General features: G+C 37.6%; 1 long non-coding RNA gene across 1 annotated transcript; it reads right to left on the bottom strand.

Annotated features, from left to right (window-relative positions):
• Positions 1-42,962: 42,962 nt before the first annotated feature.
• LOC140598471 (uncharacterized) lies at positions 42,963-61,805 on the bottom strand. The gene is made up of 3 exons (XR_012000896.1): positions 61,643-61,805; positions 59,995-60,161; positions 42,963-45,123 (listed from the first exon to the last, which is right to left on the bottom strand). It is a non-coding gene; the product is annotated as an uncharacterized lncRNA (long non-coding RNA).
• Positions 61,806-72,089: the final 10,284 nt, after the last annotated feature.

The following is a 72,089-nucleotide window of genomic DNA, read 5'->3' as shown; positions in this document are numbered from 1 at the left end:
GTAGATAATGTATTAGAAATTAAGCATTCTAAAACAAAAAGAAGAAATTAAGCATTCTTTTCAAGCACACAAAGAACACTTATAAAGCTTAGCCATCTATACAGATAATTTTGGAGCAGTATGAAAGACACTGTTTCTCATTTGCCCAATATAATGTCCAGTATAGTTCCCTATGAACAAAACCTGCTCTTGTGTTCAGGTGGTAAAAAAAGCTCCCTTGATCCGCAGTAGGTGTTGCTTCTCCACAGCCCAGGGAATGAATAGCGATCAACTCGAACCAATTGCTTTATAACTGCACATTCCTGGTTTACAGTTCTGCAAATGATTTTCTTATTTTCATCCAGCAATTATATTTTTAAGGATACTCTTGAGTTTCTGAGTGGACAATCATATGGAAGTGGAGGGATGTTCAGGATATCTTGTCTGTAGGGTTCCCAGATAGCAAATTGCAATATCAAGAGATTTGCAGTCTAGCTCTAGCTGTCCCTACACAGCTGTGGAATTATAAGCAAATCAGTTTTATTCTCTCCAAATTATATTTCCTTCTCTTCAAAATCAACGAAAAGTTTTCTTCACTTCAAAATTAGAAAGTGAGCAGGCACAGCCCTGTTTCTTTAACATGGGATCATACGACTTCTATTCATCTTCAAATGAGATATCACTCTGCTGTGTCATATTTAATGTATTTTTTTCTGTTTTCCAAGGTTTTATAAAATGCTTAAAATATTTATCCATCCTCTTTTAGGATCTAGAGTTGCCCATACATTTGCAGAGTCAGAAAATAGACCATTCCCAAAGCTATGCCGGATTATGTGAACTTCACCAAGTTGCTTAAACCTTATTTACCTTTACTTTCTTCCTACTGTTATGGAAGTTATTGCCTTAAAAATGTGTAAAGATAGCACTAAGCCAAAACTTGGGAACCTAGTCTGTTTGTGAATAGGAAGTGAGGGCCTTAAAAGAAGAGGGAATAAGTAGAAAACAGGTGTTTCTGTCTTCCTACTATAGCTGATGGCTCCTTCTTTCATTTCTTCTAGTTGAATTCAATATACAAGGTAATGTTTGGGGCAGCCCCAGTGGCGCAGTGGCTTAGTGCTGCCTGCAGCCTGGGGTGTGATCCTGGAGACCCGGAATCGAGTCTCGCATCAGGCTTCCTGCATGGGGCCTGCTTCTTCCTCTGCCTGTGTCTCTGCCTCTCTCTCTCGCTCTCTCTGAATGAATAAATAAATACATCTTTAAAAAAAAAAAACAAAAAAATCATAAAATGATTTTTTATCATAAAATAAATCATAAAATATGTCCCACAGTTCCATAGCCTAGATGTTAAGACTAGTGTTAGATATGACCTTAGAAAAATCACAAAAGACATATTTATATCAAAGTGGCACCATCTCCATTCCTTATGAAAACAGTAATAATGCTTCATATTGCTATAGATGCAAAGTTCAGATTCTAAAACACTCTTAAAGGCAATTTGGAAAAGAATGTCTGTTTGCTTCGGCTTGTAGATGCATCAATTTTCTCTGGTACGATAGTCAAGAAACTGGTAACATTGATTACCCAGCTGAGAAAGGTGACTGATACAAAGACTTTCAACTTTTTTTTTTTTTTTTTTTTCTTTTTCAAGTCCTGAACCATATAACTATATTATTAAGAACATTTATCCTTATGAGATTTCTCCAAATATATGGAGTTTGATTTTTAGGAATATGCTTAAAATGATTTTAGATTGATAGAGGGGGGATAGACTTTCATTGAGAAATGAGTATAGTGATATTAAAGTCATTAATCGCCTATTATATGTTGGCTACTTTGTTAGGAGGTTTATGTGCTTTCTTATTTAATCCTCATCACAAAACTAGGGGTAGGTGATATTTTCCCCATTGTACAAATGAAGGTATTAAGACTTATTATGGATAAGTAGCTTATCTGAGATCTCATAGCTAGTAAGAAGCTAGTATAATCCGTTGCTATAAAATCCAGGCAGTCTAACTATAGGGTCTTCTAGTTAAAAACAAGTTAGTAGGCATTTCCCAATCTGAGTCCTTTTTTGGTTTTTAATTCATTTATAAACTCTAGTTAATTATTTTATGATCATTCATTTCCCCTTCAAGTTAGCATTAGAAAAATTAGTGTCAGTGATTGTGGTCCTGCAGGGACATCTCTAGATGGGTCTAGAAAGATACAGGCTTCCGGGAGGTGCTCCCAAGGTTAACCTTAGACACCAGAGAATGACCCAACAATGAGAAGATCACTTTCTCCCCAGTTTCATGTTCTATCTAAAATTAATTATTTGATCTATAAACTTGAAACCCACTTAAGGAATGGACATATAAGTTTCTAGTAGGCCATGGGGATTGGTGAGACACACGGTAGAAAACAATCATTGATTGATCCAGTTTATCTCATTATTGTACATTTTTCAGAAACTCGCCTAATTCATGACCCTACTTTTATAAAACATAAATATATAGTCAGTGCTGACACATAAAAATTGGAAGGAGGAAAAGAGATTTCCCAGACAGCACTGACCTGTGTGCTACATTATTCTAATTTCAGAACTGGGAATTAGTCCAGCAGACCCCCACCATGGCTAAAAAACACTCTGGCCTCTTGCCTCATTCACCCCAGGTGAGAAGGATCTGCTGAGACCTAGTCCTGGGGAAAAAATAGAGTCAGTTTGTGTTGTTTCCTCATGAAATCAGTTAGGAATGCCAATAAGGACACTTTTAGAATAATCCAGGCAAAGTAGAACCTAGTATAGAACAATGGCAACAGGGATGGACAGACAAGGAGACAAATTGTGCAAGTGACATTTGTTGGCTCTGAGTCATCATAAGATGTGAAGACTGAGGTGAGAAAAGAGTCATAAACCTTGCCTGGTTTCCTAGTTGAATAACTTAGTTGATTGACACCATCCATGGAGACTCTGAGGGAGAAGCTGAGGTTTGGGGCAGTTATTTTTGCCTTTCATTTGGTTTCACTTGTGCTTGTTTGCTTTTTATTCTGGTGAGTTAGAAGGTGGTTAGAGTGAGATGATTAATTGATTTCATTTCAACAACAAGCCCTAACTAACCAGCTTCTTGTTTCCCTTTGGTTTCTGCCCAAGTCTTTGTGGTTTTTAAAAAGACACAAAGAGACTCAAAGCACCCAGGAGATAGAAATCCTGAATACTTGTAGCCAAAAGTTTTCTGATGCTAGATGTCACAAACCTGTACCCTGCAAACTGACTCCAGCCCTCATGGCATTCTACACCTTGGAAATTAGTTGCCAAAGGTTTAAAAATGGAGACATTTCATTTATAAAGAAAGATACTTGTTTCTATATTTGTGAAATTTTTGGTCCAGATTCCCATTTGACACTAGGAGTTAAAGCTGACCCTTCAAAACAGGGCATTTGTGCTTCATTGTATCACTGTCTCCTCCGTACCAGCTTCAGTTTGCACATCCCCTGCTGGCTTCCCTGGGTTCTGTTCTATTTTAAATCCTCTGCCTTAGGCCAAAAGCTTTGACTCGCTCTGAAATCCCTTCCGCTCTGTAAATATTATTCCGCACTCCTACCCCAGACTTGTTTGTGATAACTGCCCCTAAGGACCAACTAAAGGAAGAAAAACGTTTTCTTCTTAATTATAGGTTGGATATTATTCTACTTCCATTCACTAGATTCTGGATCGTTACCAAATTGTTTTGTACTTCCATGGCACCCAAAACCCTCCCTTCACTTTTAGCCACCAGTAGGCCTTGATTAACAGTGCCCACCGCAAAAGAGACTTAGTTAAGAAAGATGTAGAACAAGTACCATCTGGTTGTTAAGTGCCTGGAGCCCTGGATGTGGACCAGTCCTCACTCTGAAAGGACCTCTTATTATCTAGCTCTTTCCTACCATATGCTAATTTTCTAAATACCTGGACCTAACCTGCCAGATTACATACCTGATTCTATCCATCCATTCCAAACACTTGATTCCAATCTCAGGATGTGTTCTTGCTATCTACTATCTCTCAGTGCCCTCTTTCCCCTCTCAAAACACCAGACATTGAATTAACCATTTGTCTCAGTGAGTCAAAAAAAAAAAATAGATGGGGTGTGGGTTGTAGCATATTTATATATTGACAGAGGAGTCCCAGTGAAAACCTCTGTTATAAGTAGCTGCTCTTACTGCTGGAAATCTGTCTAATCTCTTGGGTGTGTTGGGATAGAAAAGTATTGGACCCCTGGCACCCAACCACGGTGACTCTGCCCTCGCCCTAGGACCACTCATATATATCACATCCATCCCTCATGGATTTCCCTTCATGCCACTGCTATTTGCTTCTTAAGCCCAAGAATCACTTCTTTCTCACCAATAGCCCTAGAGAGCTGGCCAACGTCCTATCTTCTATTCATTCTGACTTGGAGTGTGTGAGGATAAGCCAGCTGGAAGTTTGAGAAACCTCCACTTAGATTTAAACAACTAATTTGGTCATGGGTAAATTTGCTTTTCATTTATTCAACATGGAGCATCCAATATGTGCCAGGTGTTATGAGTGCAGAAATGAGTAGGACATAGTGACTAACTTAGAAGAACAGGCAAAAGTGATTAGTCATGCAATTCAGTGTGGTAAATGTTCTAACAGAGCCATGATCACAATTTTATGGTATATTAGGAGGCACAAATGAGGAGCACCTAACTTCTGGAATAGTGTTTCTCATACTTTATTGTGCTTCCAAGTCACCAGAGATCTCATTAAAATGAAGAGTCTGGGTCAGCATGTCTTGAATAGGACTGAGAATCTGCATTTCTAACAAGCCCCTGAATAATGGCACTGATGCTGGTTTGTGAACTAGACTTTGAGTAGCAAAGTTCTACAGAGCCAGGCAATACTTTCAGGAAAAGATGGTGTTAAAGAATGAATATAGTACTTACCCAGTAAAATAAAATAAAGGTGGTGTAGGGAAACAAACAACATAGTTTGAAAATCAAAAAAGGGTTTTCTAGTGACTTAATAATTAACATACATAATGTTAGAACTAAGTTCTCTATTGAAATTAATGGTATTCAAAACATTTGGATTGGCTTAAATGTTTTAGATATAGTCTCCACCACTGCCTGAATGTGATATAAGAACCCACTGAAGCTGACACCACAAGTTCTTTAGGGACAGCACTGGTGCCCTAGTTACTAATCAGTCAGTGTCTGGCCAATAGTTCAGGAGGGCACAGAATTCAACTCTAAATGTTGCCATATGTGCTTCAAGTGGATCTTTCTTATGAAGTGTGGTTAAGGGACCTCGAAGAATAGTGCACTGGGGCTTCACTGGACTTACAGACACATTTCGTGTCTTCTTCTGTAATAAATATCTAACAAGTGTCCAAATATGTCACAGACTATCCTCTGAATCATGGTCTTGTTATTCCTAGACATGCAGCAAGGAATAGCTAACTAGCCCTCAGCTTCCCAAAAGCTCTCTATGGTCAACTAATATTCAACAAGGTAGGAAAGACTATCCACTGGAAAAAAGACAGTCTCTTCAATAATTGGACAGCCACATGCAGAAGAATGAAACTAGACCATTCTTTTACACCATACACAAAGATAAACTCAAAATGGATGAAAGATCTAAATGTGAGACAAGAATCCATCAAAATCCTAGAGGAGAACACAGGCAACACCCTTTTTGAACTTGGCCACAGCAACTTATTGCAAGATACATCTATGAAGGCAAGGGGATCAAAAGCAAAAATGATTTATTGGGACTCAATCAAGATAAAAAACTTCTGCAGAGCAAAAGAAACAGTCAACAAAACTAAAAGACAACCTACAGAATGGGAGAAGATATTTGCAAATGACATATCAGATAAAGGGCTAGTATCCAAGATCTATAAAGAACTTATTAAACTCAACAGCAAAGAAACAAAGAATCCAATCATGAAATGGGCAAAAGACATGAACAGAAATTTCTCAGAGGAAGACATAGACATGGCCAACATGCACATGAGAAAATGCTCTGCATCACTGGCCATCAGGGAAATACAAATCAAAACCACAATGAGATACCACCTCACAGAACTGAGAATGGTGAAAATGAACAAGACAGGAAACAACAAATGTTGGAGAGGATGTGGAGAAAGGGAAACTCTCTTGCACTGTTGGTGGGAATGTGAACTGGTACAGCCACTCTGGACAACTGTGTGGAGGTTCCTCAAAGAGTTAAAAACAGAGCTACCCTACAACCCAGAAATTGCACTGCTGGGGATTTACCCCAAAGATACAGATGCAATGAAATGCTGGAACACCTGCACCCCAATGTTTATAGCAGCAATGTCCACAACAGCCAAACTGTGGAAGGAGCCTCGGTGTCCATCAAAAGATGAATGGATAAAGAAGCTGTGGTCTATGTATACAATGGAATATTACTCAGCCATTAGAAATGATGAATACCCACCATTTGCTTCAACGTGGATAGAACTGGAGGGCATTATGCTGAGTGAAGTAAATCTATCAGAGAAGGACAATCATCATATGGTTTCACTCGTACAGGGAATATAAGAAATAGTGAAAGGGATTATAGGGGAAAGGAGGGGAAATGAGTGGGAAAAATTAGAGAGGGAGACAAAATATGAAAGACTCCTAACTCTGGGAAACGAACAAAGGGTAGTGGAAGGGGCGGTGGGTGGGGGGTGGTTTAACTAGGTGATGGGCACTGAGGAGGGCACTTGATGGGATGAGCACTGGGTGTTACACTATATGTTGACAAATAGAACTTCAATTAAAAATTTTTTTCAAAAAATTTTTTTCTAAAAAAAAAAAAGATTCCCAAAAGCTTTGATTATTCTTCTTATCAGCCAAAATCTTAAGAGTTGCTGGCTTAGTTAGGAAATTTGACATCATATCTATCAAATGATGGTAACAATACTTGCCCTGTCCCCCTTTAAGAAGAGATTAAAATCTGATGAAGGTGTTGGATGTAATTTAAAGAGACAAGAGGCTTCCTATAGTAGCCACCACAGTAGAAGTTCCTAAATTTACATGATCAGGAGAATAAGGTTATGGTTAAAAAATACATATTCCTAGATCCTACTGTTGGAAATTATGATTCAATCTTCTGGAGGAGGCCCACGTGTGTAATAAATACCCCAAATGATCCTTATATTTATGTCAATTTGGGAAACTCTGCACTGTGCAATGAAATGTGGGGCACACAACACAGAATATTCAAACTCTCATCATATAGAAGAGCACATCTGTACCATTACCGTTACCATGAATGACTCACAGCAAATATTTCCCAATCAAGTAGCTCCCTCCCTCCTGGCAATTTGTGTAAAACATGAGACTAAATTGATACTATATGTAATACAGCCTACAAAAATATTTGAGAAGCAAAGATTCGAGGCTTCCAATACAAAGAATTCTTTTTCTTTATCATTTTACAATCAACAAATTTCCACTTCATGAAAGTCCTTTGAACTTTTGTCCTGAATGGTGAGCAAATAGGATGAGTCACTTAAAGACATAATCTGGAAATTATATCTTTCTAAAGCTGTGCTATACTAGAGACCTGGAAGGTGTGGCCATGGGAAGAACATTATTTGGAATAGGTATCTGATACTATGCTTGTAATATTTATATGAAGTATCATGACAAAACAAGCTTAGGAGGCCAGCTATGTGCCTAATTATAACTGCCACATGAAGACTCACTGGTGGTGGGCACAACTACACACATGGGGGATTACATTCATAAATTTCTCACCTAGGAATCACTACCAGCTGGATGTGTCCTCTTGCACTTCTCTCACCAATCAGACTCACAAGCTTTGTAACTGGGTTAGTTTCAGACTGAACTGCTTAGAGAATCCAATCAAATAAACCTTTCAATTCAATTATAAATTACTGCTTTAGTTTGAGGGTAGTAAACTTCCAGATTTTATTATCCCTACAGGTGCTAAAAACACCACTTGATTTAAAATAAACCTGTGCTGATTAAGGACTTCGGGGATATAGCCTTTACCTTGGAGGTTGATTGAAGGAGGATGACCCATGGAATGTCACAGATCAACAGGGCAGGCTGTGTCCAAGCCAGGCAGCATGTGCTGAGGCTTTGTTGCTATTTATTTTTCTAATGTGGTTGGACCTCTGTACATTTAGCCCTATAAACATCTCCCCCATTACTAATAGCCAGAGTAAAAAATATGTTTGAAACAAAATGTACAATCTAGAGATCAAAACATTTTACAAAAGCTTTAAAAATAGTAATATTTTCTTAGCAACCAATGACATGCACTTCAGGTACTTGAACACAATATTCTCTATTTTGCTCTCACTTGATTACAGATTAATTTCAGTGATCTTCTTCCCAACTTGACTGCTTCAACAAGAAACTATGACGGTTATTTATCACCTGTAAGATATATTTTTTTTAATTTTTATTTATTTATGATAGTCACACACAGAGAGAGAGAGAGAGGCAGAGACATAGGCAGAGGGAGAAGCAGGCTCCATGCACCGGGAGCCCGACGTGGGATTCGATCCCGGGTCTCCAGGATCGCGCCCTGGGCCAAAGGCAGGCGCCAAACCGCTGCGCCACCCAGGGATCCCTATCACCTGTAAGATATTTTTAAAGTTGACTAATAAGTAATGGTAACTACTTTATTAATAAAATAAATATATTTTTAAGTAAGTGACTATAGTTGCCAGATACCAAAAGGTTAAAAAGACATCAACAGATCCAGAGGGCAAATTCACAAAGCAGTTAAATTGCAGAGTACTTACATCAAGCAATCATGCCTATTTTACTCCAAAATGCATGCTGTGAACTGAAAATTTTACGTGAAAGGCACCTAAGACCTGAATCAGAAGTTGGTCTATTGTCTCTTTTTTAAAAGGATAGGCACGGTGCACATGACAGCTTTCCTCCTAGACAGAGCATTTTCTTGCCGATGGTTGTGAAATGCTCCTAAACGATAACTATACATAACAAGCACACAGCCAGAAGAGGTCCCAGAGGAGCTTTCAAAGAAAATCCAGAATCAAAGTTCTGGTTCTCACTTTATGTGAGCCAAGGAGTCAGTTCTGTCACTAAGTATCTCATGCCTCAGCTTCCTCACCTAATTACAGGAAGAATGTCTGCAATGTGTTGTGGAGGATTACTATGGAGATGGATGAGATAATGTACAGAGGCAGCACAATTTCAAATAATACTGCCTTTACCACAACTTTTCTACTAAACACTACCAGCATTTTTAATTTTCAGCCCTTGAATCAATTCAGTCTGTTTCTCGTCCCTAATTCCCTTTGTAAGATCCTGGACTTCAGTGTGCTGACCTTTTTGCTTTGTGATTTTGTAGGGTTCCCTTTATTTTTATTTTCTATTTCCCCTGCATAACCACCAGCCCACATAACCATCGGCCATTGCTCTGGTACAGCACTCCATTCTTTTTTTCTTTTTTTTTAAATTAAGTAAACTCTACATCCAATGTGGGTCTCAAACTCATGACCTGAGACCAAGAGTCTCATGCTCTAATTACTGAGTGAGCCAGGTACACCCAGTACCCCATTCTTGAAGCCACCTCACCACTAAATAACAGGACTTTTATGTACACTGATTATGTATGCATAACCCAGTCAGAGAATTTCACACTTACTCAAGGAATCAGAGCAAAGATGTTTCCCCAGATGAGTAGCTAAACTATGGTTACCAGAGCCAAAAGCACTGGAGCAGAGTTATTATCTTCTAATCGTTAGAGATGCATCAGGCAATTTTTATCAGAAGCTTCATAAAGCAAAGGTATCCACGAGGCATAATCACAGACAAGCCTCACCTATGGAGCATTCACACCATATGCTTCAGTGAATATAGGACACTGATCTCATCCCACTGGCTTAAGAAATAAGCCAGATTTTTCAGATTTAAGAAATAGCTTAAAATTAAAAACAAGCCACATATTACATATGCTTGAAAGTATATACATATCCTTCAACTAGAAAACACTGTCACACATCTCTAGGACAGTGAGGTTCATAAAAATTGGTGTCGTGTCAGCTAGCTGTGTCACCCACACCAGGCCTGTCCTCCTGCTTCTAAACCTAGGCAACCACTGCCAAATAAAAATCAAGTTTATTAATTTGGTCAATGCCATTGTTTCTCATTTAAATCCTCCTGTAAATGTAGAATATACATTTCCTTCTTACATAGTCTCAATTTTTTTTTTCAAAAGTCTGGCATGACGGGAAGTTCACTAAGTGTAAAAAAAAATGGGCAGTGAAGTAAACTGCAAAGAATATTATGAAATTGTTGTTCATTTTTGCTTTTTTTTTCTTACTTTGCCCTCCTCTGAAAGTAACTACTGAATTGCTTCATCTTTCCATCTGTCTACACACAAGCTGTTTGTGTATATTAAGATATATAGCTAATATTCCATTGGTTACTTCACACTTAACACTAAATCTCAACAGAAAAGGAAAAAGAGATTTCCTGTCTCTTCCCCCAAAGAAGTATGGCGAAACTATTTTCCATTATTAAAAGCATAAGAAAAAAAAACGGATTCAAGAGTCAAGAGACTATTTTTGTATGTGAAGAAAATGTATTTTGGCCAGGCATTATAGTATCAGTAATTCCCTTTGGAAACCAAATTTCCACTCTGTCATCGTGCCTCTGATGATTAAGAACTGAGTCAGTTGAACGTGATGCCTCTGGAATGCCAACTGGCTGTGGAAATGTGAAGAAGCCTGTGTGGTCACTGACACTTGAGCAGCACCCACAGCCCTGAAGAAAGGGCCATCCCAAGAACACTTCCTGGGTGCTGTGTGATGTCACAACCAGGTAGAGCACTGCTACTACTCTAAAAGGAAAAGAATGTGGCTCCACCTTGCCAGGAAGAGGAATCCGGCCAGCTTCCCACGGGCAATTCTTTCAAGGTGAGTCATCCATACTTCCTCAGTACAGGTGAAGTTCACAGGAAAGACCGTTTAGCCTTCCAGGCCAGCAAGAGCCGCACAATCAGCTTCTGAATCCCAGTGCTCCACTCATCTCCAAACACATTTTCATTTAAATTTCTAAGGCCAAAGAATATACGTTAATTATTGCCATCAGCCTTCTCTTGTATAGGATCATTAATTTCACAGATAGTTAGGTACCTAGTATGTGCAAGATGTACTAGGCCCTAGGTAGAGAATGGTTAACAGGAAAATAAAATAATAAAATAAAATAAAATAAAAGCTTACATTTTGTGGTCAATTGGGAAAAACAGAAAAAGAACTGAGAAAACTCTAAGGAGGAAGCAAACAGGCAGCTATAATAGAGACACACACAGGGGCGTCTTGTTCAAGGAAGTCTCACATTCTAACTTTCATGTATATTCTGGTTAAAAGGCAGGTTCCGGTTTAATGGGTCCAAGGTGGGACCTGGATTCATGCATTTCTTACAGGCCTCAAGGTCTGCTGCTGGTCCACAAATCATATTTCTGAGTAACAAAGGCACTAGCGTTTCTCTAGTCAGTGGTTTTCAAAATGAGGCCACCAGACCAGCAGCTTTGGAATTACCTGTGAGCTTGTTGAGAAATGTAGATTCTCAGGCCCCTACCCCAGACCTGCTGACTCAGAGGCTCTGGGAGTGCAGTCCAGCAACCTATATTTTCACCAACTTTCAAGGTGATCCTCATGCCTAGTAAACCCCAGTACAGTAGCCCCTGGCTACATGTGGCTACTGAGGACTCAAAATGTAAGTAGTCTGAATTGCAATACACTGTAACTGTGAATCACACACCAGATTTTAGAGACTTGGGAAAAGAATGTAAAAATGCCTTAACAATACTCTTCTGTATTGAATGTATATTAAAATACTATTTTGGATATATTGGGCTACATTAACTATACTGTTAACATGAGTTTCACCTGTTTTATTTTGCTTGTTTTAACGTAGCTACTAAAAACTTTAAAATTACACATGTGGTTAGCATGATAATTATACTGGGCAGTGCTGTGGTAAACTTTGAGAATTGGGCAATTATTCTCAACTGGGACAGTTTTGCCACCTAGGGAACATTTGGCAATATCCGGAGATATTTTTGGTTATCATAAATTGGAGCAGAGTTTCTATGGAAATCTAGTAGATAAAGACCAGGGATGCTGATACAGTGAACATGACAACCCCCACAACAAAAAATTATCCAGTTCAAAATGTCAATAGTGCCAAAGCTTGAGAAATCTGTTCTACCACAGTGATCCTGCTTGTTAAAATCACTCGGTGAGAATTACAAGATCCAGGCACCCTTTGCCCCTGGCCTATCCCTAGACTAATTAAATTCGAATCTCTGGTACAGGGGCCATGGCATTAGTTGTTCACTTTGTTCTGTTATTTTATATTCCCCAGGGTTTCTAAAGTACAGTCAGGGTTGAGAACATCCGTTCCAGAGGCATCACTCATTTATAAGTGCTCTGCGCTGCCAGTAGCCACCACCCCCTCAGCCCTAGACCTGAGCATTTAGATGTTTATCAAGTTTCCAGGTGGTGCTGAAGCTGCTGGTCCAGTGTCCTGGGGAGCGTTTACATACTGTTCAACTAGGTATTTCTACTCCAGATGGCCCAGCACCCAGAGAAGACCGAGATCTTCCCAGACCCAGGCAATAGCTTCCTGTAGAAAAGGACAACCCCATTATCAATGGCGGTGGGACCTGACTGGAACCTGAGGCTCTATCAAAGGGACTTCCTCATTTTGTGGAGGCAGATGCAACTCTTTCGTGGAAGGTGAGGGGTTAAAGAGGCCAAGTATTCACTTCAGTCCTTGCTGGCCTGCACTGCAAACATGGAACAAAAATCTCCACTGCGAGGTCATCTTAGTGAAACATCTTTCACTTGACTATCCAGTTCCTGTAAATACACAATTTAAACAACTAAAAACTGGGATCCCTGGGTGACTCAGTGGTTGGGTGCCTGCCTTCGGCCTGGGGTATGATCCTGGAGGCCCCAGGATTGAGTCTCACATCGGGCTCCCTGCATGGAGCCTGCTTCTCCCTCTGCCTGTGTCTCTTCCTCTCTCTCTTTCTCTGTGTGTGTGTGTGTGTCTTTCATGAATAAATAAATAAAATCTTAAAAATAACTAAATAAACCACTAAAAAGTAAGTTTTTATATATTATAAAATTATGCAAATTAAAATAACGTCTCCCTAGAATTAATTCTTAAGAGGGCAGGAGTCAGGGAAAACTGGAACTTTAAATAATGGTTCTCTACTCCAGAACTCACTTTTGAAAAATGTATATGTAAATCTAAAATAGGTGGCCTCCACACAGACACCCAGACAGACAGGCACACGTGGGCACACGCGCGTGCACGTGCGCACACACACACACACACACACACACACATTACCTGGCTGAGCACGCTGCTCACGGCTATGCTCTGGCCACTCTGGCCTGGCACCTGCCTGCTCCTCCCACATGCCAGGCAGTCTTGGGGCCTTCGCACTAAGACCTTTTCCCCAACATCACCTGGATGGCTAACTTCCTTCCTCCTCTTGGTCTTTGCTCAAACATCATCTTCACTCTCTCATCTGGACCTCTCTTTCTCAACTCCTTTTTCTTTGTTATATGTTTTCCCCATAATATTTATTACATTTTATCAGTACTACATGATTTATTTATTCTGTTTACTCTTTATTGTCTCCCTCGTGCTGGAATCAAAGCTCCGCAAGGGTAGAAATCTTTATTTTACTCACTGACATGACTCAAATGCCTAAAATATGCCTGACACACACACTAGGTATGCAGTAAATACCTGCTGATTAAATAGGTGTTTTTAAAATCCAAAAACTCATGTTATTGTTTTTATTAAATTATTTCCAATTTGGGGGGGGGGGAGGGAGGTGTTCTCTATCTTTGCTGTACCTCAAGCAAAAAAATTAGAAACTTACTTGACAAGCCATCGCCAATGGCCCTGAAAATCCAAGCACCTTCTGAAACTGAAACGCTGCCTTTGTGACGGCATCACATTGAATGAGGCGAAATGATCATTGTCAAGGTCAAAGAGGTCCACAAGGCCAGACTATTAAGGGTCTCATGAATCAGGGTATGGAGTTTGAATTGTATTCCCAGGTAATCAGGAGGCCATCAGAGGTTTTAGGCAGAAACAAGATTAGGCAAAGACACCGAGCATAACAACATGTGGCTAATGAGGTCCAGAGGACTGTTCTGAGAGTGGCGCCGTTCATATCTTTATTCAATAACCTCCCTCCCTGATCATCTGATGACACAAGAGTTTAGCAGGCGTGGCCACGTTGAGTAGCACTGTATTCACCAGAAGTGCAGAGTCAATCCAACCTCAGAGCACTCCATTTAACCTCTAGACCTTCACTATTCAAAGGGTGGTCTGTGGACCAACATCAACAGCATCACCTGGGAGCTGGTGAGAAATGCATTAGGCCCCACTTTAACTAACAGAACTGAAATCTCTATTTTAACAAGATGCCCAGGTAACTCAGCTGCAAGTTAAAGCTGAAGCAGCACTGCCCCAGGGTACAGAATCCTGGTACATCACTGTACTTCACACTCTGTGGGGACCAGAGTGGGGAAGGAGGGGGTGAGTCCTCAATCTCCAGATTATGTATTCACTGGCTTTCTGTGGCAGTGGCTTATATCCCTGACCAAAGGACCCAAAGAGACAACAAAACCTCTCCTGCCTCACACTGAAGCAGAAGCATTAGGAAGTTCTCCACTTTCATGAGTTTTTCATGCTACATCATTTTTTTCCAAATTGTTTTCATAGAACCTTTCTCTTCACCTCACTAAAGCTTCAAAGGGTGGTTATTGGATTCCTGGTTATCTCCAAGATCCCTTCAGGGGGTTGCAAAGTCAAAACTGTTTTCACACTAATACTATGACATTATGTGCTTTTTTCATGCACATTCACTCATGAGGGTACAAAATACAAAAAGCCACACTGCAATTAACTCTTCACAAACTACCACTTTGAGTATAGTGTCAAGGAAGAAGATCCAGTTATTTGAAAAGGCTAATAAAATACTTCTCACGGTTCCAACTATGCATCTGTGGGAGGCTAATTTTCTTCATATGTTTCAACTCAAACAACATATTACAACAGATGAAACGCAGATGCAGGTATGAGACTCCAGCTGTCTTCCATTAAGCGAACCACTAAGGAGATCTGCAAAAATTTTAAATATTGCCACTATTTTCATTATATTTTTTTTATTTTGGAAATAGAGATTTTTCATGAGAATGTTATTATTCTAGGTTAACATGCAAAAGATTTATTTGAAGCAAATTAAATATTTCCCAAAATTCTATTTTAATTCCTTATACAGTATCATATTAATAAATAAGGCTCATGTAAATAACAGCTTTTTGAGTCCTCCATAATTTTTAAGAGTATAAAAGTGGAGATCAAAAAGTTTGAGAACTGATGCATTAGAGGAAATTAACACGAAGCCTGAGAACCCTCTTATGAGAAACAAACTCTTCAAGTAGACTGTTGGGTAAGCAGGATGGAGCATACTGGTAAGAAAGAAGTCATCCTGCCTCTAAAATAAACAGAACCATGAGAATGGAAGTGTCTCTATTAGATTCTCAGTGTTCTCTTTATTGTGGCTATTTACTCTGTCATAATATGCAGATAAATCATTGAATTGCTAAAACCAGACACACTCCCCACTTAGGACCCTGCTGTTCCCTCTCCCCAGAATGCTCTTCTACCAGCTATCCATACTCATTTCCTCACCTCCCCCAAGTACTTCATCAAAAATCACCATCCCAGTGATGTCCACCATGAACACCCAATTCAAAATCACAACCCACCCCATTTCATTCATACAAATTTCCAACCCTCTTCACCCACTTTGCCTTGTTTTTTTCCATGGCACTTACCACCTGCTAAAACACCATATAACTCATGTGTTTATTACATCTGCTGATACTATTTGTCCTGACTAGAATGTAAGCTGCACCGACGGAATGCTTTCTGCCTGCCTTGTAATCTATCCCAATCATTTGTTCTAGAGCAGCGTCTAGTACTCGATGCCTTACAATAAATGAAGAAGAGTGAATTTTGTGGATAGAGACAGTGGATCTTAGCAGATCAAGATTGGCCCTTAGACTTAAGCAAAACCTGGATTTGAACCTTGTTCAGACAATCACCAGGTTCATGCTCTTCAGCAAGTTCTTGAACTCTCTAACCTTCAATTTTCTCTCATATGTAATCTACCTCGCAGGAGTGTGGTGAGAATAAATAAGATCATATCTGAAAACTGCATACACCTGGAACTCAACAAGTGATCACTGAGCACAATTCTATGGACTTCACATAATTATTAGCTACTGCATCTTTTATGCTCCCAGGAGGCAGTGTCTAGAGTCTCCTGATTGGATTATAGTCAATGGACAGCCCCAGGTTCGTTCACCTTTGCTACTTAAAGAGTAGCTCAATTTTCCATTGCTCAGGAAGATAATATCTTTCCAGACTCAGGGAAATAAAATATTTTTAACTCACACCATGTCTATGCTAGAAGCATTATGAAAGGCCATTTAATTCAACTTTTATGTTTACTTAACAGGTGAGTAAATGGAGGCCTGAGGTGAAAAGGTCTTCTAAAAATCACATAGATTGCTAGCATAGAGCAGAACCTAAAATCCGGGTTTCTGGAGTCCCAGGACAACATTCTTTCCACTCTAATCAGCATGGAAACTGTTTATTAGAACCCTTAAAAAGTCCCAAACTTTTCATTTCATACAAGGTTAGCAAAGGGAAGTAGAAGATAATTGAGATCATGTCTAGAGTGGATACAAGAGAGCTCTCTGTCACCCATGCCTGTCACCTTTATAACTCATAATTAATGGTTTGTACAAGAATACTCAGTGAACAAATAAATCCTACTTATATATTGAAAGAACACTAAGTTCCCATATACAGCCATCGAGAAGATTCTAACTATGAAAGATAATTCAGTCAAGGAATTGCTGCAGTTTCTTCAACTTCAGATCTCCTAGACTGATCTATAAATTGCACATTTGGTCAACTATTCATTATCCAATTTGTAAACTATTGTGACTTTTTTCCCTGAATATTGTTCAAAAGTGTCAGAAATAATAAAAATACGTGGGATTTAGTTCTACTATTATTAGTAGCACCTCCTAAATACATATCCAAAATTGGCCCACATTCTTACATGTAGGTAGTTATAAAGGTAGTTATAAAGCTGGCTCTTCTGCTTGTACAGACAAATGATCAAATGATATGCACTAAAAGGAAAGCTGTATAAAAATTTAAATACTCAAGATGTGACAGTCTGGTCTCTGATCAAGCCAAAGGAAAAAAAAAAAAAAAACCTAAAAATAGACCAAGGAAGCAAACAAAAGAGTTGTTATGGAAACATATTTGAATCACTGAAAGCAAATTAAAGAGTCCTCCTATTTGCCAAACATTACCAGTCAGACACTACTGCACAATACAGGCCTGTGCAAATCAACATCATAAAACAATTTATGGAATGTAGCACCATGCTAGACTTCCAAAGACACTGCAAAACACTGAATAATAGGAAATCCCCCACTGGTAGCCAATTATGAAGTTCTTTATCTAAAGAATCTAATCCTTAATCCATCTTAAATTCATTCACTTATTTAACAAATATTTATTAAGCACCTTCCAGGTAGGGTTTGAAGCATCTGGAGTTCAAAGATAAATGAAATCTTAATATATTACCCAGATTAGAATTTAAGAAAGTCCAGACCAAGTCTGTTTTGAAAACAATGGGTAGATAAGGAAAGGGAATAAAAACATCCCTGTTTAGCTGGGATAGATAGCACATAGCCCTAACCATTGGGCAAAGGCAAAATGTATAATTATACAGAGTTGATTTAAGGAGAAAAACAAACAGGAAATGTAAACCCTGTTTTAACAGACTAATTTTAAGTTTCAGGGGCTGAATAGGAAATGCAAGCAGTAATTTTATCATAGCTAAACAGGAAATATATGATCAAGGAAAGGCAAACACCTGTCCTGAACCAATGACAAATATGCAGAATATGAGAGAAAGAATAAATGGAGTCCAGTGTCTGAAGAATACTGGGGCATCCACTGAAGAAACCAGTCATGAGATCATCATAGATGACGCTCTCCTGCATAAACATTAAAACATCTCAGCAATAAAGTATATTTGTCCCCACCCCATTTCTTACTTCAACAGACAATACCCAACAGAGTACACACTAAGATTAGGTGGGACTTGGCAAAATGCCAAGTAATAGGGCATAAGAAAATGTCTTGGGTCATTCTAACCTTTTGGGAATCAAATAAATAAATGTTGCCTGTTTAACTCTGGAAAAGTGAAGGAATGGGGAGCATTTGGCAGTGCAACTTACTTTTCCTAGCTGCAAATAAAAGATTCTGGAAGGGTTCTTCAGATTTTAGAGCCCTGAACCTCTTAAATAATTAACATTTCTTAACTAATCCCCTACAAAAACAATTAGATCTACTCACATGTATTTGCTTGCTTGTTTCCTCGGTTCTTCTTCCTAAGAAGACTGCATATATTGCAATTAGGAGCATAACCTCTAAAATTGGACAGCCTGGGTCAGAATCAGGCCCACCACCATTGGCTATGTGATCTTAGAAGAATTAATATTGCTAATCTTCAGTTTCCTATCTGTAAAACAGCAATGATAGTGGAAACCTACAACTAGGGATTGTTGTGAGGTTTAAAAAAGGCTACTATATGGTAAGATTTCAATAAGTTTGGCCATGTTTAGCATATGGTATTCATAGCAAAGGTGAATGTAGTGCCAGTGGCCATCACTGGCTTGAAGAGTGAGTGCAGTGCCTAATGTAGTGGGTTTTTTTTAAAATATTTTATTGTCCTTCTTACTAAGTCCTGCTTAAATAAACTCAGTATTGATACATACGCAGATTTAGTTCATCTATTTCAGATGGCCCCATAGTGATCCTATGAGGTCTCTCTGAACATCCCCTCTCACCTGTAGTGATACTCACATCTAGAAGAATTATGGCTCTGTTCCCCTCATAAGTTAGGCTCCAAGTAAGTTAATTCCCATTCTAGCACTTCTTTTGACGTCAGGAGAAGCAGATTACACACTGAGCCCTGACCTCCAACATCATCTAGTAGGAACACAGACAGTGTATGTCTTCAGGGCCATGCCCCTTGCAGCCTGGCTGAGGGAGCAAGGTGCAGCAGTAAGCAGAGAAGATGACTCTGAGAAAGGTTTCAAGCACAGTGAAGCTTCTAGACCCAAGAGTCCCTGCTGGCCATGTTGACTTGAATTTCTTTTATACTCACTAGTGCCTGAACAATAAACTATCCCTGCCTGAATCCATAGAGGAGAATCCCTACAAGGCACTTTAATGGTCTTTGTTGTATGCTCAGAATGCATGTATTATGTTCAGTGCGCAAGAATTATTTAGATCTTCAAATTATCAAGCCAAAGATAATGGCTTGATTAAAAAAATCTTTTAAAAAATCTTTTTAAGTGAGAAAAAACAATAACAGGAAGCAGAGTCATCTTTCCTGACGTCTTGGGTACCTTTTATCAGGATCTTTAATCAATACAGCTTAGAGCCCCAATACACCACGATCTTGAAACTTCATACCAGGTTGGATAAAGATCCCCAGAGCTGTTATTGTAGCTTGAATTACTGGTACTTAGACTACAGAAATTAAAGCCATCAAATCTTGGGTTTCTCTAAACCAACACTGTAGCATCAGTGTTGCAGTTTTGGTGGAATTGGTCCAATTGACCCTCTACTCTGAGGCATTCTTTTTGGGTCCTCCTATGCAGAAAGCTGAGGGATCATTTGATGATCTATGAATCTACCCTGTTTCTTCTGTACCTCAACCTTTCCACTTTTAGCTCCAGCAATGCTAGAAAAATATACAGAATATCATGCCCAAAAGACAACTGACCCAAAGCAAACACTCTTTACAAATGGGCATCTTCTAAAAATCTGGCTATCTTTTAAGAATTGTCACAGTTAAGAATTATAATAAAGCACAGATTGTGTCTACCTAAATACCATAAAACACATTCCAATATTAGCAGAGTGTTTGCTATTTGTAATAATACAAATGTCCAGTTAGGAGGCAAAGACTAATTGAAGTGATGGGGTTCCAAATGGAAATAGATGTGTTTACCTTCAGCTATTTTTCCCTGAAAAGAAAAAAATACATATTCCAAAGCTAAGTGCTCCATAACAACACTATCCATCCAATTTCTCTGCAGTCTCTTGTCACATGCTAATAATATTACTATCTGTATGTTGTCTGTAGATAACCAAAGGCCAAGGAGAACATATACCTGCTTAGGTAAGACAACTAGCTGATGTGAAAATGAAAGCTACTCTCTGGAGCAGCTGGAAATACTCATATTGAAAGAAAGCCAATCTCACTATTCTGGTGGTTCCCAAAACTTTCAGTGCATAAGTCACCCGGAGTATTGTGAAAAGTACATATTCCCAGAGCCCCATCCCTCTGAAGATGCTTAAGGAGTAAGGCCTAGGAATTTGTATTTATAAAATTATTCCAGGAATATCATACATATATGATTAAAGGGTTGGAAATAGGGCCTACAGGCAAGGGCCAAAGAATGTGAGTTATTTAGAAAAATAGAGATAAGATTTCATCTTTTTCAAGTACTGTATATATAAATTAGAGATATAGATAAATAGATTTAAAAAGGAACAATTTTCTATTTTTACCAGACTGAACAACTCCAAACTACAACAAAGACATATAGATAAAACAAGCTAACTGAACATTATGTTACTTGGCTAATTATAGTAAAGAATGGAAATTATAGATATTTCTTCTGGAAGGATTGTAAGAATAAAGTATCAGGATTTCTTTCCAAGTTGTTTTTTTTTTTTTTAAAGCAGGACTTTCTAAAAACAGGGAAGACAAGGAGACTGCCTGGAATGATCTATCACCTGATCCCATTGTGATTTTATAAGAGGAAAGTGCTTCTTTTCCAAGAACTCTTGATATTACTATAGAACTGCTGTCACATGTTGGCCACATGACCCCAACACCACTTCCAACTGTTTGACCTGTTCCTGCCAATTATTGTTATGCCTTCACACAGGTAAACAAGGTATGAAAGGATAAGTGCCAAATTAATTTTGAAGAAACTGGATTCTGTTTAACCAGATGCTATCTGGCTTTTAAGTACACTCCTGCTATTCTTAAACTCAGCATAAGAGAAACTTTGAATCCCCTATCTCTTTTTCCAGGAAACATTTGCAGCCCATGCAGATAAAAGGAGGAGGAGGAGAAGGAAGAAAAGGAGGACTAGCAGAAGGAAGAAGAGAAGAAGAAGGACAAGAAGAAGATGAAATGGAGGAGGAAGAGGGGAAGGAGGAGGAAAAGTCCTTTAGTGTGAGTGGACATACATTTTTTTCACATATATTTGGCATGACTTGTGCAAGAATGAATAATAACTTTGAGAAAGGAACATGAAAATATATTCATGTTCCTCTGATTGCCATGTAGAAAATGTAAAAATTACATTAGTTCCCAATGTGTTTTATTAGTATAGGGCTTCTTGACCTTGGCACTACTGACCTTTTGGGTCAGATAATTTTTTGTTGTAGAGACTACTCTGTGTAGTAGAATTCCTGATTCCACTCACTTGATGTCAGAAGCACTCCCCATCCCCACTTGTGACGGTCAAAATAATACTTCCAGATATTGTTTCTGGGGGATAAAATCATCCATGGTAAAGAACCACAGTACTAGAGCACTAATCCAGCATGGTAATCTCAACATGCTTCTAAATGCTGAAAGTAATTATACCTAGTTAGCATCACTTCTGAGTCTCTTCCTCTGTCCTGTTGTATAGACACAGCAATACATGGAAAAGATGAGCAAGATTTTACGGGCACTATGAATAGGACACACATGACCAGGAGAAAATCACTGTAGATCATAACCCACCATGGGAACTCCAAAGGAAAGAAGGGCTAGGATACAGCCAGGGTGCTCCCAGGTACCCATAGCTCCCACAACTAAAAGTGGCCACAGATGGGGACCAGAGTCATGGCTCTGCCACTATCTTCCCCTTATTTGCACTGATCCTCCTCTGTACCTAGGCTTGAATGTACATAAAGATGTGTAATCAAGTAATGTTTGTTTTGGTTGTCACTTTGGTGACCTGGTGTCTTAGTCATGGACTTTGGAGTCATGTTCAGACCCTAGCTCTGCCACTTACAAGCTGGTGAGTTCTGCCACTTACAACAACTTACTTTACTGCTTCAAGTCTCAGTTCCCTCATCTATAAAATAAGAATAATAAAATCCACTCCACAAGGTGTGATGAGGATGAAATGAATTAATGTATGGAAAACAAAGGTCCAATGTAAGCACTCAGTGAATTCTAACCTTTTTTGCTGTCACTTTTGTTGTTGCTTTTGCTGCTACTGAAATCACTGATATCGTCATCATCGTCACACTAATGGATCCTAAAGTTCTTAGGCTCCAACGAGTTCAGGAATTGCAGGCCAAGGACCACTCCTTCAGCCCATTCCCCCCTTTCCTCTTTGATATCTAAGAAATACCTATAATCTTCTAACTTAACCCCATTGAGTGAATTCATAGTAAAGTGGTATTGTCTTTGTCACTAACCAACCATCATTAGCAATGTTATGAATATCTTTTCAAGGGTGTCCTCTATGTCTTAAATTGAAACCATAATCCTAACAATGAGAATTTCAGGCATTGCAACAGATCTGAGGCCAGAATTTGGGGTAGGAAGGACCTATTAACTGATCTTCATTCCCACCACCTTGTAAGAAGCCAACCAAGAATAAGCAGAATCAGCTTTTCCAGTTTCCCAACCTTCAGTTAGTGCTAGGAAGAGAGGGTGAAAGGTGACACTGGAAGAGAAAATGTGGCTAGTGACAACATGCAATTGTGAACTTTCAGTTTCAATATCCCTTTCATCCTTCACCCCTGACTACTTGCCAGAGAAACTGCATACTTCTCATAGCCTGGAAAAGTCATGGCCCTTTTCTCTCCCAAGAGAAATCTTAACCATGCTTCAAAGATCAACTCAAAAGTACTCCTCCATGAAACCTTCCCTGACAGCCCAAAGTTGGAGGCAATCACTCATAGAACTGTAGAGCAAGAAGAAAGCTTCTCTAATTTTAGGGTCTGAACAAATTCCATGTTTTAAAGATATAGTCAAAGGGCTTGTGGTAGGAAAAGAACCAACACATTCCAACTATTCACACTCTACTTGGAATTAAGAATTGCTTTTTTTCAATGTTTCAGTTGTTGGGTTTTTTTTTTTTTCATCTGCACATATTTATCTCAGGACCTGCTTTCACAGGAATCCAAGCAAATCTAGTTCATAATATTTATGCCTGTAAGGGCATAAGGAAGTAATCATACCCACACAGTATATGATAGGAACACACATTTTCACACATTTTTGAAAGGTAATTGAGCAGCCTGTCAACATTTTAAAAGTGCATACCCTTTGAACCAGGTATTACTCTTCTAAGACCCTCTTCTATAGTAATGCACACAGAAGCACAAAGATATAAATATGAGGTGTTGTCTGTGGAATACTATGTAACAGAGAAATATTGGAGGTATCTATTAATATATCAGTCAAAATATCTGTCAATAGACTAATGATTAAGTTACAGTGTAAGCATTCTATAAAACAAAATGAAGCTATTAAGCATGATTTTGGTCTATATTTACTGTTAAGGAAAGATGTTTACGATATGCCAATAAGCAAAGAAAATCAAATTTAAAAGACATATGTACTGTGTTCTGTATCTGTTACTTTTCTTTCTCCTTTTTGAAATACACACACACACACACACACACACACACACACACCCCTCAGACTATCAGCATGGTTACTGCTGGGGAGAGAAATGACTTAGGGGAAGAAGTGGTGGTCAAGGTAGTACAGAAGGGTTATGAAGGGAAATGCCTCCATGTTTTTTTAATGATTGTACATTACCCTTTAAATTGAAAAAGAAACGCAATGCATTTGGAAATGAACACCTGAAACATTCTTCATTATTTTTTCTTAAATTCCATAATCGGTACTGGCAACAAGAGAACTCAGGGGATTTTAGCTGCATATTCTCTTTCTGTCTGACATATACTAGTATAAAAGTATGTTATAACCAAATTTAAGCACATAAGTAATCAAAACAGTAATTAACAAGAAAAATTATCTTTTGACACAATTGTCTTATATATAAGATTTCTTGCTCTTTTAGGATGAAAAATGTCACATGGACAGAAAATATAGTTCAAATACTCGTTACAGTTTTCATAAGCAAATAAGGAAAATCATAATTATAAGGGCAAGCAGGAAATTAAAATCAACTATAAATGTATATCTAAGGCGCCAGCATTTTGTTTTGTTTTGTTTTGTTTATTCAGGAAATTAAATGATGCTAAATGACAAAGATTTGATATCTCTCAAGTGTTTGAGAGGAAGAGTGTGGCAAAAGATATTACTGGCAGTGGGACTGAATAGATTTTTTTTTAATGTGGTGAAAAAAAAACTAACTACCAGGAAGAGCTAATCCATTATGGTCTATGCTCTTTTGTCTGCAGAATTTGCTTTCTGTAGAATTCTATGAGTGTGGATGGATTTGGGAGATTCTCTGCAGCCTCATTACAGTGAATCCCATACTGCAACAAGAAAGAAAGGGAGTTGGTGGTGAAAAACATGGTCCTTATTTGGGTGTGTGATTATGAGCAAGGAATCCAAAGCTTTAACTTTCCGTAAACTGGGGATAATTATATTAAATGGCAAGGTTACTCTAAGGATTAAATGAGAACATATACACACCATAGCACTTGGTCTAGATATGACTGCTTACATGTTGATTTTTGTCATTATTCCATTTGTATTTTCTTAAACTTTTGTATTGGGATGCATAGTGGCATGATGACCAGGGCACCTGGGTGGTTAAGTCAGTTAAGTGTCTGACTCTTGGTTTTGGCTCAGGTTATGATCTCAGTCATGGTGACTGAGTGAGCCATATGTCGGGCTCCACAGTCACTGTGGAATCTGCTTGAGATTGTCTCCCCTCCTCCCTCGTTCCCCTATTGCTCCTCCCCCAGCTCACACATGCTCTTGCTCACTCTCTGTCTCTCTCATAAATAAATACATACATACATACTTCAAAGAATAGTAGCACAATGACCAAAAGATATAAAAGACTTGAGTAATACATCTTTTCTGTAAAATTATACCCAATCATCTACAGCCTGATCAATGTGCCTGACAGATATCTATGGAAACTCAGGAGACACAAATAAGCTGGCACTGACATGCAGCAGCAAATAATGTCTATTAAATCTACTTGGTTAATGATACAGGGCCCACTCATTCAACTAATACTTACTGAATATGAACTGTGCTTCATGCTCTGTGTTAGACTGCATTGAGCAAAACAGGGCTCCCACCATAACAACTTAGAAATTAGTGCAGATTAAACACATTGGAAAGAAATTCATAATTCTAAGTATGTGGTAGTTAGAAGACAATGCCAGGAATCACCTTGAGGGAATGGGGAGGTGAGACAAGGAAAGGAAGAAACCAATAAAGAGTACATAGACTGGACAGCTACATGTATGGTAGAGTGGTGAATTTTCCTAGTCTATGTGGAATTAAGAAGGTTCCCATGACACAGGACTTTTCCATGCTAAAATTGGGACAGTCTCCCAAAAATCTGGAATGAACTGATACCTTGTTCTATGAGCAACTAGGCTTCAATCATTCTGGAGACTTTCAGAGAGGATATATGGAACACAACTTAGAATTGTCTCAAAAAAAGGCAAGGGAGTGTTTATCCCTCAATGGTTTAACCCTCAATGGTTGAGGGAAGGTCACTCCAAGGCACAATCTTTCATCTACTCTTCATGTGACCTGTGAATGCTCCTGGATCCAGAGAATGCCCTCCAAGAAAGACACAGGAAAATGTTGGCACGTCTAAGAAGTGCCTGCAGGCAAACTCTGCGGTCACCCAAAGGGGTATCTGCAGGGCATCTACACCATCTGACACATGATTATTTTTCCCCAATCTCATAGGCAAAAGGATGATTTCAATGTTATTTTCATTTGGTTCTCTAATTAGTGGAGAGTTTAGTCCTAACTGCATATTTACATCCTTTTTATGCATTTAACAACAGTTTTAGGGTAGGTTATTTTTTTGGGGGGACAACTGACCTCCATAATAAAAAGCAATAAAAAATTGAGTAAAATTTTACCTAGAATATATGCATGTTGGGGTGGGAGTCATGATGGGAAGCAAGGTACACCCTTTCATCTGAACTGAAGGTGAGAATTGATCATTTAGTCATACGTTCCCAGCGTCATGATCCTTGTTTTACTTCCCTTTACCTTTAAAGCAGAATTGAAATCCTTGAGTTTTGTCTGTCACATTTTTTAGGTTCCCACTGAGTCAAATTATGGTCATGATTCATATCTGTCTCTCTTCCAAGTCTCTTCTCACCCATTTCCTCTCAGGTATATTTTCAGATCACTTCTCAATCTCCGTAAGTTATAAACTGCTGTTTATAAAGCACTGCCTGCTTTCACTTCTGCTGTGACCATTGCTGTACATTTTTATTTTCTTCAAACCTCACTCACTACAGCCTATTTTGAATTGGATTCTAGCTCATTCGTGGGTGAATCAGGGATGTTTAATGAGCTGTCATTGCTGAAATCTAACACTCAAATCTCTTGTGTAACTGAAGATTATGATGTTGCTTAGCTTAAAAGCTACAGTCTAGGGAACTCACTGTATCATAATAAGAACATGAACTTTGCACATTCAGAAGATAACTAAATTATAAATTTAAACTTTAGATCCTGTCACTTCATTGATGAAATTCTCAAACATTTAAACTATGCATTAGAATTAGTTCAATTATTCATTCTATTTCACTGTGTTTTTCAGCACTTATGTTATGCCCCTTTCCCAAAACTATCCTCTAATCATGATTATAAACTGACAGTACCATAGAATGATGATCTTTTGATGATTTTACTACTGAGCAGCAAGTTATCTATATAGTTACTGTCTCATAAACAAATTGCTTAGACTTTTCCAGCTAACCCTTCTCAAAAACTTGTCCTTTCTTCAGAATGGACCAGCCTTCATTTAAAAATATAGCAACTGAATAACAAGACAGTAAGTGACCTACCTGAGATTACACAACTTGTGGTCAAGGCCACAAGGTCAAGTCAGGAAGTTTTCCTACTCTGCTTGTCTTTCATCTATGTCATCTATCTTCTTCTTGCTTCTTTGGAAAGAAAAGAACATCTCATACAGTCATCTTCCCATTCTTCCACCTGACTTGGACCTCTGTGCTTCAGGATTTTTCTCTGCTATCTCCATGCCTCACCCTCCAATCATTCCATTTCAGAGATGTTAGGACTAGCTTCTTTGGAAGACCTGCAGAGCACTGACCTCCACAAGTATGACATGAATTCCAGCAGCTCTTACAGCCTTTTCTAGGCATTTGGTACCCACAATATCCTATTTGGATAGTTATTTACATCTTCATAAATAATGTATCTGCCTTCCTAATTCAAAGTCAAGGCCCTTGAGGACACACTGGAGATTTATATAATTCTTTGCATTCCCCACTATGCCTAAATACCTGTCACTATGCATATGGCAGATGTTTCACAAATACTACAGAGGATGCTATTGATAAGTCCAGGTGCAATTATATGTGTAACTTATATGTATATATATTATAAAATATGAAATATTTATGTACATATATGCGCAGTTTTAATTTTCTTATTCTTGAGAATAAAATTATATTTAGTACTGAAAAAATAGTAAGCAATATTGGCTCCCAAATACAGTGCATCTGTACAGAGACCTGAGCAGATTTCAACAAATGTGTCTATCTGAAATAAGGCAGGGATGTTATTTTTTGTATTTTTTGTGATTTTTATGTTTGTTAGAGCAATCACATTGTGGAACTAATGAGAGGAATCTGCATTTAGAGAGTTGACAATTTTAGTAGACTCCTGATGTGAAATGTTTTTATTCAATTTACTTCCCCAGTGATGGCAAAGCTGAGGTCAAAGTCTGCAACATTTGGAAAACAGAGAAAATGCAAAGGCAACATTTGTCAGAGGGTTCAGGGCCAAAGGATTACTAGACCCAGAATGACACTTCTATGGGTCAATGAACAACAGGGCCAAAGGAAGACAATTCATGTTTTTTTTTTTCTTGCCACTGCTTTGGCAAGTGTTAGGAGTGATACTCTGCCTAAATTTCTCCTTTAAGGATATGCAAAGATGGCTAAGGCAAAGAAAGGGTTAAGAAATAGGACTTAAGGGGACAAAAGTAGAAAAAAGGAGAAGCTTTAGTTAAACAAAAGAGTTTGTTTGTTTGTTTGAGCCATCAGGTATTTAAAGGTAAGCAATATATAACAGAGCTTAAAAGTTAAGCATGGCACAATTGCAAGGAGATGTATTTAATCTTGTCTTCTTACTTGGACTTAAAGAAGAAAACAAACTACTCCGGCCAGTTGTCCTGCACCAAAATCATATTATCCTTCCCCAGGATCAGACATCAAGTTCTGAACGCCAAAAAGTCATCACTGACCTTAGACCCCAAAAGAGTCCAGGCTGAACTATGTTTATATTCTTAGATCAGGTTTATTATGAGTTAATTCCTGTATTCTATAAGTTATCTCATGTATTGTATTATGGGTTACTACGTATGGCTACTGGTCAGATCTGGGACAGGCATTTCCATAACAAAAAAAAAATGTGTTGTTTTTCTTTAATGTTTCTGAACAACTCTGAGTCAAGACCAAGTCCAGGTTACCTGCTGTGTTTCAAGGAAATGCAATGCTGATATATGACAGAACTGTTCACTAACAAAGTCAACCTTTGAACCTTGTGCTTTGGAAAGGTTCAGAAGTCACTGATTAGAAGGCAAACACCTTTGCTATGTCTATCATCTTAGACCTTATCAGAAGACAGCAAAGCTGTCTTCTATCTATAGTCAAATAGCCTTTAATCAAGCCCTGAAGTATAATCTATATATGTTTTAATAATTTCTTTGTTGGTTTAAATATTTTATATCTGAAAAAGTTATTTGTGTTATTACATAGAAGACTTGTTTAATCTTGTAAAGCTGAATCAAGAATGGTCAAGAATTTTAGGAAGAATTAATGGTGAAGCATATGTAAAAAACTAGATTTAAGTAAACCTCATATTGGCCAACACCAAAATATATTCTATAAGTGTCATCATTTTGAATTAAGAATTAATGTTAACATTCCCAAATGTTTTAAGTGTTTGATACAATTTGCAAAAAAAAAAAAAATGTTTATTTTGAACATTTGTTTATATTTGAAGTGTTCATGGCTACCAGCAAACAGCAAAACTCTTGCATGACTGCATCCTAAGTTTAATACAGAGGTGGTGGTCTGGGATGGTGAGAAGTAGAGACCACAAAAAGCCAAAGAGAATTAAGGGCAATGTTTGTCTCTGAACACTCAACCTAATCCTAAGTTGAGACCTTACAAGTATAAATTCCAAAAATGAGAAAGAATGATCAGGGATATAATCAGAAAGACAGAAACATCAGGATCCTGAAAAAAAAAAAAGGTGGAAATTGGGGGAGCATCATAGTTCAAACAAAGGAAATCTGGCTCAGGAAAGAGAGAAGGAAGCACCAAGATATAAAGTAACCAATAAAAACAAGGGAAAACCAACTGATTTGGATTGCAGACTCAAGGGATGTTGCCAGCAACCAGGCTATAATTATCATGTCTCTTCCATGCCTTGACCCAACTTTGTTGTTAACTGCTTGCTCAGCCAGCCTCCTTCTCCACAGGGTTTTGACGATCAATGACTATCTGGTTTTTGCTCTCATTGGCACCAGTATGAGCTAAATAAAGTACCTATGCCTGGTCTGTCATCTAGCATGTGCTTGAAAAATAGTCACTGTTTTTAAATTTCCTCTTAAGTATGAAATAAGAACCAAGGATCAGATATGTTTTCCTATTAATATTAGAATGAATATACACATACTAAAATTCCAAAAATGTTTTTGAACAGTAGAGAGTATTTGAGGTCGAATCTGAAAACTTTTATAGATATCTTTGAGGATTGAACTCTCAAAACCACCTTGTCAATGAATCTTGAAAAACCAGAAGTTTGTATAAAACTCCTTATGATGCCAACATGCTTCTGATTAGCTCCAAAGTGTAATCTACTTACAGCCCATGGGAGAAATTCTAACTCTCCAGAGCCTTCTTCCCATATTCAAAGAACTTTAATTCTTCTTCTTGGAGGTGACTTATGGTCACTGTTCCACTAGAAATCTTTTCAAATCTGTGCAGTGCGCTACTAGGTCAAACTCTAGAATACTGCATATGCTACAATAAGTCAGAGATGACTGGCCAGATTAGAGGAAAAAATATTGTGGGTAGGAAACCAGAGACAAATTTGGCAAGAACGGATGTCAGAGGGGGATTTCCAGAGTCCCTACACCAAAGGAGAGTGATATTGATTACAAATAATTTAGCAGTGAGTTAGTGAGGAGAATCCACCAGGGGCAGAAAACTATAATGCTTTTTAGAGAAAAAGGAGCTTAAGGACTATAAAAAACAAATGCCAAGAAGGTAACCTTTAACTATCAAATCTGCCGTAAGGAAACAAGGGAAAGAAAATGTTTCATAGAAACATTTTCATAGAAACATTTTCATAGAAACACAACAAATACCAAACTACTCTCCTGGCAAGGTCTTACTACAGATATTTTTCACAGATATAATTTCACAGGTATTTAACTCTCCACTATACTACAAAATGCTTTTCTAAGATTTGCACTATCTCTATTAATATCTGATATTTTTTTTCCCAAATCTGGCTTCATTTTTAGTCAATAGAAGGACTCATCACTAGGACATGAATTACTCTGAGCCCAGACAAGCCACAAAAAGTACACCCTCAAATGAATGTTCAAGGCTCTCAAAACATACACACACGCACAATACCAACAACATAGGAACCACAGACCAGTGTTCTTAATTTCAAGTTATGGCTTATCAAGAAGAGTCCCCTCTCATATATCTCTGTGCCACAAAGAAAAGGAAAAGATGTGTAGAATTTTAGGTTTATCACCAAGAGACCCTTTCCTTTCTCTCTGTGAAAACTTCAGAGGTTTGTCATTGCCCACAGAAAATGTACTATCAAGTCCCACAACCCTATGTGACTTTTTAAAGAACAAGGAAGTTGCTGGTGCCTGTCTTTCACAGCAACAACATGCTCAGGCTTCTCGGTGCAAACCACAGCAGCTTGAGTTTGCTAAGAGTCCCACCCCAGAGGAAATGTGCAAAGAGACTCTCTAGGCCATCAGCCACCAAAGGAGAAAACAAATACCTCATGTGGAACATAGAGAAAGCAACTGCTCTGGCAGGGTGTTGCCCAGAGCTTCTAGAAAAGGAAATAACAGCTAGCAAACCAGACCCAGGAAGAGGGAATTCTTCATCTGGGGAACCCACACAAGGCTGTAACCTTGCTGATCTCAAAGGTCAAAAAAATACAGCAGATGGATTGCTCTCATGGATAGGGAAGTTGAACTATTTGAAATGCCTTCCATCTCCATAAAATTGTGGTGCATTTAAATAATATTTATATCTTGCTTGTTTATCACATACATTTTTCCATGTTATAAGTAAATGGATTTTCTCTCAAAACCCTGTAACAAAGCCAAGCAAATCCTCCAAAAATTATTTCTATTGGAGAAATTACTGACATTGTTCACCCCTGTATACAGAAGACATCTTTTTGAATGGTAACATCCCTCTGAGTTCCAATCTTTGGGTCAGAGAATTAGCCTAAACAAAGGTATCTTTAGAAAACCAGGTCTAATTTCTTAATAGCAGTAAGGAACAGCACCCTAGCAATACAGTACACAAATGGAAGATGGCAGAGAGGAGAAAAACCAGGCTCTGGGCTGACATTATTTTGGCCTATGTATTTTTTTTAGCTACCTATTTCTATCCAGTGAGGGGCAGCACAGATTTTTCTTTGCAATGAAGGAAGAAGAAAAGAAAGAAAGAAAGAAAGAAAGAAAGAAAGAAAGAAAGAAAGAAAGAAAGAAAGAAAGAAAGAAAGAAAGAAAGAAAGAAGAAGAAAGAAAGAAAGAAAGAAAGAAAGAAAGAAAGAAAGAAAGAAAGAAAGAAAGAAAGAAGAGAGAGAGGGAGGGAAAACTAGCATATCTCCCAAACTATATGACGTAAGAGATCATTAAGTACATAGGAATGTAGTTTAGGACTCCCCTCCCAAGCAGCTGGGGTCCAAAGTGAGCCTGCAAATTTCCTAACTCCTATCCTAGGTATTTTAGGATTGGGGGTGGGGGGCGGCTACTGTTCTGGGACTGAATCACTTTGCAAAGAATGTATTCAGTGTACATCCACCAATCCCTCATAGCTCTGCCTCTCCTGGGCCGGTGAGCTGGTCTTCTCCTTTCCTAGACACTCGACAGTTCCAGAGCTTGGAAATAAGAGCTTGAAAGACAACTGAAAAAAGATCATGTGTTAGGGGGACTAGGAGGGGACTGTTGTACTTAATTGGAATTAATAAAGTTAAAAACCAAACTAGAAGCAGCCTTTGGCAGACTCAGAAAGGCCAAAAGTTCTTTGATACTCTTTCCTCCAAGAGATGGGGTCTCTTTCCTTTCCCCTTCAGTCTGGGCCAGCTGGCTACTTGATGAATATAACATGGCAGGAATGACGCTCTGTGTGTGAGGTCTGGGCTGACTCTAAGAGAATTGGCTGCTTCTACCTTAGTCTCTAGAAGTGCTGAGCTGACATGTTGGAAGCCTAACTCCTTGCTGGAGAGGTCCTGGGATGACATGGAAAGGGAAAGGGGCCCCGCAGAGCCCCACCAGCCAGCCATCACCACCATCATGTGACCATTAGAGGCGCCTGGCCACCAGCTGAATACTCTAAGTAACTCTAATGGATGTCACGTGGAACAGAAGAAAATCACACAGCCAACCCCCACCTGAATTCCTAATTAACAAAATCATGTGATATAGTGCTTATTTTTTTTCATGCTTTCTGATCTTTAATTAAGTGTAAAGACTCCCACTCATATCACCTAAGGGCCATTTTACCCACTGGTCTATTGGGCCACCAGTCTGTTGTCTCTCTCTTCAACAACAGTGAGATAGATACCCTTTCCACAAGGAAGATAAATCCATGGCTTGTTGTGTTTGCCAATAATAAAAATGTTGGAGAGCCAGATGGCAGATCTGTTGCCATTGGCATCTTTCATGTGAATTACATCAAAAGAACCAGGGTGCCTTTCTCTGTTGATGATCACACCAATTCTTCCCAGGTTAGCACCGCCAGTCACCAAACAGAGATTACCAGCAACACACTTGATGAAATTAGTAATTTTTCCAATCTCCAAATCAATCTGAAATGTACAAGGGAAGAGAAAAGCTAGGGAGCAAAAGTGTGCACCTCTTGCCCATTGGTAAGTCTTTCCAAAATAGGTATGTTCCTGAAAGTTGTCTGTAAGCTACATCATTATAAATCTTGGCAACAAACACGAGTTGAGTAATGACTTACAGGACAGTCACTGTGTTAACCACCAAGGTTGTAATAATGATCAAAATATCATTTCTGCCCTGGAGAATCTTGCTCTCTAGTGGACAACTGACTAATATGTAAATTTTGAAATTGATTTATAACAAGAATTAGCAAACCTCTTCTGTTAAAGGACCAGGCAGTAAATATTTCAGGCTTTGCAAGCCAACTTTGCCAAAATAGTGCAAAAGCAGCTTTGGAGAATACATAAGTGAATGAGAGCAACTGAGTTCTAATAAAACTTCATTTTTGGACACTAAAATTTGAATGTCATATAACTTTCTTGTATCTTAAAATACTATACATCTTTTGATTTTTTTTTTTTACTTTTTTGGTAATGTAAAAACAATTCTGTGCAAAAATAGGCAAAACTGGAGTTGACCCTCGAGCCAGAGTTTGCCAATCTCTAGTTTTGATTTTGATCAGATGGACCTAAAGCAGGTAGAACTTGCAAAATAAATAAATAAATAAAAGTTTAGTGCCATCAGATGGATTTACTGTTTTGGATTGCCATGGATACAAATAATACTCTTTCTATTTCTGATTTCTTCCATGCCCATGGGCATGAGTCTGCAAGACTTAGATGACTTACCAGGTAGGAGCTCTGGGGAGCATCAAGGACTCAGAGGAAGGGCAAAGTTAGCCTAGCAGGGAAGGAAACGTAGAGATGGAGTTGGAGGGTACATGAGCAAAGGCAGCCTGAGGTTGCATGATTGTTAAGCAAAAAAAACACTCAAATAGTAGAAATGAGAGTTTAGGGGAAAGGACAGAGTACCAGTATTCAAGAAAAACCTCTCTGCTTTGTAAACACGGAGTGCCGTTAGGTAAAGCAACTCTTGGAACAGAAGACACCTGGAGCCAGACAAATTGGAAGCACCGAGGTAAATAAAGAAGAGAATTTAAGAAGACATGCTTGCTGATGAATGGCTATTTCTCCTTATTTTCATCAGGTTTCCATTCACTTTTCCATTAAACTTTGCCATTCCACTTTATGCTCAAATAAGCACATTTTGGCAAGAGACTTGCTAAAGGTTCAATGCTTTGTATACTGAAGATTTGTTTTTTTGTTTTTATACCAAGAACCTTCAAAGACTATTGAAAACTCTATACAGTACTTCTCCAGAGGAAGTCTGTTGGCAACCTTTCCCCTACCCCCACTCGCCACCAGCACCCCATCCACCCAGTCCCCCACTCCCCATAAGAGATGAGAGAGCTACCTCTGTTGGGAGAAAAAAAAAAAGAGTCAAAGACACAAAACTTCTACCCTTTGTAGTCAACAATAATGTATCTCCCAATATATATCCTTCCTGCCTCCATCCCATGCTCTTGGTGGCAAGAAAGTGCACCCTCTAGGCCCAGGGTTGCAGATATGACCTATATTTTCATGTTCTGATGCTCTTTGTGGCTTCCTCTTCCCCTCGTGGGGCCCATGATTCCTCAGTTCAAAGCTCTCTTTACAATAGCTTATGGCTTCGTGTCAGGCAAGTCCCCAATTGTTTCCATCTTCCTGTCCATGCAGACACCCAAACAACACGAATTAGGTAAGCACATAAATTGACCTAAGGTCTTGTCTGCTTTGGAGAACAAATGGAAAGCCCAGTAACTGTATATAGGCAGCATTTAACATGTTTTAAATAATATCAACTAGATGACGAATGACTTGTGGGTTTCTTTTCATTCAGGAGGTCATGTGAGTCTTCTCTTGGGTCCAAAGCTACCACTTCCACTTCACTTAACTTACAAAAACAAAGGTCTCCAACACTCAATTGCATCGTTTTTGTTTTTTTTTTTTTTAATAGATTCTAAAATACTTCCTTCTCTCTGCAAATCATGCTCTTTTTCACTTAATGCTTTAGTTCTTATTGGTAGGATAAAATAAAAGTTTTAAAATGTAGCTGAAATTTTGCTCTTATTCTTAGTGCTGTTTTCTGGCAGAATGAGCTCAGTTCTTACCCTACAGACATATAACTTGTTTAGATAATAACAGTGCCTATGTAGTAATACCCTCCCAAAACACATCAACAGCACAAATTTGAAAACTGGAAGGAAGGGAGGGAGGGGGAGGAGGAAAGGTAGGTAGGTTCAGTTTCAGTCAAAGACATAGGCAGCTTATGGTTCTACCTCTTTTACCTAGAATTCCAACTCTACAAGTGTTCCTCCCTACCTGTCCTAAGCTCAAGTTGGTGAGAGACTTGGTTTTTTCCTACTAAGAGAAAAACCCTTACTGCCTTCTTTCTCTAAAAAAACTAGAAACAACTCAATGAAGTCAGTGCACAGAATGTGAGGCATTCTCAGCCAATAAGAATCTGTCAGCCTTTCCAGGTATGATGGTCTCTTTCCTCATTCTGCCAACCATTCACAGTCCCTCCACCCAGCACCTGACAAAATCTGCAACTGCCAAGAACAAGAGCAGGAGGCTTTCTTTCCGAGTGATACATCCAATCCTGTATGACTAAACCCTACATCCTGGAACATGTCCCTTCTCCCTAATCACTTCACTCTTTAGGAAGCTGTGGTAGGCAGAAGAAAGATCTCCCCCAAATCTCCAAGTCCATGTCCTACTTCCTAGAGCCTGTGAATATGTTGGGCTACATGGCAAAGGGGAATTCAAGGTTGTATATGGGATTAAAGTTGCTAATGAGTTGGCCTTAAAAGAGAGATGAGGGCAGCCCGGGTGGCTCAGCGGTTTAGCACCGCCTTCAGCCCAGGGCCTGATCCTGGAGACCCAGGATCAAGTCCCACGTCAGGCTCCCTGCATGGGACCTGCTTCTCCCTCTGCCTGTGTCTCTGCCTCTCTCTCTCTGTCTCTGTGTCCCTCATGAATAAACAAATAAAATATTTTTAAAAATTTAAAAAAAAAGAAAGATCACCTTCCATTATCTGAGTGGGCCCAACATAATCATAAAGGTTCTTAAAACCGAAAGAGGGATCTAGGAGAGGAGATCAGAGAGATAAAATGTGAAAACAACTAAACCTTCCATTGCTGGCTTTGAAAATGGAGAAAGAGTCACAAGCCAAGGTACATGGGCAGCCTCTAAAAGCCTGAAAAAGGAAGGAAGAGAACCTCCAAACCCTAGAACCTCCAAAAGGGAAACAGCACTGCTGACACTTCAATTTTCAGTCACTAAGATCTGCATCAGACTTCCAATGCACAGAGCTGTAAGATTATGAACTGGTGTAATTTCAAGCCACTAAGTTTGTGATAACTTGTTACAGCAGGAATAGAAAACTAATACAGAAACCACTGGTACAAAGCAAGTCCCCCCTACTTGCGCAGCCATCCTACCCTCATCCTAGATTCTTAGGTTGAAACCCGAATACATAGCTCCTCCCATTTGGCCATGGGGTCCCAGTCTTCCCAATGTACCCTCCCTGGAGGTTGACACAGGACCACATCTGCACATCTATTCTCCATAGAGTTAACTCACTTGTAAAGTTCCCTTCGTAATCCTAAGAATGGTTATGCAAATTGTTATATTGATCCTTCTACAGAACATCCTTGAGATGTGCCAAATGAGTCCAATTTTTCATCAATTGGAGAAACACTTACTGTTGAGCCAGATGATCCCTAAACTTCCCATATACTCTTAAGAGAAGTAAATCACTCATACAAGCAAAAAGACTATAGTTATTACTTCTGAGAGCAAATGTTCAAGAAAACAACTACATAAGTAAATGCCTTTGCTATTACTTTTATTTTTCTCTCACGTTGGCCTTCTCTAGAAATTTTATGAACTATAGATCAAAAAGCTCTAAGTGGCATGCAGTTCATTGCTTTGCCTTTGTAGGTACTTGTCTTAATATAAAAAACCCCTTGTTTGGTTGAAAGGTAAATGAGCTTTGCAGAGAACCAACCCTTTATTGGTGGCACGTGCAGGTGGAGGCTCAGGCCCCAAGTTAGACTGCTCAGGTTCAGTAAAAGCCTGGCTCTGTATCTCCCATGATATAGAAGGGGATAAATTACTTAACTGCTCACTGCCTCTGTTTCCCCATTTGTAAAATAAGCAAAATAATAATATTTACTTTATGGGATACTTGTAAGGCTAACTACATTAATACATACAAGAAGCTCAGAACATTGCTTGGCATGGTGCCACTGATCACTCTCACACTTGGTTATTCTTTTGGTTTTCTTATTGTCAGGATATTGGATATCCTGATAATTTCTGGTCTTGCCAAAGGCCAGACTTTCCAATACCTGGCTTTCCAAAAAGAAATACAGTGATGTACTTGTTCCCAATAGCAATCCAAATGTGAAATCCATGTTTGGAAAACTTGGCAGTGCTTCTTTTATGCTGCTGAACTCCCCTTAACTAAGGTTCAAGAAGCTCCTCCAATGGTTTTAAAGCATAGGTCACTCAAAATTACCTTTCCTAAGTTATTTTACAAAATTCCCAGGAAGAGAAATTTCTCAAAGTATATAAGGCAGTCCATCAGCGTTTAACAAGCTAAGATGTGTGTTAAAATGTAAATTCTTAGTCCTCACTTAAGATCTAATACATTGGAATGTAGACCCATAAATCTGAAGATGTTATTCTTATGATACAAAGTTTAAGAAACATTGCCTTAACAATCTTTAATTTAGAATCTACTCTCATTTTATTATGTTAGATAATCCTGCAAGTAAAGACAACTATGAAAAATGGTGAGGCCTAACTGACTTGTATATCATTCTCTCGTAAGATTTTTTTTTAATAAATCACCCATCTGCTTTCTCAAGAAAGAAAAATAGAAAGACCTAGCATACTGAGGAAAGTGTCTCATTAACAGAGAAAAGCATTATTATCTCATAGCTCAGACACCACTGGATGAATGAATCTTACAATGCAGTCTTAAGAACACAATTACACATGGTTTTCACAGTAGACACTCCATTATGAGAATCTAGATTCTAATATTAGAGTGTTTGAAATGTACTCATATGTGATAATAATACTGAAAATGCAAGTTGTAGCTGAATGCATTCCTTATTAATTTTCCTTCAATGTGTGATATAATTAACTGACAATCATCAGCTCTTAAAACAAAAGGAACACTGCCTCAGCATGTTTGTTGTGAAATAAAAGGGTTACGTTTCAAAAATGTGCTAGAAATAGAAGAGTTGACATCATCTACAGCTTAGTGATGGAGCTTTCCTTACATACCTCCAAAAAAGGAAAAGAAAAACCATGTTTTGGTAAACAATGCCAAATTTTTAATACTTTTCATTTTTATTGATTTTTTTTTTTACTGTGATACTTATGTTCAACCTCAAATATTTAAGGAAAGTATTTTTGGGCACATGTTTGCATGTGGCTAACTTTTCACTTTTATAAAGTATAAACTGTAGCCCACCTGTAGCAGAATCCTTTGTTTTCCTCCTTTCAAGGTGTCCAGACTCTACCTCTAGCCTCCGAGGTTAAGGTCTAGAAAACTGCATTTTTAACTATCTTCCCAGGCGATTTCTGCACACATTAAATTTGAGAACCATTTCTTTGAGAAGATACAATGTAATTCAAACTTAATCATGTGGGACGCCTGGGTGGCTCAGTGGTTGAGCGTCTGCCTTCAGTTCAGGGCATGATCCCAGAGTCCTGGGAACGAATCCCACATCGAGCTCCCCACAGGGAGACTGCTACTCCATCTGCCTATGTCTCTGCCTTTCTCTGTGTGTATCTCATGAATAAATAAATAAAATCTTAAAAATAAATAAATAAACTTAATGATCTACATTTTCCATATTTTTGAAGTATTTTTAAATTATTTTAATAGTAAACTCATTTAAGAGAAGTCAAAAAAAGTCACATGTGATTTCCCATTTGACAAGAAATCACGTCTAAGACTGTAATAAGAATCAATAAATATTTGCCAAATAAATGACTAGAATTAACTAATAACATGAGGAAATAAAATTGAGACAATGAGTTATGAATTCTTTGACTTTACCAGTATCTAAAAGAGAACTCATTAAAGCTATATCATCTCCATTAAATTTGTATTCACAGTCCAAAATAACCTACAAAAATCTTTAAATCTATGTATCTCAATAATATTCTTCATTTTTTCTCACTTGTTGAGGGAAGGGAGGATTATTGTATTTACCAGAAATAGAATAAAATGCAAATCATACCAACAAATTTTGTAATTTGTTTTCCTTGTTACATCATTGTTTTGACTTTTTAGATTTTTCTTTTTTATTTTATTTTATTTATTTATTCAGGAGAGACACAGAGAGAGAGGCAGAGACATAAGCAGAGGGAGAAGCAGGCTCCCTGTGGAGAGAGCCTGATGAGGGACACGCCTTGAGCCAAAGGCATAAGCTCAACCACTGAGCCACCCAGGTGTCCAACTTTTTAGATTTTTCTTGATGCCAGTAACATTAGCATTCATCTACTTATGTTCTTCCTAAAGGAGGCTATATGTCTATGGTCAAAGGTTAGTCACCCATAACTTATGAATCCAGATACACTGGACTGCAGGTAGGAATCCCCTAACGAGCTAATCCCACAACACTGGTTTGTTCGAATCTGAGAAATGACATTTACCTCAACCTAATGCCAACAGCACTGCTGTAAGCATCACAGCCTGCCTCTACCTAGCACCCAAGACAGAATGGGGTACCTACCAAGTCACCCAACTGTATGGATTATCTCCTTTCATTATCACTTTCCTATTTAAAATTATGCAGAAATGTTTTTAAATTATAAAAAATTTACAGCATGGAAAAAAATTTAAATCATTTTGACACTATTCCATGTGCTTATTACAATCACATATAAATCTATTTGTATTAGTAATTTCTTTTCTCACTTCACAATAAGTCATATTTTCATATTTATTTTGATAATTGTATAATGTTCCTTCAAATAGATAAACTGTAGTTTACCTAAACTATCCCTATTTTTAGGCACTTCTGTTGTTTCCAAAGTCATAAAGCATGTTTTGATGAATATTTGTGGCGTTTTCTATATTGAATTATTACCTTGGAACAGATTCCTGGTTCTGGGATTAATTAAAACAAAAGTATAATATTTTTTATTGATTTTTGGAAAAAGTATAACAGTCTAAAGAGCCCCAACAAAGAGATTATTAGTTTACCTTTTCACAGAATCCTTGTCAAAATTGGATATACTTGTTTTTTTCTAATTAAATAAAAAGCAGTCTCTTTGCTAATACTTCAGAGTCCTTTGTTGTCTTTTCTCCAACTATATTTATCCTAAAGCTCCTTGAAAACTAGAACTAGAAAAACTGCAAATGAGCAGAATCTTAATAAAAGAACTGATACCCAAAAATGATTTGAACCAGCCGGTGAAGAAGCCTAGGAACATAACAGAGTAACTACAGAAGGAGGAAGATCCTGACTGGTTACAGAATGAGTTCAGTGTCTGGAGTTCTACAGTGGCCAAACGGCCAAGTGGCCACAGGGTTGGGGGTTAGAAAGGAAGGAAGAGAACTAACATTTGGTGAGTTAACATATGAACTAACATATGTGCCAGCAACCATGCTAGATAATTTTTAGAAAATATATTATTTAATCTAGACAAAAGTGCTATACACTAATGTGCTGGGTTAAATAGATCCCTCCAAAATTTCTTGTCTACCCTGAAGTTCAGAATGTGACCTTGTTTGGAAATAGTGTCTTTGCAGATGTAATTAGTTAAAATCAGGCCATACTGGATTAGAGTGAACCCCAAGTCCAATGACTGATGTCCTTCCAGCAAGGCCATGTGAAGACACAGAAACAGATTGACACACATTGAGAAGAATATGTGCCAAGAAAGGCAGAGACAGCAGTGATGCCATGTATGCTTAGGAAACCCAAGGACTGCCAGTAACCACCAGAAGCTATGAAGAAGTATGGAAGGATCTTCCCCTAGAACCTTCAGAGGCAGCACAGTCCCAAAGACTCTGATTTTGGACTTCTGGCTCCCAGAATTGTGAGACAATAAATTTCTTTGGCTTCAAGGCATCAAATTTTGATAATTTGTTATGGCAGCCCTAGGAAACTAATGCAACTAAATATTTTATTCTGGTTTTACAGATGAAAATGAAGTTCAGAGAGATTCAAAGCCCTCTAAATACATAGAAGTGGCAGAACCAGGATGCAAACTAAAGCAGCCTGACTCCAACCTGTTCTTTCTTCTACATTTTGCTGCTTCATAGAAACCTTCGATTCTAAGCCTGGTTGTACCACCAGTTGGCTGTGTGACCTTGAGAAATTCACATAATCTCTTTCGGCCTTAGTTCACTGTGTGGAAAATAAAGTTACTGGGCTGGTTGATTTCTGAGGTCCCTCTTCCTCTACAGCATTCTGTAAGGTAACTGCCCACTTATAGCTCCAATTCTACTAGAACCTCCAGAGAGTGAGACTCAATGACCCTGGGGATCTTTTGCCTCTGGCTCCACTAAAGGCATTTCGAATACTCAATCCAGGTCCACAATAGGTTTACACAAAGGGACCTACAAGAAAGAAAGAAGATGAGATCCTTAACACCAGGGAGTTTGAGTAATGAACATGCTGGTATTAGAGGCCAAGTTTATCTTATTAAAGAAACAGCTTAGGATAAAAATCACCACACTTAGAGCAAAACACTCCATAACCAAGGAGGTTTATTGGTTTATTGGTTTATTGATTATGGAGGTTTATTTATATTTATTTCATTTATTGAAACTAAGTTATAGACTTCATAGAGTCTATTTTTTTCTATTTTTTTTCATATTTCTGACTCCAGTGACAAGTTTTGTCAATATAATGTCATTTCTATATCAGGCCTCATAGCACATTCCCATATTCAGGCATTATAAATACTTTATATTAGACATACTACATGTCTCCAAACTGTAAGTAAAGGCCATTATGAATGATTTCAAATCCTCTGAATAAAACTATTTAGTATATCTCTCCCTTTATTTTTAAAAGATTTTTTATTTATTTATTCATGAGAGACACAGGGGGCAGGGAGTGGGCACAGACACAGGCAGAAGGAGAAGCAGGCTCCATGCAGGGAGCCCGATGTGGGACTCGATCCCAGGTCTCCAGGACCACACCCTGGGCCGAAGGTAGCACTAAACCGCTGAGCCACCCGGGCTGCCCTATCTCTCCCTTTTCAATGAGAAATATAAATAATGGCAATAAAAGCTTTGAATTACAGAGTGCTTCCTGTATACCAGTCAATGAATGAGTCCTATATAACCAACCCTTCATTCAACCCTCAGAACTCCAGACGCTGTAGTTGCTGGTTTTATTCTCAATTTTCTAGGATGGATCTGAGGGCCAAGAAGTTCAAAGTTATTTATTCATTTAACATACACTTATTAAACTTCTCTACATACCAGGCACTAGGGATAAAAAGAATCAAGACATGACATTAAATAATAACAATTTTTATTAAATATGTACACATGAAAGAAAAAACTTGGAAAGATGTGTCACAAAATGTTCAGGGCTATAGTATTTACATAAAGGGTGACTCTTGCTTTCTACTTTGTTCTTCCATTTTTCTACCATGAATATCGATTATATTTATGACTATGAAAACATTTTTTTAGAGACAGAATCTCTACCTTCAAGGGATTTATAGCAAGGGAAAACAGACAGTATCAACAGTTTGCTCAGACTAACTGTAGCTCACTAAGTGATAAAGCAAATTTTGACATAGGGCCACCAGAATCCCCAATTCCATTTTATCTTTCCTACCCTAGACGACTTCTAGTGACATATTCGTTAGCCTGGAGGTTTATTTATATTTATTTCATTTATTGAAACTAAGTTATAGACTTCATAGAGCAATGCCAACAATACCATCTGAAAGATGTTGTGCCTTAGTGGCCACATGCAAAGTTGCTGGTGGCCCTCCCTCCTTTGCTTCTCCACCCACAGATCTTAGTACCAAAGGAAATGCGGAGGTGGTGCCTAGTGAGCATTTTATCTGATATCCTGGTCCTCTAAAGAGGTATTTCAAATGCAATTAAGGGCTTCTAAAATATTCATCACACAAATTATATTTTACCTGCCCTATCACTTAAATCTGAAATACACAACATATTCCTTAATGATAACTATGCCATCCTAAGACTAGTTGGTGAAAGAAAAGTTCAAAAGAGCTCCAAACTCTTTCTCCCTATCTAATTTACTCATCTACAAAAAAAGTTTTCAGTGAGAGCCTTTCAAAATCTGTCCTACTCAAATGCCACTGAGTCATGGGACTTGAGTTTTGATTATGTCTGCTTACGACTGATTTAATTTCTAGTCCTACAGCAACAGTCTCCTGGGAATAATTACAATTATTTTGATTTTTCTAACTTTATTAGTATTTTTGTCTCCATTCTTACAATTAGATTAGGGATCATGGCCAATATGGCCACATTCCTGACAGTTGTTGTAGTACTGAGCACAGAGTGAGTAATGAATAAGCACTGACCAACAGATTAAGTTATTATTATAATTAGGCTTAAGGGATTTTTTTTAAATCTCAAAAACAGTAAAAAAACAATTATTTTCCTACTCTAAACCATACAATGATTATCTCTTAATCTTATAGTTATTTAGCAACAAATTCTCACAAATTCCCTTCTTTACCTTTCTGATATTTTTTCCTACCCTCCATCTCTCTCCTCTAATTGGTCCAGAATGGAATTCTTAACTGGTTAGCTGAAAAAGCGGTAGCACCATAAACATGATGCAGAGACCATTTTGGACTATTTTATTTTCCTGTCCTAGTAAAACTCTATCTTCCTTTATTCAGTGCAGTTTCTGTATAAAATATTACTTGTCATTGAGAGTCTGTGTCAAATAGGGTCACTCTCCTAAAAAATGAGAAATCATGCAAGAGTCTAACAAAAGAATGTATGATTTAGAACAAGTATCACAGAGCAAAATGAGCTCACATCATGACATCACAGCATGGCTCCCCCCACAAGGTAAGAGCCTTCTTATCTTTTTTCCTCTCTTAATCACAAAAACTATGTTCCCAAAGGCAAAGGAGATGAGAAACAGTGAGAAATGAGGGGGAGTGGGGAACAGAATGTGTTCATAAGAGAGAGACAATTACCTGTGACAGTCACCTGATTCATGATTGGATTGAACTCACCACAGAAATATCTCACTATGAAAATTAAACTCACTATGGAAGGATCTACACCACCCTGACACAATGCAGAGAGCTGAAACTGTTGAAGGTCTGAGAAAGATATGTGAGGACTCAAACAATTTGAGGTAAAAGTTGTCCCACACACATTCTTCAAGGTTCAACTTGTGAGTCCTCCTCAATTCCTGGCGAGTGTCATAGTGGCTGGCATGCTGGCCATGGCCCCTGAAGGCACCCAGGTCATACAGTGCTCCCATCCCCTATTGTGGCTGTTGAGGGCAGTGATAATCAGGGTCTCATCAGGTCTCTCAGGTGATGAGAATGCCCAGAGCGTCATCTGAGCCATTCAGCTCCTTCCCATTCAGATATTCCAAGTGGTGCCCATCCATTGAGGTTACATCACACAGCCCAGGAGGTAGTCTTCTGGAGAAACCAACTCATTCTGCAGTCAGGCACCAAAAAGAGAAAAAAAAAGAAAAGAAATAATAAAGGGAAAGACAAATACAAGAAAGAAAACACAATATTTAATTCACTCACAAAATGGAGCTTTTTTCTCTGATCCATGATTAACGGGTTAAGGGATTTACAAAGGGTGAAGAGATTTGATTTTTTTAAAGATTTTTTTATTTATTTATTAGAGACACAGAGAGAGAGAGAGAGAATGAGAGAGAGAGAGAGAGAGAGAGAGAGAAGCAAGCTCCATGCAGGGAGCCCAACGTGGGACTCGATCCGGGGTCTCTAGGATCACGCCGCTGAGCCACCTGGGCTGCCCAAGAGATTTGATTTTTTGATCTAAGTGTGATGTCAGAAGCACAGTACACAACTGGGAATATCTAGCTGGAGCCCGTGAAAAAGGTTTCATCTCTTTCAATGAGGGATGCTTTCAGGAATATTATTTCTATTTTAAAATTAAATTATTCAAAATCTGATATACCTCGGATGAGGGAGAGAAATCGTAGCCTCTAAGAAAAAAATTATATGCTATTGGTTAAGACCAATGATAAATATAAACTGAAATCTATTCTAAAGCAGCTATTTAAACCACTGGCATTTTCAAAGGCAAGGAGTACACTGAGGCACACATATATGGCTATAAAACAAGTATTTTCATTTTTATAGAACAAAAAAAATATTGTAGGACAATTCTATTTTCCCAGGGACTTCTATATTTAAATCTCACATTTAACATTTCACATTTTAAAAAGTCCTTTAGTGAACTCAACTGAAAATGATGCTAAAAAGACATTAAGGTGACAGCATCTAAAAATCAAAGTTCAGAAACACCCCCCCTGGAAGCCAGTCTTGCCCCATCCATCCCCAAGCTGTTCATTTCATTTGGAGTTTTTCTGTGATTTAGCTCCTGTTTCTTTGCCTCATACCTCTAACCCTCCTCTTTGCCTACAAATTCCTTCCTACCACCCTCCATTTATAAAACCTGCCCCAGACTTGAGACCCTCAACAATGAGTCTTCTCTAGACACCTTATGTAATATAGAATATATTGTATTATAATATGTCGTATTTATTGTATATAAATATATATAATTTATATATATATTATATAATTTTACCCCCACTAACTCCCAAAATACCATATTCTGGACTCCATTTGAGCTTCCAAATTATGTAAAATAAGCTAACTATCTGATTTATCATATATAAAATATGGAAATTTTCCATGGTTGGAATTTCTTTAGCAGAAACAATAACAGCTAGCTTCCACTGAGTACTTAAGTTATGATAGGAAGGACTCCTATGTATTATCTCATTTAATGTTCACACAACCCCGTAGGGGGGATATTCATGCTATGCCTCACTTGCAGCTATTCAGAAGCCCCCTGTAGTTAAATATCTAATTAGTAATGGCAGAGATGAGTTTTAAAACCCAGTCAGTCACCCCCTGGGCCCCTCGTCCAACTTATTGCACTGTACTACTCAGATGTCTGATACACAGCTGGACAACCGACAAATTCCCGAAACCACTTCAAAGTTTGACCACGGAAAGAAGGTACATAGCAAGCAAATCAACTAAGAATAATTGTTTTCTTCGCATTTTAATTACACCCACTTCTTTATTCCCCTATCAGTTATGAATTATTGGGCCAATATACTATGCTGCAAGCGCCTGATTGTTCCTTTTCCAAGACCCAGTCAAAAGTAAATATTACAAACTTGAAGTTTGGGAATCCTGGGGGTTTTATAGCCTCAATAAAAGTATCCTGCGATCATTCAATCACTGCTTTGAGAATAAAATGATTTTCTGCTAGAACTGATGCACGGCCAGTGAAATATATAAGGGATGGAGCACCCGAGTGAGAGTTTAAAGCCATAAATCAGGTGCCACCACTTCCATGTGCTATCCTTACAGGGTTCCTCACCAGCAGAGACCAAAGTCCTCCAAGATCTAGTCCTCTCTGCTCCTCTCTCTCTGCTTTCCTCCCCTCCACAAACCCCAGGGTTTTGTCGGGTTGCCTCTTGCACTACATCCAGGCTTCTAACTTCTTAATGTTCCTCCTGTCTCTCAACCTGACCTGAAAATTATATCTCATGCTCATATGTTTACTGGTTTGTTTTTCTGTTGTTTCCTCTCCTACTCCAGGTCTGGCACTTGATCCTGCTTACTTACTACAGTAACCCTAGCATCTAATAAATATCTGCTGACACAAAAATAAATACTTATTGAATGAACAAATGAATGAATGAACCAATTGCTCCAGACCAAGAGATGTATAGGATACTTCTTAGCTGATCACATAGAAACAAAATTCATTTTGCCTCTAACCCCCTTGCCCACCTCCATACATCAATGATCCTCCACATTTTAATTCAGTGTCTAAGGGCTGCAGGGTAGAAACCAAACTCTTGCCTCTCACTCTTCCTTACTCAGCTCCTTCTCGTTACTGTTGGTGTCAGCACTTTAAAGAAACTGGTTTTCTCTGTATAGAACCAGCCAAATGATGAGAACTTCAAACTGCTGCCATTTTTCACAGCAAAACCACTACTTATCTGAAACACTGGAGGGCTCGCTATACTGCAGTTGCACAGCTTACCCAGACACACACACACAGGCTTACATTCAGTGTAAACCTGCTAAAAACACCCACTCAGGGCACTATAGGGTTAAGTGAAAGGAGACACAAGAAATATGCCACAATCGCACACATTGTTTTACAATTGTAAAACAAGAACTATCAGTAATTACGCAACAGACAAAATGAAAATGTCATTGTCACTAGGACAATAATTATTTCCCAGCCACCCGTATCTGTCTTCAAATCCAGCCTAACTCCAGAAATAGCCAAAGATGCAATCAATAGAACTATTCATGACCAGACTGGCAGGTAAAGGCAACGTGGTAGTTTCAAGAATTGACACACCCAAACACTGAACAGGTTACAACAGCCCCTAATAACTGCACATACTAACTCTGCTTTTATCTTCAAAGAAACTTATATCACTCACATAAATTGACCTGGATTATAAATTGTGGATAGTTGTAAAGATAAAATTTTTAAAGTTTTGATGTCTTAGTGTCCAGTTTCTCAGACATTGTGGGCTTTTCCCAGAAAGCTTTGTGCCTCTCTCTGTGAGTGACCCCTGGTAACAGTTAAATGACTAGCAGCTCACCAGGGTGATGTATCTGCCTCCTGGTGGCACCGGGGCCTTGACTCTTTTGCTGCTGCTAACCAGTGGCTCCAGCTCTGGCTGCCAAGAAAATGCCAACAGATGAAAGATGAGACGCAAGACCAGGCCACACACACAGCTTCAAAGATATTTAATCACTGCCTTTTACTTGGATTCTCCTAAAGCAAAAGTTTCTTGTCCCATTAGCCTAAGTAACGCATCTTCCTTTTTGAGACAAAATCCCAAAAGGCACTTGGGAAGTGGCTTGTTAGGTGACATCATCGATAACTGAAAATAAAGCAAGAAGGAGGAAAACTGGATGTTGAGTTTATGTCCATGATCTGACTATCTCGAAGCTCCTCTAAGAGAGGAGTCTATAACACAGGAGTAACAAAAAAACATAGCCACATGTAGTTTCTGATTTGCCCCAGAGTGTCCCCTTTCCGGCGTGCATCTCTGTCCAGCTGGGAGAACTCACTCCACCATCCCTGCTCTTACAAAAGGCTCTGCCCAGAGGACCACACACATTGCATCGCCAAGGAAAAGAGGTAGGGAAATGATGCACGCTTTGCTCTTGCCCTTGACCCATATAGCTAATCCAAACGGACATAAAAATCCCTCAGTGGAGACATTTACCACATGGAGAAGGCCCCTGCTGGGAGTAAGAGCTCTGGTCCTCTGTCCCCACATGCCCTTCAGGAAGGATCATCGCATCAGCCAGGAAAGGACAGCCACGGCTGACTTTACGTGCTTTCCCTTTCACTTCTCAATCCCTCTCCTGTGGTTGTCCATGACAACCTGAGTTTGCAGAGAATTCCAAAGTGACCATGAGAAGCTCTTTTGTGCTCTTTTTCAATCCACTGAAGACACTTCATATAAGGTGTTATAGTGAACTAGGGAGTTGGAAAAAAATTCCTTGGGGCCTATGGCAAACTAGCTCAAGTGATTTTCACCATGTATAGCTTTAAGATTCTTTTTGGTGGATAATGTTAATCGCTAAAGATGTTTGAAGTACACCTTTTAGCTACTCTTTCATAACCTCTCTAAAACCTTATAATGAAAGCAAGTCTTAGGCCCAATTCTGCCTAAGAATTAGTAAGCAAGAACAAAACAGTCAATGCAAACTTCTCTGTTAGCTTGAAGTCCTAGCGCCCTGTCCTTCTGGGTGTCAGACTATCATCTTCCATGAGAGGCTTCTGTGAGGCTGACTTAACATTCTAAAGGCAGGATTCTGGTCTCATGGCATTGGCATAAATCCTCCTCAACAACGGGGTGACATAGGATTGAGTACCATCCTTAAAGAATGGGGTAAAGAATTCATCCTTAAAGAATGGGGTAAAGAATTCATATCTTTTAGAATTTACTTATATCAGAGTGAAAAGTCTTTTAACTTTTAACTACTCTACATTTCTTGATTACCTTTAACTTTATCTGTGTGAGCCCATTTCTCATATCTATCATGCTAACAAGCCAAAAATTTCACCAAATTAAAATACATCTGACACTCACTACCCTAACTAACAAAATCTGTGGTGTTGATCAAAGTATTACTTTGATCAGAAAGCAGGTACCTAGAAAGCAAATCAACTAAGCTGAAGCACGACTGGAGCATTGTGGTAGCCAACTTTGGAGGGTGACTTTCCTGATATAATGAATGCTCGCTGTCCACCCTTCAGATGTGAATTCTCCATTAGGGCACCTGACTACCCCAAGAGTCAAAGCTATAACCAACTAAAAATAATATCACACTATTCTATGGCATTTGAATTTGCAATATTTGAACACTGAGGCTAAAATATTTGAAATGAACTTGCCTGCATGTAACTAGACAGAAGAGAGTTTAAATAACTAATAACTAATGAGAATTATTTTCAAAGCTAGTTCAGCTCTCATCCCCATTCAGTTGGCAGACATGAAAGAAGGCAATTTGGAAGCTCAAAGACCTCTGCCAAGGGTCAAAAGAGTAGAGCCCTCTAAAATGATAAGTATAAGGTCTTCTTGTTGCTGTGGGGTGAGGTCAGAGTGATTGAGTGATGTGTGTGTGCGCACGGGTGTGTGCATGTATGCTATCTGCGTGTCCATGGAGGTAAATATTTCCTTTTCATTTTTATTGTGATTTGTTGATTTGCTCCCTGTCTGGGTTGAGTTTAACTTACAAACTCCACTCCACCCTTGAGTGGAAAAGTCCTTCCTTGAAGACAAAGCCTTAAAAAAGGTAAAATCTTTGAGGTTAAATACCAAGAATCTAGACCTTAAATTTCAGATTTCCATTTAAATCTGTTTATCCTGGGCAGTGCGGGTGGCTCAGCGGTGTAGCGCCACCTTTGGCCCAGGGCATGATCCTGGAGACCTGGGATCCAGTCCCACATCGGGCTCCCTGCATGGGGCCTGCTTCTCCTTCTGCCTGTGTCTCTGCCTCTCTCTCTCTCTCTCTCTCTCTCTCATAAATAAATAAATAAATAAATAAATAAATAAATAAATAAATAAAATCTTAAAAAAAAAAATCTGCCTATCCTTTGAGTTCCAAAGCCAGAGAAGAGAAATTCAACAGAACTAACAACATGAACATACTCTTAAAGCTGATACTTAATATTAAGATCATTTAACAGGCACTGTTTGGAAATGTTTGCGGTACATACTTTGATTAATATAATTTAGTGTATGCTTATTATTATCATCAGTGATTTTTACTATAGAGATGATTTTGGATTGTTTGGTCCCTCATAACTGTGGCAAATATAATTTTAGCTTTGAATATGAAACGTTATCCTGCTGAGTATGAAAAGTTTGTTCTTTGTTCTTCCTGGAGGCAAAACTCAATTCGATGGGTAGAGATAGCAATGGAACGTAACTTTTTTAAATAAAATCATACTCTGGTCACTACAGATAAGTTGGTCTTGATTCTTTCTCTCTTTTTCCTAGATTTCTAGTTGCTTTATTCCCCGCATTCCCCTTCTCTCCCTTGCCTACTGACACTCCTCCACCCCACTTCCAAACACAAATCTATAAACACAAGCCCATATACCCCCCTCTACCACATATCATCCTAAACTTACAGGCATCTTGATTTCTTCTAAGATTTCAAAAGGAACTCTTGTGAATAAATTGTGTAGCAGAAGAAAAGAGAAGGAATAAGAAAAGGAACATAAGTAGAGATTCACTTGTGAAATACAGCTGGTCTGTAAACTGAAGAAAGTCATTTTTCCAGCTCCAGCTGGAGCCTCAATGCCTCTAAAAGTCTATTTCCTAATACTTCCGAGATCATCTTTCTGACTCTGATCTACTTTGCCTCTGCAAATCCTATTCTTATTCCATCTACCAAAGATTCTCTCTCTTAACTGTCAATACCCTACAATTACTTTTTTTTTTTGTCTCCCTTGAAGATAGCCATCACTGTACTCCTAAAGTATCTTATGCATATTGCCTGAAGCACATGTCCTGGGCAGGTGTTGGCTGTTTATACCTTTTAGGAAAATTAGACTATTTTGTCTACTGTCCCACACTGGTGCTATGGCACATTGACGATGTCAACCTGCCTCTAGTCTGCCACCATGTTTCTCCTTATTTTGAAGCCCACCTTTCCTTTTGGGTTGCCCACTAAGTATCTTTTTTTCATAAAAGCACTCCCAATTCTTAGGTCACTAAAAAAATTGCAGATAATTGACATATCTTGAACTCAGCTAATTAAGTCCTGCCTGACCCAAGGTTGTAACTGCTAACTTTCTCAGGCTCTCTTTAGGTGACTCAACCCTTGCCAATTCTCAGGGAAGTGGTTTACCAAACTCTTATATCTATAGTGTTAGAATACCAACATTATACTTGATTGTATATAATGAGAAAGACACATTCTTTTCCCCTAAAAGAAAAAGGAAATATCATTACTTTACTGAAAGATGCCTTCCAACATAACATAAGTATTAAAAAACGAAACAAAATACAGTCTTTATCTACCTGAGAAGCCTTAAGTAGAGATAGCATAAAATCAATGCTAAAAATCCAATATGTATGTTCAAGAAGAGTAATGTTCTGGGAAACATTCAGAATCTGTGATCCCTGAGCTTGAGCTAAAGTGTTGTGGAACAATTGGGAAATCAAATAAAGAGGTTCTTCGTAGGGGATCTGATTTACAAACCTGAACTCCCAAGACACACGCTGGAAAGTACCCCTAGGAAAAGAGACACGAAAAGTGAAAATCCAGAACAAAAATCAACCTAATACGACTTTTTCAAACTAAACTAGTTTTTGGAAAGGAAAATTAGAACAATTGTTGCCGTGGGAGAAATTTTTAGTCCTCCTCACTGCTAAAAGATATAAAGAAAAGAAAGAAAATTCTGAGACAAATTGGATTATGAGAATTGGAGAACAAACAAAATACAAAACCTTGAAGAAGTTGGTTCAACATATATATCTGCCACAATGACACCTAACCAGTAGTCTAAAGCAGCAAAGACTTCTCAAAGGAATCTAACGTTATATGTATCATTCCTCTTCATTTCTCCCTTCCACACATCAGGGTTTTCACAAAGCAGTATGTGGTACAAATGAAACTTCAATTTCCCAACAGATATGGTTCCTACATGTTGAAGTATGTTTTCTGATTAATATATTTGGTATTATTATGTTTCTTCTACTTTTTGAATTGATTCCTTTTAGACATGTCTCCTTCCTTCTCCCTTCTGACATTTTGTTAATGATATTCATAATACAACAAGGTCAAATAATAAGGAGGTTTCTCCAGGAAATTTTTTGATATTTACTGAGGATGATATAAAGATAAATTTGGCAGTTCCTCATTAAAGTTATTTACTCCCTAACATTTACAGTAAAGCATTATAAAACAAATTGAAGTAATAAATAACAATATATAATAAATACAAAATACATAAACTTTATATAAAAAATAATTTAAGGGGGCATGTGGGGGCTCAGTCAGTCAAGATCTGCCTTCAGCTCAGGTCATGATCCCAAGGTTCTGGCATTGGGCACCCTGCTCAGTGGGGAGCCTAATTCTCCCTCTGCCTCTGCCTGCCCCTCTGCCTGCTTACATACTCTTTCTCTCTCTTTTTCTGTTAAATTAATTAATTAATTAATTTACAAATTTCAAGTAATAAATATACAATAAATAAATTTAAGTAATAATACAATATAAAACAAATAAAATAAACATTATAAGTGAATACACAAATAAATACAATATACAATAAATTCAATAAACACAAGCATAAAATACAAAAAAACTAATGCAAAATACAATAAATTCAAGAAATAAATACAACATACAGTACATTCAAGTAATTCAAGTAATTTACACTCTAGCATGTACAATAAAGTACCATATGTAATACATATTATGAGTGATATAAAAGTTAAGTTTTCCATTTCTCCCTTCCCTGGCTCTAAATGGATCTTCAGTGCCCTTCTTTGTAAAATGAGAAGACGATGTTGATCTACATTATCTCTAAGGTTTTTGAGACTAGAAATATCCTACAATTTCTACAAAGATTTGATGTTTGAGGAAGAAGATTAAGAAAGTACACACTCTGCTGATGGCCTGCCCAATACAGAGGCTTCATCCTTCCTGAGAAAGTCTCATTCTTTGTTCTTAGGAGGACACCAGTTTTATTTGGAACAGCAATCTGCATACAGTAGAGGTAGCCATTTGAGATCTAGCCAACTGATATCTAGACAATGAGATCTAGACAAAGATTAGATCTTGAGATCTAAACAGAAATTGTTGAGTAGAGCTTTAAGGAAAGTCTTTTAAGATAGAGGGCTTAACTGACGTTTCCCTTTAGCCCTTTACACGTTATCCATTTTTTTATTCCTGTAATATGTATATGAATCTAGAAGTGCAGTAGCCATCTTATGATCATACGTTGGCAAACAAGAGGTCAAAATATAAGATTTTTGGAGAGAAAAATAGAATCAGGCTGGGTGCCTATGGCATCTCTGGATTACCTATCATCCCATTTGCGTGGGGTGTGTGTGAGAGAGAAAGAAACAAGTAAATTCCTATTTATCTAAGTTAAAGAATAGGTAGGTGTTGTTATATTTTGAGTTATGAAGTTATATTTCCTACCTATTAGTCTCTTTCAACAGAAACTCCTATGCATCATGAGTTATTTTTTCTTTTCCTGTATCCTGTACCTAAATAAATAAGACTTATTCAATATACCAAGACTTTATTAATTCCTGTCTATGTAGTAGGCACTGTTTAGTATTGGAAACAGAAATGCACACAATCCCTTCCCTTGAGAAACTCAAAAAGTAGCTGAAGACATGGATGTTGACACATGTTCAAGACACTGTGTTCCTTGCCACGAGAAAGTTGTGCACAATATATTACGGAAACAAAGCTAAGTCCTGTCAAATATGATCTTCAAAAATTAAATATACCTCCAGCACAGGTGTGGCTACCTTGGTCAGGTGACAATACACCTGCACAAATACCTTTTGGCATACAACTGAATCTATGCAAATTCTCTAACCCAATTGTGCTATCCTTGGGCTTGCAAAAGCCTTAGTAGGTTTATTCTTAGTACTGCCCTAAATACAATGTTTCCATTTTGAAAATATTGTTAAAAGTAGGAAGTAACATTTTCACTTCTTCAGTAGGATTTCCTCCATGTTTCACTAGACATTCTAGGTTCTCCTTCCACACTTTCTTGGACCAAACCAGTGATGTATCCTCTATGTAGTTCATATATAAATAGCACAACACTATGCGCTAACATACTCCAACTTCACTGCTCCCACCTAGTTTTTATCATTTAAATAGTCAGCTTGGCAAACACTGATTCAGCAACCTCTAGTTTCCTGGTAGGAAAAGAGCCATCACCCTCAGCATTTCTCAAGAAGAGAATCATCTGGTGGTTAGAATGCGACTGTGAGTCACAGAAATGCTAATCCTAGTTCAGGCCCTGATTCATTCTGTGACCCTTGCCCTACACTCTCCACTGATGGGGTTCCCAAGATATTGAGGTACATACCTTTATTTACCTCTCACAAGTAATGAGCTACATTTAGAGATTGTTTGCAAATTAGCTCACCCTGTGGGACCTAAAGTAGTAGCAACTATGACACATTCAGAAACATAAAAGAGTTGTTCATATCAAATAGTTTTTTCAGTGCTTAAACATCTACCAGGGAAAAGATTCAAATTTAGAAATCTGGCAAACAAAGTGTTCAAGAATCATTTCTGGCTGGTCAACTTTATCTCAATGTGTGTGCTGAGCCCAGAGTGAAATAACCTGCCTAAGGAGGCACAACCCTGCAACGCTTAACTTAGCACCATCTAACAGAAATACAGTGAATGCAAGCCACAAATGTGAACCACAAGTATAATTTTAAATTTTCTAGTAAAGAAAGTTTTTTTTAAAATGACATTAACTTTAAAGAATTATTTAGCCTAATATGTACAAAATATTATTATTTCAACATAGAGTCAGTCAATTAAAAAAAATTACTAAGGACCACGTAACTTCTTTAAGCCTGTCAGAGCACCTTTCTGATCTATTCTTTTATGCCTTCATGACCCTTTTAAAAAAGAATCCATCTTCCTACATAACTCTTCCCTATCTCATTCTGGTACTTCACTGTGATTAAATTCCTTTGAAATTCACTTTGAAAAATTCATTTTCTGTTTACTTGAGAGCCTGAGTATGTCTAGGAAAATTATCAGTGAGAATTTTCTTATTACTTGAAAATTATCTGCAATTCCTAACATTTCTGCCTGTTTGAAAGCTTTCTCAAAAGACACAGGCCACAGAACCAGCATCTGTGACCTCATGTTGGTGACTCCAGTTGGTGACCTCATGAGGAAAACTAAAAAAATTGTTAACTTTCATTCCTCCTACAAGGTTGAGCTATGTGATCACCAAGTGCATTTTCAATATCATATCTTAAATGATGTATCTTTGGATCCTAAAATAAAGTAAGGCATGATTTCAAGTTTAGAGATTTCCAAGGATGAATATTTTAATTGAGTAGAATTACAATGAACCCAGATATCCACAAAAAGTTAGGTAGTAAATGGATCAGTTCTAGAGAGCACACTCCTTTCTCTCTACTCTCCAAGACAGACCATATTTCTGAAACTGAAACTGCTGAGTTGACAACAGACAGTTGGAAGGCTACAATGGTCATAGCACGCTATTCAATGTACAACATGGCTATATTTCAAATTTTTCTTTTCACTACCTTTTTCTTTATGCAAATAGTGAATGTAACTAAAATAGGGCATAAGCAAAACTGTGAAGTCTACAGGACTAGACTCCATGCCACAAGAATTCATTTTCCCACTTACAAACTACTGTCTAATCTGTATTACAGATAAGAAGCTGGAATTCAGCTGAAGGTCAATAAGTGCATGGCAGCAAGAAAAGGGGAATTTGGGGGAAGGATTTCAAAAAATGAGAAGGAGGCAGAGCAATATGTTTCAGAGAAGAAACCATCTCAGTGGCTAACAGAAGTGTCTGTATGTATATGTTTGGAAGAGAATATATTAGCTGATCTTCATTTGCAGAATCTAATCAATTTTAAGTTCCTTTATGTTTGATAATGTAAAATTATGAACAGAAGCACAGAGATGCCTTGGAAAAAGAAAAGTTTGTGGGATAGAGGTGGAGCAATGGGCAGGAAAGAAAATAGATATTGTTAATACCCTCAGATATGTTTCTAACCATACCACCTTTAGAGTAAATCTCTCTTTCTCTGGCTTCTAGCTAGATCTTGGCAAAGTTTAGAGCAAAAAGAAAAATCCCCCTGCCCTCTCAATTCACATCCAGCTACATTTACTATCACCAAGGAAATCTTAGAAAGAGAAAGATATATAACAAGAAGACTGGGAGGGAAGGCTAGGCTAGGAAGTCCATGCTAAGGCAGTAGCAAAATGCATGTTCCTACGGCCTCCTCCCACCCTTTCCCAGTTGCTTCATGGCCAATTCTATTTACAGAGTCACTCTGATTATGAAAGCATCAAATATGGGACATAAAATGTAAATATAAGGTTTTTTTCATAATATTTCAATTCCACAATCTTTAATTCTATAGTTGACATCAAATGCAATAACCACTAACTGACCACGATGAAATATACGTTTTGGTCACTAGCATTAGCTCCAAGATAAAATTATTCAGCTCTGGTCCTTGGAGGAGAAAATCCATCTTAATCCTCGGGGTCCTCAAGGAAAAACATAAAGCATTAGAACTTCGAATAATATCTGTAAGTCTGAGAAGCCCAAAACATCATATGATTAAAATGTGCTTCTCTTTATTTGCTATCAAGATATGAATTCCCCTTCTCTGTGTGCCGCTGACTTTATCCCTAACATCTGTACTATTTTGAAATACATCGTATGCCCAGTAATAGAAACTATGGAAAGGTTTCAAGGAAGCCTTGTTGTTTCATAAGATTTGTAGCCACAAAAGTTAAACACTTAATCTGGCAGGAACTCAAAGTCCAGGCTGCCTCTAGTTTTCAGCAAATTGTGTTCTAAAAGAATGTAGATTGGTGATTTAAACCTGGATAAAATTGCAGTAGGATCATGCTATGAATGGTGGTTAGATTCCTCTTCTAGACTACAATGCTTATCGTAGTTGACACATAATAACAAACATGGCTGGAAAGAGTGTTATTTTTTAAATTCTATACAATTATTCAGCTCTGCATATGGCCCTGCTTTCAACTGCTTCTTAGAATATTGGAATAAACCTTCATCCATTCAGGCTCAGGATATTAACTCAGTATAAACTATGATAAGGAATAGCTGAAGCCTTTCATCTGATATGGGAACTGTCATGTATTTTATTTTTAAAATATCCAAAATTCAGGGTGCCTGGGTGGTGCAATTGATCAAGTGTCTGACTCTTGGTTTCAGATCAGGTTGTGACTCAGGGTCCTGGGATTGAGCCCATGTCAGGCTCTGTACTCAGCAGGGAGTCTGCTTAAAGACTCTCTCTCTCTCCACTTCCACCCACCTCCCTCTCTCTCAAATAAATAAGTCTTTTAAAAATATATAAATAAATATATAAAATATAAAAATTCTTCAGACTCAGATCTAATAAATCAATTATTCTGAGTGATTTGGTTTGGGTTCAAGGACAAGATGCAATCATCAGAATGTTAGTGATTTTCCCAGAAACTTCTTTCAGCAGATAGTATCAAAACAGGAGTTCCAGAACTTAGGAATTGTAGCATTATTGCATATTAAGGTCACTATTTTAAAAAAAAAATGTAATGTTATTTGAATCTAGAACCCTGGATGTTTTTATGTTTTGTTTTTTTTTTATAGTCACATCTCATCTACTATAAGAAGATCTAAATAACCTGTTTAAACATCTACATTTTAAAGATGTAATTAAAAATTAAAAATTAAAAATAATAAATATGTAATAAGATAATCAATCCTATGAATTCCATGATCTAAAATACTAAGTTGCCTAACCAACTCCCTCACACTCAACAGAAGACAACAGATTCACCCCATGTGTTAACTCCCAGCCCCCAACTCCATACATCTCTTTCCTAAGAGAAAGAGGAATTAGGAATGGTTTTCAAAGACAATAGAGTTTGAGTATAAGCATGCCTGACAAGCACAAACTGATCTTACAAATTAAAAAGAGAGGAACTAAAATACTCTGATTTGTCCTCAATAAAAAAACTAAGTATCCTTTTCTGTGTGTACCTTGTCATCACAAAATGGGGGTGGGGAGACTTCTCCAACTCCAAACACAAAATAACAAAATGAGTTTGTTATGCTTTGTTCCTATACGTAAAAGGCAAGAAATGAATAAAATAATCAATATTTCCAAACTTTTAGGGATTTAACTCACAAAAGCTTTCTTCTTGGGTGATTATTATTCCAATATCAAAGTATTACTATTTCTATTATCAACTGCCTCCTTTAGATCTGAGAAAGTACCATCGACTTTCACTTTTTTGTGATAAAGATGCTTTTGATTAACAGTGGTCCCTTTGAGAGAAGAAACTCCCTATCTGCATGAAGTCTAGACAAACAGATAAAATAAATTTACAATTATTAAATTTATCATGATGGTTATATTTGCAAATGTGCCTTGTGAATGAATAGTGGCCTAAATAAAAGACTCTTCCAGCCAAAGACATAGCAATACAGACAGAATTGAAATAGGTTGGTATAGTTCTAACTCTGAAAATGAACCGATTTAACTTGCCATTGCAAATTTAAAATTCAATACTACAATAGTTGGAGATTTCAATATACTACTTTTAACAGTGGGTAGAACAAATAGGCAGAAGATAAACAAAAACATAGAAGACTTGAATCACACTATGAAACAACTAGACATAACAAACAACTATAAAACACTCCAGACTTACAGAAAATATATTCTTCTCAAATACACTTGGAACTTTCCCCAGGGCAGAACATATACTAGGCCATAAAACAAATACTGATACAAAGTATGTTCTCCAACCACAATGGAATAAAATTAGAAATCAATAACAAAAAGAAATTTGAGGGAACTAACAAATATGTAGAAAATAAACAATATACTCCTCACCAACAAATAGTTCAAAGAAGAAATCAAAAAAGAAATTTCAAAACATTTTGAGATTAATAAAAAAAAATGAAGATATAATATACCAAAACATAGGATTTGGGTAAAAGAAAAACAGTGCTTAGAGACAAATCTATGGCTGTAAGTACCTGTGTTTAAAAAAGAGACAGAGAGCAGCACCTGGGTGGCTCGGCGGTTGAGCTTCTGCCTTTGGCTCAGGGCATGATCCTGGAGTCCTGGGATGGAGTCCCACATCGAGTTCCCTGCGAGGAGTCTGCTTCTTCCTCTGCCTGTGACTTTGCCTCTCTCTCCGTGTCTCTCATGAATAAATAAATAAAAGCTTTTTTAAAAAAAGGATTATAAAGGAATACTATAAGCAATTGTATGCCAATAAATTAGATAATCTAAATAAAAGGAACAAATTCCTAGAAAACTACAATTTACAAAAATGACTCAAGAAGAAATATACAATCTAAATAGATCAGTAACAAGTAAAGAGATTGAGGTAGTAATAAAGAAACTACCCACAAATTAAAACCCAGGCCCAGATGGCTCACCAATAAATTCTGCCTAATATTTAACAAAATATTAATATCAATTCTTCACAAACTCTCCAGAAAACAGAAAAGGAAGGAGCACTTCCCAACTCTTTTTATGAGAACAGTATAACTCTGATGGCAAAACCAAACACATCACAAGAAAAGAAACTACAGATCAGCTGTCTTATAAATGTGGATGCAAAAATCCTTAGCAAAATATCAAACTGAATGCAACAACACATGCCAAGTGAGGTTTATCCCAGGAATCCAATGTTGGATTAACACCTGAAAATCAATTAATGTAATATGCCATATCAACAGAATAAAAAATAAAGCTTCATGACCTTTTTAATAAATGTAAGAAAAACATTTGACAAAACCCAATACCTTTTAAAGATAAAAACATCCAACTAACTAAAAATAAATATTCTTTAACCTGATAAAGACCCTCTATGAAAAACCCACAACTAGCATCATACCTAGTGATGAAAGACTGGATGTTTTCCCTAATAGCAGGAACCAGGCAAGGACACTATCAAAAAAATGACAATATAAACCATAGAATGGGAGAAAATATTTGGAAATCACTTACCTGATAAGACACTTGTATCTAGAATATATAAAGAACTCTTATAACTTAGTAATAAAAGACAGCCCCATTTTAAAAGAAGAAGGGGGGTGAAATAGTGAAGGGGATTAAGAGGTACAAACTTCCAGTTATAAAGTAAATAAGGGATGGAGATTAAAAAGCACAGTATAGAGAATACAGTAAATAATATTGTAATAACATTGTGTGGTGACAGATGGTAACTACATTTTTCATGTCAAGCATTTTATAATATACATATATAATCAAATCACTATGTTGTCCATCTGAAACTAATATTATATGTCAATTATACTTCAATTAAATTTTTTTAAGTGGGCAAGGGATCTGAATAGACATTTTCCAAAAATGATATATATAAATTGCCAGTAAAGCTTAAGAAAAGAAAAGGTGGTAAACTCTATTGTTCATTATAATCTAGATAATATACTATTACAAAGTCCAAAATTGCTCACATATTCTTACCACCTTTCCAATGCTAATTTAATTCTCTATCTCCATTGCCAAAGATTTGTGAGAATTGTGTTTAACTCACTGAAAGAGATTAAGCCTTGTGCTGAACTGATGTGGTATAAATTAAAAGTAGATACAAAGATCAATGAGGAATTGATTCCCAATATCTAAGGCAGAATGGGAAAGGAAAGAAAATACCTGATGATAAAATCATTTGAGAGCCTGTAAAGATCTGTAGCCATCGAATCCATTCTCTTCATTTTACCCACAGGAAAACTGAAGCCCAGGTTCACTGAGCATCTGATTCAAGATCGTGCATCTAATTGCTGACCAATCATTCCAGTTTGCCTGGGACTGCAATACAGAGGGGAAAAGGATTGGGGGAAAGGAAGGGAGTTCCCAGTGCTAAAACTGGGGAAGTCCTAGGTAAACCTCAACAATCAAAGTGCCAATCAGAGTCCACAGTAGCTCCTGACTCACAAACCTAGTGTTCTTTCTTCAAGGTCACGTTCCCTCACAGAGAAAGCTCTCCACTTTGAAGGGCCTTCTGAGCCTACTTTCCGAAGACTGCCCTCTGGATGAGAATTTTTCACAATCCAAATTAGACAGTAAGTTAATTTTATAACATGAATAAATACTTATATTTCAAGACCTAGTATTTTTTGGCTGTGAGTCAATCATTTTACCAAGATATTTAATATAAACTGAACATTATATATCTTTTCTTCTCATTTATCACATTAATTCCAGTGAGATTTAAAATTTCATGTCTAGAACTAATGTTTGCTATAGAATGTGGCTGTGAAATAGGTACATGATCTTCAGAGTCTTCGTTATCACTGATATAATCCACACTTAAAACACAGATACATAAACAAAACTGTTTTGAGTGACTAACCCACTGGCTTCCTTATAAGCTGCTGTTATTTGATAACAGGTACAAAGATATTTATATGGAATTAATTTCTTTTTGCTCACCTTAACCAACCATCCATCTAATGACTATACAGCTATCTTGCAAAGCTGCAAGGAAGTAAAATAAAGTCCTTCATAGTCTGAGACTATGTAGGGCTTCTTAATTGAGGTCTATGAACAGAGTGGGGAAGTATGTGGTGTTTATGGAACACATGAAATAGTATGTCAAAATTTTCTATGTAATGGGGTCAGAAGCTCTAGTATTTGTTATAGTCTCAAAGGGGTCATTGAATCCAAAAATGGTTAAGAAGTGTAGCTTTAAATCTTTCCTAGATCAAGATTATATCATACTCCTCATACAGGACACAAAAGGAGAGTTGAGTGATTAAGCCTGACCCAGTGGGAAAGGTTGATCAATTCTGGATTAGTTCTCCAGAGACTACAGAGAGATGAACACTGAGTAAGAAAATTGATTGGAATCAAAAGTACTGAGAGAGAGAACAGAAACAAAACAGAAGCTTAAAACCATTTCTAATACATAAGGGAAAGAAGTAGAATGAAGGGAAAAAGATATAGTTACTGTCAAGGAGTTTGTCTACCTTCAGTGACAGTTGGGACTACCATGAACTCTAATTTGCAAAAACATAAATATCCCAAAGTACAATAATAAATTGTTAATGCCTGACAGGTTTTATCTAAGAAACCACTGTAAATGATTTCTCTTCATCACTTGAACTTTTAACTCTCACTCTTGTAAAATACATTATAATGCTGAGATAAACTGCCTCCTTTCTCTAACTATCTTGAGAAGGCAAGTTGAAAAGCTTTAAATCCCAGGAGCAACTGAAGGAGACAATAATCTTTTCTTTTCAAACCAGCCCTTTCACGATTGGGCCCAGAGTCACGGGTAGAGCTAGAAGATGATCAAGTTGTCCTTTAGACTTTTATTTTCCAAGTGACTGGTATGAAAAAGAATCAGTCAACCATATTCTCATGTTTCCTCAAACATCTAAATACAGATCGAATATCTAAGTTACAGCAGAGCAAATGCATGAAAGAATATTAATCACAGCCAAACACTTGATACTGGATAAAGAATGTTATAAGTTTAACAGTAATATGTGTCATTCTTGCAATAGAAGAAAGAAAAACATTGGTTCCCAATCAATAAATGTGATCTAGTAATTATAAATTTCTGAATATTTTACAAAACCAGACTTAAGGGCTGCCTGGGGGGCTCAGTGGTTTAGTGCCACCTTTGGCCCAGGACCTGATCCTAGAGACCCAGGATCGAGTCCCACATCAGGCTCCCTGCATGGAGCCTGATTCTCCCTCTGCCTGTTTCTCTGCCTCTGTGTGTGTGTGTGTGTCTCTCATGAATAAATAAATAAAAATCTTCAAGAAAAATATTTAAAAAAAAACAACAGACTTAATTTTTGTTCTAAGGCCTTCTTTCATCTCTACTTTTTTCATTTTATACTTGCTTTCATAAACTAGTACTTTCAATTAAGGGTTTTTCAGTCTACATTTTCTAAAATATATATAAACAGTATATTACCACTGACTACATGGGTATGTTTACCACACTTGCACAGTAAAATTATTTACAGTTTTTTACAACAGTTACAAAGGAAAACATAAAATTCTGTTATAAATTTGGCCCTTCTTAAAGGAGATTATGTTCATTCAGTGTAATGTTGATGTAAATGAAATTTTCTAGAGTGCAGATATTCTGTCTTTTGAGTAATTTATGCCCAGTATAATTCCATGCATACCCAGGCACTTAACATTAATCAATGAGACATAACACTATAATGATGTTGGCTTATTGATATTTAAACACTTTTTAGGCTGATGGTTTTCCATACTAGTAGTTGGAAGTTTCAATGAGAACATTACTGTAAAATGAAAATCTGAAGAAAAAGCTCAATTCAATTTAATTAACCATTACTGGGATATTACTATGTTTGAATGGTATGTTAAATGCCAGCAAGTTTTTAAAAGCAATATACAATATTTTATATGTTCTCTAGTAGTTTGAAAGAACACTGAAAACACAGAGCAAACACAGGAAACAATAGGGAAACAACACAAAACCAGTAAATGATTAGAGGTCAAATATGAAATGAAAACCGCAAATGCTGGAGAATTTAGAGCAGAGAGACATCTCATAAGCCAACAAAGTTGAAGAAAAATCTCAGGGAAGAAGTCAAATGAGCACTGGCCTTTAAAAAATAAAAAAATGATTTCAAAATCTTAAAACATAACCCAGACAAGAAAATGGGATTAGAAGATCCAGGCATGGAGCTAGTGCATGGGGGAGGATACAAGAAGTCACAGACTCCTGACCAGAAGTCACTGACTTTATTCCAACAAACAAGAGAATCGAGCTATAGGGTCAATAGGAAACAGAGGTCTATAATGGCAACAACTCTTAGGAATATAAGATAAAACCTAATAAGACTTGGGTTTTTTTTTTTTAAGATTTTATGTATTTATTCATGATAGACACAGAGAGGCAGAGACACAGGCAGAGGGAGAAGCAGGCTCTATGCAGGGAGCCCGATGTGGGACTCGATCCCAGGTCTCCAGTATCACACCCTGGGCTGAAGGCGGCACTAAACCGCTGAGCCACTGGGGCTGCCCCAAGACTTGGGCTCTAATTCTCAGTGTGTAAGGTGTCATAAAATGCTCCTTTGTTTGATACCAAGAAAATCTCTCTATGGAAATTCTATTTTTAAGTGGACCATTTGTCTAAGAAAGACAAATACCACATGATTTCAGTCATACGTAGAATTTAAGAAACAGAATAAACAAAGAAAAAAAGACACACGAAAAACTCCCAGACTCTTAAGTATGAAGAGTCTGAAACTGATGGTTACCAGAGGGAAGGTAGGTGGAAGGATTGGTGAAATAGGTAAAGGGGATGAAGAGTACACTTATTATGATGAGCACTGAGTAATACACAGAACTGTTGAATCACTATATTGTACATGTGAAACTAATATAACAAGATATGTTAATTATACTGCATTTTTTAAATAAAAAATTAAAAAATAAAATGGACCATTAGTTTTCAAATAAGAATAAAGCAATAAAGCAGTTAAGCCTCCAACTCATGATTTCAGCTCAGGTCATGATCTCAGGATTGTGAGATTAATCCGGAATAGGGCTCCATGCTCAGCAGGGAGTCTACTTGAGATTCTCTCCCTGTGCCCCTCTCCCTCCTCATGCTTGCTTGCACGTGCTCTCTTTCCCTGAAATAAATAAATCTTTTTAAAAAGGGTTAAAGCAAAACAGAAAGAGATATCAAAATTACAGAGTTGTTGTTTTCTTATATATAATCTAAGCCTTCATTTAGTGTCTAAAACGTCCCTTGAAAACTATGTGCCAGAATCTTTGGAAGGAAATATAGTATATCTAATTGAAAAAAGCTCGATGTTATGCCCTACATCAGATGAGAACTATAGCACAAAGGCTTTGGAAGACCACATAACAGGATCTTTAAACAACACCACATTGTAGGACCAGTATATTTTCTTAACCCAATGTGCTTGACTTAGCTGCCCAGAGTCACTTTCCCCACATCTTACTGTTCTAACCAAAAGCATGGCTTGGGTTTTGTTCTCAGTTACTGCAACAAAACCAAACATCTCGACCAAAGCAAGCAGTGGAAGTTGAGCAATATGACACCATAGGAACATAATTAAATCAGCTGTCGTGTGAAAAACAAAAACAAGAGGTTCCTGGGTGACTCAGTCGGTTAAGTGGTCAGCTCTTGGTCTCTGCTCAGGTCCTGAACTCAGGGTTGTGAGATCAAGATTGAGTTGGGCTCCATGCTCAGTGGGGAATCTGCTTGGGATTCTCTTCCCTCTCCCCTCCCTTCTCCCCCGCTGCCCTCTGCCTCTCCCCATGCTCACACACTAAATAAATAAATAAATAAATAAAATCTTTAAAAATATAAATTAAAATGAATGAAAAAACAAAACAAAACAAAACCCAAACAAACAAAAAACTACCAAAAGACAAAGGTCAGAGACACCACGAGTTTATGGCCTATGTTAACCTCCTATGACATAGATTTTTGTATCATCTCTTGTTATTACTATAGTTTTTTTTAAAGATTTAGTAACTGAAAGGAGCAATTTATCTCTCATTGAAAGGACATCTAATAGAAACCTGTAAGACTGATGAGCTCTTCTTACTACTTATCTAGTAAATATGTATTTCATTAACTGTAAGGTTTAGTCAAGCATTTAGAGCTTTTGTCTTTGCCATTTATCTTTATAGAGCTTAGAATTTGAATTTGCAAGGAAATACACAATCATGATAGTGTACATACTATGGATACCAATGGGCCTGCTAATTAAAAGACACTAAGGAAACAGAATTCTTCATATTCCTTTCTTAGAGGGCTTGAGAAAGCAAATTCCATTCAAAAGAGAAAATAGTGGGGAATCCCTAGGTGGCTCAGCGGTTTAGCACCACCTTCGGCCTGGGCGTGATCCTGGAGTCCCGGGATCAAGTCCCACGTTGGGCTCCCTGCATGGAGCCTGCTTCTCCCTCTGCCTGTGTCTCTGCATCTCTCTCTCTCTCTCTCTGTGTGTGTGTGTGTGTCTTTCATGAATAAATAAATAAAATCTTTTAAAAAAGAGAGAGAGAAAAAATAGTGGAGAAATTTTGAACAAGTACTTCACTTCCTTGATTCTAAGATACATTCTTCCTATATTAACATTCCTGGATTGGGATACCTCTTTCCCTAGGTGCATGCATTTGATACAGAAACTTTCTCTGATAATATTATTAAATTGATGGTGCATCTTAAAATTTATAGCATCTTAGAATCAAGGAAATATTTTTTTTAATAAGAGGATAAAAAAGAATTTGTGTGGGCAAAGATTGGACAGGTCAGGTCTATGGTCAGGTTGATGAGCATATCTTGCGATTTCCCTCCAATCTCTATCTTCAATTAAAAGTCTAGTTGATGTGACTAAAATAAAGCACTCCTGACAATACTTCCTCACAGCCATGTACTTAATGATGAGCACCACCTCACATACAGAGGATCATGCATGAGAGAAATGAAGGGATGGGAGCAATGTCTAGGAGTAAAAAGCCAGAGCATGATGCGGGGTTTTGACCTCACCCCAGAGGGAATAATTACCTCTACCATCCCCACTTCCTATTCATGTGATCGAGTATCAATCCACCTTACAAGTAATATAAACCTTTTTTCCCTCTTATTTCAGTCAAGAGAGAGTCATGGAAGTAAATATTGATATTATATTTGTGAACAGAATGCTATTTTGAAAGGAAAATGATCCAGAGAGAAAGAGCAAGTCTCAAGATACAAGGACCTAGATTTTAACTCTGGCTTCTTCATTTGGGTCTTATATAAATGACTTAACCTTGCATTGACTTCTTTTGATTGTCCCTACCTAATAACATCCACCAGAGAATAATAAAACATTGACTTACTTCCCAGGGATGTTTTAAGCAGCAATGAGTAATATTTTCAAAGGCTTTTCACTGTCATTATTAAAGTTTAGGGTTTCAAAATCAAAATAGCTCAATTTTTTTTAAGTTACTTGCTTCTGCAGAAGCACAATACTTTTACATTTAATAGAGAACTTCATTAGAGACCAAAGATGAATTAGAAATGGTTGGGGGGGTTGGGAGGGCAGACTAGAGAATGTAGAAGAAGAAATAGCCATAGAAGCCACGTTTGGAAGTTCCTATGAGTGATGATACACCATCAACTATGAGCTACTTTAAGCAAGAATTTTCCTTTCAAGTGTAAAGCTTCTTAACCACTTTCCACAGTCCTCTCTGAATGTGTGTGATGTTAGAATTCACAGATCCAAAGCTTAGCACCTGCTGAAATCTAATGAACAGGACTTTGATTTGTGAGACTGTGCCAAGATCTGTTCTTGAAAAACTTAAAGTGAAGGACAAATAACTATAAACAGCAGTCGATTACCTTGTGACTACTTTGAAACGATTGACACAAGTATAGAAGTTTCCCTAAGGAAAAACGTGGGAAGCAATCATGACTAGATGGTTTCCCTACGGGGAAAACACTCTAAGTATTTAAATTAAGCAGCCTTTGGTAGATCCCTATCAGATTCAATCATGGAAAAACTTCTGTAGTCAAATGAGAGTGACTTTGACAAAATCAATCTGACTCAAGGTGAAGAGGAAAGTCTGAAAGTTCAAGGGACCATAAAGTTTCTTTCTTCTTAATTATCAACCTGATTATTACTTACCTGGTATTCGTAAACTACCTTATCGAATAGATGTCAGCTTACTAGAAGACTGTCTACTTGCTATGATATAAAATTAGAAGTCATTATTTGAAGCACCTTCATGGTCCTCCAAAAGCTCTTCCCTTAAACTTGCACAACTCTCCCCTCAATATTTCTACAAGGATCAAAAATACATCTGCCTCCTCTCTCTCTTTCTCTCTCTTTATCTCTCAATCTCTCTGTCTCTCTTTCTCTGTCTGTCCCCCTCCACATATACACATACATTTAACTCCTGCTTTCCCACACTCAGGGCTTAATAAACGTTGGTAACTCATCCAATAATTCTATTTTCCCACACATAAGGAACTTCTTTCTCTATTTTATCAGAAAATAACTTAAAAATAGTGAAAAAATTCATTAAAGGAGTTAAGATATTACACTAGAAACTACTCACTGTAAAACAAAGTAGTGAAGGAGAAACAGAAAAGACATGAGATATATAGAAAACAAAAAGTAAAATTGCAAATATAAATCCAACTATATCAATAATAGCATTAAATGTAAATGAATTAACTCAATGAGAGTCAGAGATTGTCAGACTGGATTTAAAAAACAAGATCCAGGGATGCCGGGGTGGCTTAGTGGTTGAGCACCTGCCTTCAACTCAAGGTGTGATCCCGCGGTCCAGAGATGGAGTCTCACATCAGACTCCCCATGGGGAGCCTGCTTCTCCCTCTGCTTATGTCTCTGCCTCTCTCTCTGTATCTCTCATGAATAAATAAATAAAATCTTAAAAGAAAAAAACATCCATCTATTTGCTCTGCAGGAGACACACTGCAGATTTGAAGATACAAAAGAGTAAAAGTAACAGGATGGGGAAAAAATGTGATGCAAACAGCAACCACAAAAAAGCTTGAATAGATAATACTAGCTAGCATCTGCCAAAACAAACTTTAAAACAGTAACACAAAAGTTACTAGGGATAGACATTTTATAATGATAAAATGGTCAATCCATCAGAAACATATAACAATTATAAACATGTATTTGACAACTAAGCTCCCAGAATATATAAAGCCAAAAAGTGACAGAATTGAAGGGGGAATAGATGACTTAACAATAATAATTGCTATTAATTTATAAAAGGATAGAAAAATGAGAGAGATCAAAAAGGAAACCAAAGACTTGAACACTATAAAGCTAGACTTAACAGACATCTGTAGAATGCTCTGACCAACACATGAAATGCTCAAAGCACACATGAAAATTTCTCCAGGATGCACCATATGCTAGATAATAAAACAAGCTCAAAAAATTTAAAAAGACTGAAATCATCCCAAGTGTGTCTGCCAACCATAATGGAATGAAATTAGAAATCAATAATAGAAAGAAATTCAGAACATTTGCAAATACATACAAATTAAATAACACCTTTCTGAGTAACCAGGGGGTCAAAGATGAAATCATGAAAGAAATTTAAAAATCCTTAAAATGATTGAAAATAAAAGCACAGCATATTAAAACTTAAGATACACAAATAAAGCAATATTTGAAGGGAAATTTATAGTTGAAAATGCCTACTTAAAAAAAAAAAAAAGATTTTGGGACACCTGGGTGGCTCAGTGGTTGAGCATCTGCCTTTGGCTCAGGGTATGATCCTGGAGTCCCAGGATCAAGTCCCGCACCGGGCTTCCTGCAAGGGGCCCGCTTCTCCCTCTGTCTATGTCTCTGCCTCCCTCTGTGTCTCTCGTGAATAAATAAACAAAATCTAAATAAATAAATAAATAAATAAAATTTTAAAATGATTTCAAATCAATAACATAATTGTCACCTTAAGATACTAAAAAAGGAGATTAAGTTTAGCCAAAGTACGTAAAAGGAAAGAAATGAAAATGATAAGCACAGACTGGAAATTAATGAAATAGGAAATAAAAAGAAAAGAAAAAAATTAATGAACCAAAGGTTTAACCCTTTAAAAAGATAAGCATTATTGACCAACTTTTAGCTATACTAACCAAGAAAAAATGAGAGACGACATCAGTACTGACCTCACAAAATTCAAAAGGATTATAAGAGAATACTGTGAACCCATACCAACAAATCTGATAACTTAGATAAACTGGACAAATTCTTAAAAGACACAAACTACTAAAGCTGACTCAAAAAACAAACAAACAAACAGATAAACAGAATTTCTAAATAGACCTTTGGAAAGTAAAGAAATAGCATTAATAATTTTACAGCTTCCCACAAAGAAAAGCCCAGACACAGCTGGTTTCACTAGTGAATTCCACTAAAGATGTATTTTTTAAAAACTAATAGCAATTCTTCACAAATTCTTCCAAAAAAAAAGAAAGAAAGAAAAAGAAGAAAGAAAGAAAGAAAGAAAGAAAGAAAGAAAGAAAGAAAGAAAGAAAGAAAGAAAGAAAGAAAAAAAGAAAGAAAGAGGGATCCCTGGGTGGCGCAGCGGTTTACCGCCTGTCTTTGGCCCAGGGCGTGATCCTGGAGACCCAGGATCGAATCCCACGTCGGGCTCCCGGTGCATGGAGCCTGCTTCTCCCTCTGCCTGTGTCTCTGCCTCTCTCTCTCTCTCTCTCTCTGTGTGTGACTATCATAAATAAATAAAAATAAAAAAAATATATTTTAAAAAAATTTATAAAAAAGAAAGAAAGAAAGAAAGAAACTTCCCAACTAATTCTCCAAGGCCAGTATCATCCTGATATAGAACCAGACAAGAAAAAGCAAACCACAGACCACTATATCCTAGTTACATTGTCCCCAAAGCCCTCAACAAAAGAGTATAAAACCAAATCCAACAATATATAAAAATATTATATACCATGACCAAAAAGGATTTATCCCAGGAATGCAAGATTGCTTTAATATTCAAAAATAAGTTAATATAGGATGCCTGGGTGGCTCAGCGGTTGGGCCTCGGCCTTCCACCCAAGGCGTGATTCTGGAGTCTAGGTAGGGATAGAGTCCCACGTTGGGCTCCCTGCATGGAGCCTGCTTCTCCCTCTGCCTATGTCTCTGCCTCTCTCTGTGTCTCTCATGACTGAATAAATAAAATCTTAAAAAAAAAAAGTTAATACTTCATATCAGTTTAAAAAAAGACAAAAGCCACATGGTCATCTCAACAGATGCAGAGAATACATTTGATAAAATCTAACGCACTTTTCCATTCAGCAAATAGCATAGAAGGAATTTCCTCAGCTTGATAAAAGACATCTATGAAAAGAAAAAAATAGCTAACATTATACTTAAAGGTACAAGACTGAATATTTTCCCTCTAAGATCAGAAATAAAAAAAGAATGTCTGCTTTTGCTGTTTCTATTCAGTTTGGTACTGGGGTTCTCGCCAGAGAAATTAGGCAAGCAAAAGAAATAAAAGGCATATAGATCAGAGGGAAAGAAATAAAACAATCTCTATCTGCAAAATTACTTTAAATATAAAAAATCCTAAGAAATCCAAAAAATCTATT

The sequence above is a fragment of the Vulpes vulpes genome, chromosome 4, assembly GCF_048418805.1.
Source record: "Vulpes vulpes isolate BD-2025 chromosome 4, VulVul3, whole genome shotgun sequence".
Lineage (NCBI taxonomy): Eukaryota > Metazoa > Chordata > Mammalia > Carnivora > Canidae > Vulpes > Vulpes vulpes.
This window is presented reverse-complemented; position numbering and strand designations above follow the sequence as displayed.